The sequence below is a fragment of the Platichthys flesus genome, chromosome 8 (assembly GCF_949316205.1).
Source record: "Platichthys flesus chromosome 8, fPlaFle2.1, whole genome shotgun sequence".
In the NCBI taxonomy this organism is placed as follows: Eukaryota; Metazoa; Chordata; class Actinopteri; order Pleuronectiformes; family Pleuronectidae; genus Platichthys; species Platichthys flesus.
This window is the reverse complement of record NC_084952.1, coordinates 11,658,877-11,730,965: the sequence shown is the minus strand read 5'-3', so window position 1 is coordinate 11,730,965 and position 72,089 is coordinate 11,658,877. Positions and strand designations below refer to the sequence as shown.

The 72,089-nt window shown below is 42.4% G+C and overlaps 2 protein-coding genes across 3 annotated transcripts in view; both read left to right on the top strand.

Annotated features, from left to right (window-relative positions):
• The window catches only part of LOC133958481 (protein diaphanous homolog 1), a 41,683-nt gene extending 26,730 nt beyond the window's left edge, over positions 1 to 14,953 (top strand). For both annotated transcript variants that reach the window (XM_062393299.1, XM_062393298.1), the window contains 10 exons: positions 276 to 381; positions 522 to 632; positions 877 to 995; positions 2,253 to 2,369; positions 4,677 to 4,792; positions 7,045 to 7,109; positions 8,851 to 9,030; positions 11,041 to 11,559; positions 13,713 to 13,827; positions 13,962 to 14,953. In XM_062393299.1, the coding sequence (XP_062249283.1) occupies positions 276 to 381; positions 522 to 632; positions 877 to 995; positions 2,253 to 2,369; positions 4,677 to 4,792; positions 7,045 to 7,109; positions 8,851 to 9,030; positions 11,041 to 11,559; positions 13,713 to 13,827; positions 13,962 to 14,005 (1,492 nt within the window). In that variant the 3' untranslated portion in view covers positions 14,006 to 14,953. The remainder of the gene's footprint in view (positions 1 to 275; positions 382 to 521; positions 633 to 876; positions 996 to 2,252; positions 2,370 to 4,676; positions 4,793 to 7,044; positions 7,110 to 8,850; positions 9,031 to 11,040; positions 11,560 to 13,712; positions 13,828 to 13,961) is intronic.
• Positions 14,954 to 42,438: 27,485 nt separating this feature from the next.
• On the top strand, positions 42,439 to 66,375 carry LOC133959225 (protein diaphanous homolog 1). The gene is made up of 11 exons (XM_062394346.1): positions 42,439 to 42,502; positions 47,917 to 48,012; positions 48,168 to 48,262; positions 48,903 to 49,004; positions 49,275 to 49,514; positions 50,389 to 50,518; positions 50,707 to 50,832; positions 50,965 to 51,128; positions 51,562 to 51,694; positions 55,609 to 55,698; positions 64,020 to 66,375. Exons 1-11 carry the CDS (start codon positions 42,439 to 42,441, stop codon positions 64,205 to 64,207), a joined length of 1,428 nt encoding a protein of 475 aa, XP_062250330.1. The 3' UTR covers positions 64,208 to 66,375.
• The last annotated feature ends 5,714 nt before the right edge of the window (positions 66,376 to 72,089 follow it).

The following is a 72,089-nucleotide window of genomic DNA, read 5'->3' as shown; positions in this document are numbered from 1 at the left end:
TGCCCACAGAAATGATGCCCAAACCCTCCCCACACAAATCAAATATGAAGGGTTGCCCCAATTTACAGTCCTGACCCGCTCGGTTGGATAACAATTTAGAATTGGTGTTAGTAACTGAGTTTCTTTCTCTTTCACCTGTCCGGTTCTATGAAGAGCTTTTAAATCATTAGGGGGTTAAGAAAAAGAAATATCCATGACAAATATTCTACAAATGTATTTTTTAAATGTAGCTACATGAAGTAACATTTTGTTTAAATTACTGTCTAATTTTACAGCCATGAACGTGTGTTGGAAGCCATTACAGAAGAGGCTGAGAAACGGGACATTGAGAGGTTTCAGCCTCTCATCGCCGGCATGACCATTCAGAACATTGCTCTTAAGGTAAATACCAGACACAGATGCACCCACTTACTTTATTCATTATAAGTCCTCTGTTGTGGCAGCACTAGTTGTTCTATTTCAGTTATCGTCTCACCCGTGAGCATGATTTGCAAAACTGACTTAATGAATTCGCTGGACAGGGTGGCTGCATGCAGCTAATAAATGCCTTGATCAGCCGAGGAGAGGAGTTGGACTTCCGGATCCATATTCGCTCGGAGCTGCAGAGACTGGGACTCAAAGACCTGCTGACGGTACAGAAAACACTCTTTAATCTTTCTCTCAAAGTGACTCTCCAACAACACACATTTGCACAGTGTTGTTCTTATACCTCCCCCACTCCCGATGCCTGTGTCTTGCTGACTGGCTCAACACTCGTACGCCATAAGAAACTTTCTGTAAACTATCCAAACTCGGTGTTTGATTGTCACACTCTTCCTGTTATTCTCCCTCTTGCCTTTTTATCCCTCTGCCTGCATCCCATCCCTCTCCCCGCAGGAGGTGCGGACGATAGAAAATGAAGAGCTGAGGGTGCAACTTACGGTGTTTGATGAGCAGGCTGAGGATGACTCTGAGGACCTCAAAGCACGTCTTGATGACATCCGCATCGAGATGGAATATCCTTCCACTGGGAAAAATTGTCCCTCTGTAGAAATTCAAGGTCTACATTCTGACTCTTGAAAGTTTAAAGCATCAGCCTGACAAAATCTATAACTTGGGTGCATCATATTTTTTATATTTTTGCGGACTCATCATTTTTTGTTTAAATTACATTGCAAGCTTGAAAAGTGAGAGGAATAACCACCACCCAATTAGTTTTTCACACTGAAAACAACAAATATGCATGATTCAGACAGATAGTGGGTAGAATCCATAAAAATGAGACTCAAAAGTTCAGCCTGACCACTTTTCTTCACAGACAGAAGAAAATGTAATATTTGCATACTTAATAAGCATACGCTTGCAGGCCCTGGGGACACTGTAGCCCTCTCTAGACGTTTCACATTCAAAATTCATCCTGGCCAATTAGTATCTCAAAGACATTAGCTACTGTAGCGCTGTTAAGACGGCAAAACACCCAACTAAAATTCAGCACTGCTCTGTTTGATCTCTAAATGATCCCGTTCCACTATAAATACATACAAGTGTCAGTCCAGATATGTACACAACAACATTGTAAGCTTATTATCTAAGTATTGATTATTGATTTTTATTGTATATAGGTTTGATGATTCATGCTACTACACTTTGATATCATTGTGAACACATGCATACTACTTTGATAGACGACTACTTTATGAAAACCGGGACCTAAAATGGTTCAATAGCCTCATGCTATACAGTTTATTACAGTAGAAACCAGGTTAATAATGATGTCATATCTAAATTGACTGATGCTAAGGATGTTGTTTCATATTTATCACACAGCATTTACTGTTTTCAACTCTTTCATTTCTAATGACATCCAGGATTGACAGGTTGTCAGTAAAAGCTGTTGTTATGCTTCCTGTTACTTCTGACGTGCAGTTACATTTTCCAACACAAGATGTCTCCCAGACGTTCACAACCCAGTGTTCGCAGTCCTGAGTCTGTCTGGCTCTAGCTATAATCAAAACTAAGAGATAATGTAACACCGCATGTTAAATTAACTTTGAAAACATAAACAAACCAAATGAAAGAGGTTATCAAATGGATGACAAGTCCAGCATCACTCCCATTTTCATGTCTCTGATATCCTGCAATGTACAAATGACAGTGATGAGTATAAGTAATTTATACAGGAAAATGTTGCAAGACTAGTCAGCCTTGTCCGTGAAGTAACTGTTAGTGATATTGTGTGTTTAATAATTGGACCTTAACTTGTTTTGCTTCACCGATGTGAGGGAAGTGTTTGAGATCCTGGTCAACACTGTGAAGGACTCCAAAGGGGAAAGCCACTTCCTGTCCGTGATGCAACATCTGCTGTTGATCCGCAATGACTATCTGGCCAGGTGACAGACACAGTACACAGTCTCGCATAATGATACTCTCTCACACTCACTCTGCTCAATTATTCAGATCTTCACACAGTTGAGATGATGTAATTCTGTTTCGCGACAACAGGGCAGATACTGTATCATCTGGGATATATTGCTGTCCCATTATTATGATGGAGTTTTTCCTTTTTTTGGGGAATAAAACAAGTATAATTTTTAGATTTTTTATGCTTAAGCCAAATGAAAAAATAATGGGTGTGTTTGTTCATCGTATTACTTCACACTTTATTGGAAAAGCTTCACAAACCCACAAATACTAAATACTTTTTTTCACAGCCTGTATGAAGACCGCACATATCACACAAATGACAACCACTATAGAGTTGGGCAGAGGACAACTGCATAAGGCACAATGCAAAAGAGCCACACTGTTCCTGCATAGTGGTTGTGCAGTTGTAGAACTAAAACCCAAATAACCACGACAAAAGCAAGAAGGCAAAAATGTTTTCCATTTTTGTTGTTGCCTCTCTTCATCCACCTCTCCCTGCGCTTATCCCCTTCCCTTCATTTGCTGTTTGTTGTCTATACCCCCGTTTCTGAGCCGTGAAATTAATAAACGCAAAGAAGTCCAATTCCATTTTAATAGAAATGAGCACAATCACCTCTTATCACCAGAGAAATGCTAATGTCTCTGTCTGTGTCTTCCACCGCCCTTGGTGGTTTAGTTATGGTAAAATATAGGAAAAGGAAGAGAGAATGATTAAATGACAAGATGAGAGTAGATGGTGTTTGCACATTTACACACAGTTGGTCCACCTTAACACATAACATTGAAACGACTAATAGTTTTTTTGACATAATATCACAGAAAAGGGACGAACAGCGTGACAATATGTGCACATATTTGGATTGTGTTCGTAATGTTGTCCGCTGTTGTTTTGGTGGTTTCACACAGACAGGAAATTGGTGTATTTTTAGCATTGTTTGGGGAATAAATTGGGAGGATGGAAAAGGTAGGCTGGCCTAAAGAACTGGTCCCAGCTGAAGTATCCCCCTCGCCCCCCTCTATCACTTCGGTCCTTCCCTTTCTCTAATCCTGCTTTTTCCATCCAGGTGATCCAGTGGAACACAATAGAGGTTGTCTGTAATGGACTCCGCCGAGAGAGACAGGAAGTAGGGGTGGGAGGGAGAGCTGCAGAATGGCAGAAAATACTGCTTGGTAATTACAGAGATGAAAGGAGAAGGGAGGCGATGGGTGAGACAATAATGAGAAAGAAATTGAGAGTTGAGGTAAATTGCTAGGTAGATGCTGAGAGAATGAGGGAGGTACCGACACGGAATGGAAGAGTTGGCATATGCGTCACAATGAATGATCGACTACCTGCTGCGTGGGGCTTTTTTCATATTTGCTCTCTTCTATTTCAATCTCAAGTTGAGAGGGAGTAACTAATGCATTCATGTAAATGGTCAAACTTGGAACCATGTGCAGACTATGGATTATCCTAGTTTGCTATAAAAGGCTCTATTGATGAAGAAAAATTGGACTTTGTATATGAAGTTTAGGATTATGCAAAAATCTAACTGTCTAAATTTGATCTATCAGGATTTTATGTTTTCATGAGTGTCAAATGTAGGATTTAGTCAAATAATACATTTCACTTTGACTCCCTGCCACTAGATGTCTCTCTTGCTCCACCAATAAAATCTCTGGAATCATAGTGAAGGATTGGAATAAGTGTTAGACAGAGACAGGGTGACTAAGAGAGATGAGGAAAAGAGGAGGGGGTGGGGGGCAGACAGAATAAATAAAGTATTGAGTTTGTGACTCTGGCTGCATCTAATGGGGTCAGGGAATAAGACACCTCCAAAATTGAGTGTCTGTGTGAAGCCAGCTTGATCAGACGGGGCACTGGGCACACACCAACACACTCTCACGAGCACAGTTGCGCACAATCAATCTTTGTGACAAGAAACTCAAACTGTCATGCTGGCACAGACAGCCAATCTCAGTTACAAAGACAGAGTGACAGAGCATGAGTGTTCACACATTTATCTGAACAAATGAACCTACTTGCTCTTTCAGTCACTCCCATACTCTACTCACACATGAGCCAGGTTTCTTGTTAATGTGCAGAATATACTGGTATTGTGAAAAACCTACATATGCTAAATGTGCTATTGTGCCACTAGTAACACTTGCTTTTTTCCCCCCAAGCACCACATAAAAGTTCTCATTCTCTACCATTTCCCTCCCTCCTTTCTTCCGCATGTCTCTCTCTCAATCTCCCACTCCATCCCTCTGTCACACCCTCCTCCCCACAGGCCTCAGTATTACAAGTTGATAGACGAGTGTATCGCTCAGATCGTGCTTCACAGGAATGGAGCTGACCCTGACTTTAAGTGCCGTAACCTTAGCCTCAACATTGAAGGCTTGATAGGTGAGTTGTTGTGACCAGAACAAACACATGTGTGATCAAATCTTTACTTTCCTCTGTCTATTTGCCCATCACCTGTGTATATGTGTGGGAGTGTGTGTATTTGTGTGTGTATATATATATATATATATGTATGTATATATATATACATACATGTGTATTTGTATATGTGTGTGTGTATACACAGAATACACATGGGTTTGAAAAATCAAACATAACCCAGCAGTACTGTGGCTTTCACACCATATTTCATTACCCCACTCCAATCACTGGCACAACTACTGTGTTGCTGTCAATTGCAATAAACGTGTCTCTGCGTGATTTAATTTAAGTAAATTTGGTCATAATACATGTGCAGTTACCCAGACTGACCACAGGGTGGTGCCAGAGAGGAAACACACCTCCATGTGGACTAAATTCTGCTACAGGTTTTACAGAATAAATCCTATCACAAGGACAAAAGATTAACAAATTAAGAAATCCCAGAATCTGATTTCACAATACATTGGGTCATACTTCTTTGTCCTTTTCTATTGTTTGATCCCGGACAGAAATATAATGCTACGTTGGTGAGATGGTTAATTTCAGTGACTGATGGTGATTGTATCTGTATAACATAAATCAGCTGTGCTTCCCATGTGTGTGTATCTGCGACTCTCTCCTATGTTTGAGTTCCTTTGTGAAAGACACAAAATGCCCTGAAACACCATTAGTTACGCAGACTTTACTTTACTGATCAGGTCATGTTGACTACCGCGCCATGTCGTCCCCTGTCCCTCTGTGTTGAATACAAACACCTAATGTTTCATTTTCATCAAGTGTCTCGGTGAAAACACACAGATCTTGGGAACATAAGTGGAATCTCTAAATGTTGACTAGCAAACACCTGCTGACTATAAAACTAAACCAGAGCAGAGTTGGAGGTGTATAGGCCACGTCTCAGGAGTTCAATACTCCTTTATGGCAGGTCTCCGTTGCTCACCGCAGGAGGCTCTAATTGCGCTGCTTCTAAATGTGTCCTGACACACACACACAGGCTGGCTGGCCTCCTTTAAGACTGCCAGAGTTATTATCGGTGGAAAGCAGCCCAATTCTGCCCCGCATGCATTATTTAGTGTTTTTCTTTGAACTCTGAAATTCAGCACAGTTTTTCCCCACATTCTGTCTCCCTTAGTGCTCTCTCTCTTCGAAGTTTGTCCCATTTAGCCCAACCACCATGACAGAAGTAACACCCCCCCACCATTACGCGTCCAATAACCATGTGCCATCTACTCATACACAAAATGCACGCTCTGAAATTGCATGTGGGTTGGCGTTTTATTGTGAGGTGCTTTCATCCGGCAAAACCTCCTCTTTCACAAAATAGAGTTCTCCCTTCGCTCTGGCTTGCTTACAAACTCATCTAGATGCACGGAACCTGGCAGAGTTTCAACTCCCTTTTTTCCACTAGCCATATTTTAATTGCAGCTGAAGACTCGCACTTTATCTCACTATCTGTATGATTCACTTTTCTAGTTTATGCCCTTCCTTTATTTTCGGGTTTTAGCTTTTCGCAGCTCTCCTGTCTCCACGATCTATCTGCTTGATCTCCCTCCTGGGCAGCATGATTAGCCGTCTTTGATCCACTGACTTTGTGCTATTCATCTTCATGTTAATTAGCTCCTTTACTGCACATGCTCGCTAAGCCCTTTGGCTCTGAACCACCTGTAGACCCCACATTTATTCTGAAAAAGCATCCCATTGGTCATCCTGTGTCCTTATCACCCTGTCCTCTGTCTCTGAGAATCTCTGATAATGGGATTACTCGCAGACTGTTGTATAGTTGTACGTTTTTTTTCTTTCTGAAAAATAATTGGGGGGGGGGGGGGATATACGACTTTAAAAAAGTGGTGTCAGATGAATTTCACTCCCTCATCTCCTCCACATACATATATTCAGACAAAGGTCTTCAAAGGTAATGATGTGAAGAAGAAGCATCCACAAGATAGCATCCTATTGTAACGAGATGCCTCCACAGGGCTCCCTCAGTCCTTGACTTTGAGTCGTGAGATAAGGAAGAAGAGGGAGATAGGATACCCTCTCTGTGTGTATATGTCTGTCTGTGAATGTGTGTGTGTGTGTGTGCACACAGCATGTGCCAGAACGAAGGGTACAATGTCTTCACAGCCAGACGTGCGCAGCTGCGTCTGAAACCCTTATCTTACCCACATCCCTTTTTTCCTCTTTTTTTTTTTTCTCCTGTCTTTTGTACGCAGACAACATGGTGGACCAGACCAAGGTGGAAACCAGTGAGGCCAAGGCCAGTGAGTTGGAGAAGAAGGTGAAATACAGTTATTCACAATGAAAATAATAACATACACACTCACACACTATGGAACCAGTGTCTGGCTGACATGGGATGAGAAAGAAGGAGAAACTGGGGGTGAAAGAATGAGCATACACATGTCTGATAGCCAACCAACTGACACATTTTACTGGCTCGCAAAACACACACACACGCACACAAACACGCACACACATTCACACAAGGGGGTAAATGCCTTGATTGCGGCATGCTGCTACTCTGATGTTTCTGTCCGAGTGACAGGATAATTGCCAAGAGGGAGGTAAAACTAGCGTTCATCCTGGCACACATGAAGACACACACACACAGACAGGATCATATCCACACAAATACGCATCGCACAAACACACTTGGATTCATTTTTGTTGACCACACGCACACCATAGTGCTAGTTGTGCATGATGGGGTAATTGCAGGCAGTCTCTTTGGCAGGAATTAAGGATGAGGCTGTCAGGGCTCTGACAGCGAGAGTAACGGATCTGCTGTCTGCAAATTAAACAGCCATGTGTGTGTCTGTGTGTTCATGTATCCATCCGTTTGAATACTCTTTGCGTGTTTGTCAAGGAAAAAACCCACGAACATTTAATGAAAGTTAGAAAACGAAACACTGAGATGAAAATTTTTCTCCTGCTCCTTTTTTCATTTTGGATGTGAAGTCGTTAAAGAAAGAAAGTGAGAAGGGAGCTCATACAAGTGCACTGAAGCAGTCTAACTCAATAATTGACACTAATTTGCAGTGTAAATTATACAATGAAATTGAAAGCACCAGACTGCAGGAAATGGCCTCCACAGGTCTTTGAGATATGGAAACTGCTGCAGCTTCAAAAGGGAGGTTGAAGGCTTGTGCTCGACACACACTTTGCTCCAATATCTTACCAGAGAACCAGTGGTCTGGTAGCTTCAGGATTCTAATGTATTTACATTGTGTTATGTGGTTTACTTCACAATCATCCTTTAAATGACTTGTTTATGAAACGACTTAGCCTGTAACGACTTCTGAGCTCAACCTTATTCTTTTGGTAGTGCCCCCTCTGATTTGCAGCTTCACTACATTCATTCGTATCTCATTTTATTCAGCCTTTATTTTATAACTAGGCTTTTTTGACAGGAAAATCATGTGTAGGCAAATTTATTTTGTTTGTCAGTTTTATTCATTCACATTATGGCTGATGTCAGGCAGAGAATTGTCTTTTTAAAACACTGCTATTGTAATTTATGATGTTATTATTCTTCAGTGTTGAATTCATACTTAAAATCCTTTTAGATTTTCTAGCTACTCCAAAACAACATTTATATGTATATATATTTATTTAATTTTTTTTCTATGCACACTCCTTTACGATGTTTTATTTACTCAGTTCTGTCTGTCGCCCATCCTGAGTTTCTTATAACGAAGGGGAAGAGATTTGTTTACCAGGTGGATGTGGCTGTGGCTGTCACTGGTGGAACTGCATCAGCAAAAGCTGCACACAATTAATTGAATATTCAGGACACAAACATACCAGACATGCCACTTTCAACAAAGTGGCACAGTATCTATTTTTTTGCACATTCGTGAAATCTAAAAAGAAACAACAACATTGTGTTCTGCCCACAACATCATGCCAATTGGAAGTGACTTCCACACAGAACTTTCACCAGAAACTGTTCCCAGCACTTTTTAAGGAACTGTACCTAAACCTATTTCTCTCTCCATGACTCGTATCATGTGCATCAGCTGGATACAGAGTTGACGGCGCGCCACGAGTTGCAGGCGGAGCTGAAAAAACTGGAGGGCGACTACGAGCAGAAGCTGCGGGACCTGAGCCAAGAGAAGGAACAGCTGGCCTCTTCTAAGCAGGAGCGAGAGAAGGAGAATCAGGGACTACAACAAGAGCTAGGCACTCTGAAACAGCAGGTACAAACAAACACGTACACACCCCCACCTGGCTGTGTGAGCCTTAATGCCTTTTTAATTCAAATAACTCATAATCTTATAGAGTTTAACATTTTGGGCTTTTTCTAGTCAAGGTTAATTGGAAAACTTATTTATGGAGTGTCTCCATGTGTGAATCAATCTTGACATGCCAAATTTTTTGCCCGAGTCTGAAAGTAATACATCCAAAATAAAAAGGTTACTAGTCTTCAAGTCGATAGCGGTCTCCTCTGAAAGATTAAAGTCAGAATGACCATATGAGATGCTGAGACAAAACCAGTTACACCAACACCAAAAACCGTCCAACATCTATGCACACACCCACACAAACGCAGAAGGCTCCTGGCTTTAAGTACTAGCATGGCATGAAAAGAAGGAGAGAAGAAAAAAGCCTGGAAAAAAATATTGTGAGAAGAGGCCAAATCCTTCAGAGATTAAGAAACTCAATAAAAACATGGAAAGTAGGGAAATGGGAGTCGAAAGAAAGACATACTGTGTGTGTTTGTTGCTGTACTATATCTTTTTGAAGACCATTTTTAGCCCCTACAGAGTAAGGACAGTTTTGGAAAGTGAGGACATTTTGACAATTCTTTACTTTTTCAATGGGCTGTTTGAGGGTTAATACTTGGTTTTAGGGTTAGGGAATAAATTATGTAAATGAGTGTCCTCACTAAGATAGAAGTACAAAAATGTTTGTGTGGGTGCGGGCCGGCACATACAGTCGGGAGGCAAAGATGAGGATTGTTTAGCTGTCAGTGTCCTGCTGCCGCACCAGCTGGACTCTGCCTCACAGTGACACCCCAACTCACAAACAGACCAAGTGACCCAGAACCGTCTCTGTGTGTACATGTGTGTATTTGTTTCTGTCAGTAGGAGAACTACACTGCTCCAAAATGAGCTTCATCCAAAGTGGCTAATGCCAGCAGAGTCATCTTCGCACACTTTCACACACACACACGCACGACACATATGCACATGCAGTTGTCCAAAGCATCAACAGCATCACGAGGCAGGCATCAAACAAGCTTCTCATTCTAAGATGGCTCACTCTCTGTGTGTTTGAGGCACTGCCCATCGAAGATTTCTTCACATGTAGAGATCCCTCACTGTTTGGCTGTGTGATGCTGTGCCCAGCTCTTCATCTGCCGCCTCACTAAGAAAGCCTGCCTCCGAGGCCCTTCATGCCTGTTACTGTCTTCCTTTTTCAAAGTTAGAGGAAGCGGCACAGTTTGCTGGGCTGCATACACTCGCACCAACACGTTACACACCTAAGAACACACACAGCATGTAAACCTCCCTATACATCCACAGAACTTGCTGCACTAACAAGTGATCAGGTGCTGTTTGGTTGTCGAAATTGAAGAAAGTACGGGCAAACATGTTGGTCGCTTGAAATAAAAACTGGCAGTGAAGTCGTTTCAGCAAACAGTGGAACATTTTCATCTTCTCTATACATACTCTTTAAATCACATATCAAATATTCCCCCTCAACTCTCCGTCTTCTATCACAGCCAAATATTAGCTAACTAACTTAATTGAGTGGGACCGTTTTCCCGAGAATTGATTTAAATACTTTAATCAGTATTTTAATGTAAAAATTTGTCTTCCTCTTTAAAACTTCTTCCTCCTCTGTGGACTTAATTCCCCCCTGCTGTGTTTTATTTTTTCTCTCCACGCCTTGTTCTCCATTCTCTCCCCATCTTTCCACACACTCAGTCCTGCCCAGGCTTTAATCCATCTCACTGTTTCCTCTTTTCCACCACTTTGTTCTTTTTTTCCCTCTCAAACCTCATCACTCTGTTGGCACGGCCGTTCACTGGCTGAAATTGCTAAACAAAATGAATGTCAATTCAAAAAATAAACAGAAACCAACAGTCAAGACATGCTAGTATGATAAATGACTGTATTATGTTCAACATATACAGTAATAAGTGCAGTAGTTGACGTTAATCATTATTTATGATAATTAATTGTGTCCTTACTTCCACACAGATTGAAAAGCTGTCTAAGGATCTGGAAGAGGCCAAGACTAAAGTTGTCACAGTGATTGTTCCCGTCCCAACACCTGGTGTGCCCCCTCCCCCGCCCGCCCCTCCTCTCCCTGGCCAGAATGTCGGTATGGCCCCTCCACCGCCACCCCCTCCTCCACCTCTACCAGGCCATGCATGCATACCTGTTCCCCCACCGGCTCCTCCGTTACCTGGTCAAGGCAATATTCCTCCACCACCTCCTTTGCCTGGCATGTCAGGACCTCCCCCACCCCCGCCCCTTCCTGGCATGGCAGGCCCGCCGCCTCCACCACCCTTACCTGGGATGGGACCTCCACCACCACCGCCCCCACCTGGGTTTCCTGGTATGCCTCCACCACCCCCGGGCCCAGGCATGCCTCCACCACCACCATTTGGCATGGGAGGATGGGTTGCGGCTGCTCCCCCTCCTCTGCCTTTTGGGCTCCAACAGAAGAAGGATTACAAGCCTGAGGTTCAGCTGAAGAGAGCCAACTGGAGCAAGGTCAGTGCTCGAATAGATCACCAATAACGAAAAAGTAAAAAATGTATTGGTCTTTCATGATTACTTCTATATATTCATTGGTCATATGATCTAACTAACCTTTCGCTTTGGAATGTGTCTTAGTTTCTACATTTTGAGTAGGTACTTCCAAGATGTTTTGTTGAATTATCCATTACAATTCATTACATTACATTACATTACATTTAGCTGACGCTTTTATCCAAAGCGACTTACAATAAGTGCATTCAACCCCGAAGGTACAGACCCAGGACGACAAAAATCAAGAAAGTACAATTTCTTAAAAATAAAGCAAAACTACAAAGTGCTATAAGTAAGTGCTACTAAATTGTTAGTTTCAAAAAGTTTTTTTTTTTTCACTCCATGGAACTGTTTATTAAAAAGTCTAAAATTCAATAATATGAATTTTTGGACTTAAAAATAATTTGACATAAAGGGTAGATTTAAGTGGATTAAAATATTATGCCCTCAAAGCTGTTTAGGTAGGTCTTACATATGTCACCAATTATACAGGCTTCTTCCGTTGTGCATGAAAATTACGCTTATTTTGTATGGGAATTCTTTTTGGTGGCATGCCTAGTTTGATATAGATAGTATCATGTTGTAATAAACCCACAAATAAAACCAACATGGAGCTGATAACTGAGTCTACAAACAACTTATCTTTAATCTGGGGAAGAATAAATTATTCTGCGACTGTGATATTTCTTTGTATTTATCATTATCAACAGGTCTTAAAGTTAATTAACTAGGGTTGTACAAATGTCTCCTAAAAAGTCATAAATTTAACATTTTGAAACGTGTAGAAACCCTGAAATCCGTTTTAATGCCAAAAATCTCACCATTGTTGAATATGAATCTCATTTCCGATGATTTATCATAGTGTTTTTCAGCTTATCATTATCACACAGAGCGAACTCTCGCATTGAAACAGATAAGGATTTTATTGTAAATAATTCAAACCTAATTTAAAGTTTTCATGGCAAAGTTTGAAGATGCAATATGAAATAGCTCAGGGTGGGCTTTTGTGTGAGATGGATCTTTAACAGTGAGATGGTGAACTAAAGTGACTTGCACGCATACGTGTATCTCATGACAATGTGCTTCATGTTCTTCCCCTCCCTCTCATCTGTGATGGTTAAAACATCAAAACTGCCCTCTGTCTTTCTTTAGCCTAAAGCTACTGTTTAATGGCTTCAGCAGACTTCATCAGCATTTACTCTCTCTCCCCCCCCTCTCTCCCTCTCTCCCTCCCTCTCTTGCTGGTGAGTGTTTGACGAGGATGTCACAGAAATTGCTTTTTAATAAGCCTTCTTCTTTTAACTGCACCACTGAAAGATAATTAAATTGCTGCTAGAAAGGACAGTGTTCTTTTGTAATTTAAATTAACTTTTTTTTTATGGCCTGGTCTCTTTCTTTCTTTCTTGCTCTTTCAGCTCATCCCAATATCACATTTCCTTTCCATGCTCTCTGTCTTTTCTGTCCCACGTCCCCACCCCTGAGGCTTTGTCCATAATGAAAGGCCTGATATCTGTAAATTTACTACCACTGCTTTCTCATTCGCTCGGTTTCACTCTCTCTCTTTGTCTTTTCCCTCTGATGAGAACACTCAGAAAGTGGAGAAGGGAAAAAAGATGAAGTTAATTGTGACTTGTGACTAGAATAGAGAACGAGTGCAACACCAAGACATGGAGAGGTTTACAGAGAGAGCAGCCGATAATGGGTGAAGGAAGAAATGAGATTGGTAGGAAAGGGAGTGGAAACCCCTCTATATCTTTGCATTTCTGTGTGTGAAGCTCTGAAGCTCAATACGCTTTGTGGTAGAAACACTGTGAAGAAGATTAGAGGAAATGACTTCTTGTTTCCTGCTTTTTTTCTTTTATTCGTCCTTCCCTTCCTTCCATCCTCATCCCCTCCCTCTACCACCACACTGCTGGCCTCATATACCAGCCTGTTGTTTCCATTGTTCTCTCAACTTCTTCATCTGCTCATCTCATTGTTTGACGTACAGCTCACCATTTTTGGAAAAATGTGTCACTTTTGATGATACAGCTACCTTGCAGAAACAATACATCTGCCTTTTTAACGCTCTCCATTCTCCCCCTCTCTCTGTGTGTACTGGTCTTCTCTCTCAGATCGGATCTGAAGACCTCTCTGAGAAAAGTTTCTGGACCAAGGCGAAAGAGGATAAATTTGAAAGCAATGAGCTCTTTGCCAAACTCACCTTGACCTTTTCCTCACAGACAAAAAGTGAGTGCTTGTGTTTTTGTTTTTTTTATACCTTTTTTGGTTATGTAGTTTCACAGTAATAAGCAACGTCTTTCTCTCCCCATCTCAACCAAACTCCACATCTATTTCAATCCTCCTGCCGTTGCTTCCATCAGCCACTAAAGGTAAGAATATCACACTCACGCTTCCATTTAGCTAGTTTTTTCACACATCTTCTCCAGCCCTTTTCACCCTTCTCTCTCTCTGCTCGGAGGACATGCTGCATATTTACATTATTCAGCAATGCTGTGTCAAACCAGACACTCCCGTGAGTTCATGAATAAACCACCCACACCTGTGTTTGTGTTCATCTTCTCGAGTGTGCCCATGACTTGTTGTGCCGAGAGTGCGCTCCCATCCGGGTGAGATGAATTGGGACTTGGGGGACGGAATGAGAGATGGATAGAGGGATAAGGAGAAGGTCACCGATGTCCTTTGACTAGCCACCTGCTGTCCTGGCACAAAGCGCTGACACACGGGCATACGCTCGCATACGCACACCTGTCCACTCTTATCACCTTGTCCCGGTGTCACTGAGCCTTCTGCTCTAACTTCTCCATATTCATATCATAACCAGGATACCGGGAACCCTCAGACAGACAGTGCGTGTGGGTGTGTATATAATTCCGTCTGACCTTCAGATTTGGTCTCCCTGCGCATACACACACAGCTTGTGTCATATACATAAACAGCCTACGCAGGCACACATGGCTGATGCTAGCTGTAGATGTCACCTAAATGTCAGTGTTGGCAGCTGCCCCATCTGCATTCACCTGTATGGCAAGTCCTTACTTCCGCTTGTCACTCCTTAATTTGACCCCCCATCCCCTTGGCCTGTTCACCCACGCTTTCCTTTTATTGGCCGAGACAGCCGCCTGTTGCAGTTGATGTCTAATAACCTTTTCTGAGAGCTCACTATAAAGACACCGTGGCCTTTTCATAGCCCCACACCTGTCTGTTTGTCTGCCCGAGTGGATGCACTGAATGAGAAGGAGAGGGAGAGAGATTCGCCGAGTGTTTATTACACTGTGTGTGTGGTTGATTTCCTGTGTGTGTTTTGAATGTGTTGAAATCTGGTAGTTCGGACTAAAACATTGAAGCAGTATTGGGATTTGGTTAAGCGGTTGTGGATGCATTTAAGTTTTGCGTGTGTGTTTGTGAATACTCGTGTGGTTTGATCCACACTGTGTCTATAGTGTGTATACATGCATGCGTGTCTGTGGTAGCCCATACACTTATTCCCAATAAGCTACCAGCTGCAGATTGACCCTTCGCCCCCCCCGTCCTTCCTTCTCTTGCTTAAACAAACTGCTCTAGGCCTAATCCATTCCTTCTGACTTCCTTATCATCTCCTTATCCCTCACCTCTGGGAGCCTGGCTTCACTCTTCCTCATCCTACTCCTCCTCTTGCGCCTCCCATTCCTTGTTACCCAGCAAAAGCAGATCGACACCACACCGAGTCTCCGCTGACCCTCCCTGACCCGTCCTCCTCCTCTGCATCGCCTGCCCAGCAGCGCAGCTGGGGTTGCATGCACACACACACCCACACAGAAAACACATTTTCAGGTGGGGGTGGCAAGCTCAGGGCAGTGTCAGGGGTGTTGACCTCCGAGGCTCGGTGGAAGAGCAGAGAGCTGATGGTGGGAGACACACCCTCTGGCTGCAAATGGCTCTCATGGACACAATTACACACTCTGACACACACACTGAGACACTGCACATATATTCAATCATTTTATCTCTGTAGTTATTTCCGTTTTCAGTCTCTGTATCTGTTTATTAAGCTCAGCCCAGTTATCCTTTATGCTGCTGATACTCTCCAGCTACTCTCCAGCAAAATTTCTCCACAATCCAATCAAATGGAAGAGATTATAATCATAACATTTATCGCTTGTATTAATTGAAGTGATAATTTTTAATGTTAGGATGGATTTAGCGGCAACAAGAGCAGAGCTTGTGAAATCCTATTTAACAGTCAACATCCACTGAGTCCCCTGACATTTACAATCGCTTATTAGCATTTGGTTTATGTTAATTTACACGTCAATTATTCTATATTACTATCCTTCAGCAAATTTAATATGTATACTGCTATACAATTTTAGCTCTCACACATGCACGCACACACACATGCACATTCTTGTACTTACATCTTAATGAAGACACTCATTGGCATTATGCATTTGCCAGCCCCTTACCTTAACCTCAACCATCACAACTAAGTGCCTAGCCCTTACCCGGGCTCCTTGAATTTTACCGGGGACCATGTCCTCCCTGTGTGCCTGTGCCCCTCGGGCCTTACCTAACCTAAGCCTAATTCTAACCCTCAAACAAGACTTTGAAAAAGTGAGGACCGGCCATAAGGTCACTCCATAAGGTCTATGCTCAAAATGGTCCTCACAAATATGAGTACAGCTGCTCACATACACACACTCACTTCATGCCTAATAAAACTAAGCTGTTTCAGCATTGAACCTACTTGGCTGCGTGTTTTCAACAGTGGTTCTGAGGTCAGGGAAAGCAATACCATCAACTATTGGAGAAAAGCTCCACCTTTGCAGATTTATTCCAGTCGAGCCTTCTTTACCTCAAGACTTTTTACCTTTCCTCCTCTGGAACTCCTCGACCTACCTGGCAAACAACCATTGAAGTCAAGGTCACCGTTAGTTGCACTGCGCTGCCGAACATCTTAGTCACTCGGATTAAAATACAAAACTCTGATATCAAATTAGAAATATTCACTTTTGATGCCAGTCAATAAATTGAGTTAGGTTTTCACTGTCAAGGTTTCCAGAAGTTGCACCACCTCTGGGAAAATGTTGGGGCTGCCTGCTAGCTTTCTCCATGTGGTACAGTCAGCGTATCCATTCGTGTGATGTTGATAAAGCATATTGAGGTTGAAGGTACATTTTAGGTGGTGGGCGTTTTAGTTTACCAAACCTCTGCCTTTGAATCGAAAATATGTGATATAATAATATTTTTTTCTTTTTATTACACAACTACGCTTTTGAATGAGTTTGAAATGATGCCCAGTCTGAGATTATACCAAGCTGTACATCTGTGAATGTCTGTTTGATTTGATTACAAAAACATCTATTTAAGGCTCCATCCAGAGCCTTCACAGCAATTTATGTGTTAATGTGACTCCAAATTCCACTGCACTATTTGTGCTGGAGAGACCATGCTATAATTCCCCCCCCCCCCCCCATCATTTTGAATGTAAGGGCTTAGGATCAGCGACGTGATAGAACTATTTGCAATTGCAGACAGAGACATGAGCAAGTATGTGTTGGTGTAAAGTAGTTCAAGCAGCAAGTTTATTCTCACATTTTCTCTCAAGCCACTGGTTCTTAATTCCTCACTTTTAAGTCAGTGTGTTTGTTTTCTGCTTTTTGATATGTTTTATTCTTTCTTTTGGTCATAATAATAGTTATATAAATAGGTGGACAGAACTGGTTTGATAGAGGAGGAGGAGGTATAGGTGGAAAAAAACAAGAGTGAGCAGAGGGAAAGACTGGGCTACGGGGAGCGTCTGGGATTAATTTGATTCGGGAGAGAAAAGAAATAAAAGTGCCAGGAGCATATATGATTATTAATCCTCATAATGGGAAGATAATTTTCATATCCCAATTCTCCAGCCGTTTCAGCCCTCCCCTTTCCTGTGTTTCTGTGGTCTGTTGTAGTGAGATGACCTTGTTTCCCTTTTTTCCCCCCCGAAATGCAGAGGAGGAATTTTGTGACACCATCCACAGGGCTTCGCTTTGTAGCACTCCTGCACATGCATCATCACCCTCTGGTAACACATGTGATTCCTGTAAAGTCTAGGCAAATTAATTGCAAATAAATGCATGTTTGTCTGTCTGCTGCTTATGTTCGTCAGAGAGTGGGTGGGTGAGCATAGCCACATTTACAAACCAATTATAATAATGATCTCCCTATGTTCTAAAAAAATCAATTTCCTTCTCTGTAGGTATTTATGTGTGTGTGGTCGTGGATGTTTGTGTATTTGTGCTGCAGACTTTCATCTAACTACTGTGTGCGTGCGTGCGTTTGTGTGCGTGTGACTGCACATACTTGGAGCCTCTCGAGTTGTCTCAGTGAAAGCAATGAGATATAATATATTACCAATGGAAGACCAAGGGGCACCGAGAATGATGGCGCAGTGTTAAACTAACATTACCTCTTCTACAGAGCTGACATTTGTTTGTCTTGACTTTGCGTTTCAGTGCACTGATTCAAGGTCATTGTCATTCAAAGGAGAATTTCTATGCAAATTAATTAAATCAAGCCCAGTCCTGCTCTTGCTTGGCGTCCACACTATTGTGGAATTTTAGAGACCCTGTAACGAAGATGTTTGGAAACGCTCCTGGGCGTGTTTTAGTTTGAAAACTGCAGGGCTGCATTTAGTCTGTCCAGGCCCATACAGAGATATTCTGAAATAGTGAGGTAGACATAACCCCATGCGGATTGTTTTCCCTTTCAGTCTTGATGGAGCCTTCGCTGGTTTCGTAAGGCTCCTGTAACTTGACCACTTTACAGCACCAGCCTCAGCTACCAATGTAGTTCAGTCTTGCCCAGTGTATGTGGTTGGTCACGTGACATGTGTTTTCTGGCATGATAGGGTGGACAGGGATTTTAACTGATTCAGAGCCAAAACGCTCACTTGGACAGCAATCAGTACAGCAAACATAGGAGTATGGACGTAGCTTCCGTTACCTCAGCTTGTCTTCCCTCTTCATCTTCTCCTCGCCTACCCCAGTGTGATAATCACTCCACAACTCGCATCTAGAGCATGTTTATTTTCCTACCGTTAGTTCCATTCCCTCTAGGTCACAGCCAAGAAACATTTGCGGGTTCCAATGAGTGTTTGTGTATAATTAGAGGGTTTCAGATAACTGTTTATGGAATGTGTAGACTCAGAGCTGGCATCTCCTGGGACTGTTTAAAATGTGCACTAATAAAGCACTTACATGACTAAATGAGGAATGGGCACATGTTATCAAGCCATAAGAGTGTTTGTGCATGCTCGCGCTGTGGTGATAAATTAGTATTAGCTTTGAAAATCGTGTGTATAATGTGTCGAGTTCTCCTTGAGTGTGTGTACATCTCTGCGTGTATATTTGTACTTGTGTAGCCTACAGTGGCCAGCTTTGTTAATAAATCATTCAGTTTTTCAGGCTGCAGAGGGAGAAGCAGGTTAATGCAAGGGTCACTAATGTCGCAGAATGAGCTGGAAAGAATATTGCGCTATTCTTCCCTTCTTTTCTCCATTTTTGCAGCCATTTCTCCACTAACATTTCTATTCCCATTTACTCTCCGCACCTTTTGCCCCCAAACAAATGGCCCCACGATTGGATGACTGTGGTACTGTGTGTGGTGTCTTTGAATCTGAACAGCACCTATGGCCCATATATAGACCAATTTTCAGTAACCTGTAAATGGAAGATTTGATGGTTATAGGCTGTGTTTGGGGTTGTCTGTTTACGTGCAATTTTAAGTGTTTATGTGTACCACTGCTTAAGTTTAAATCCTAACTATACCTCTTAAGCCCTTAACAGTAGCGGTGCATTAGGTTGGCTTTGCTCGCTCTCTAAGCCTCGGTGGGTATTCTCAGTGCGGCAATAGCCAGGGTTTCCTCATTCACCGTCTCTTTATGGTTGAGGAACAGCCGCAAAACGACGCTCATTCATCAGGCCTTATCAGGTTCAAACACATCTGTGTGGCTCTCACTGCCAACCGCAATAGCTCACATGCACAAACAGAAGCATACACTTATGTGAGTACATATGAGCGCCACACACACACACTCACACACTCACACACACACACGGATGCTTTTGTCTCACTCTCTTCATTCCATCTCTCCCTCCATCCCGCCCTCGTTACATCTCTCTCTCCTCTGTTTTACATGCAAATGAGCTGTGTACTCATGCTGGAGCATTACCGCTGTGTGTGCCTAATCTCCTTGCTGCCTTTTCTCTCCCGGAGATGATCCTGTTTTTAAACGGAATAGACCTTCTTCGCTTCAATTTGCTCCTCTTCCAACCAGCCAGCCAGTCGGTCAGCCAGCCAGCCTGCTTTCCAATCTCTCATCCCTACACCATTACCATTAAAATGTTCCCAGTGATATGACAGCTGAGCAGGGGCTGAGAGAACCTCTGGGTGTGTGTATGTGTGTGCCTGTGAGTACATTTGTAATCTTTGAGTGTGTGTGTGTGTTTAATTGAGGGATTGGCCGATAAGCTCAAAAGCTTGTTACAGATGCTAAGTATTCCCATTGTTTGTGAGATTTTTTTTTCTAACCACCCAGGCCATGAGGGGAAATACATGACAAGAGATAGGGGATGAAGGGATATATCTATGCACACCTACAATCCTTACACCCACTCCTCCTTTCCGTTTAGCTTCTCTTGGTCACATCAGCACCCCCCCCCCCCCCATTTATTACCATGTGCAGGATCTATGCTTTTGAAGCAAGCTCTTGAAGGTATATGTTCAGTTTTGAGTTTTATTATTGATCTGTTCTGGAGGAAGGGTTATACTACTGAGACCATATCTATGATTTGCATAGAAAGCATGTTAATTAGGAGAAAAAGATAAGGAGAGAAGTGTAGTGCCGCTAAAAGTGCAGATTGACTGTTATGCCTGAGGCAGCGAATCTCTCTCTGTTTATTCTTTGCAATATTAGCTACCTATCCCGGAGGACAGAGACACACAGATGCATAGACACACATAGGAGACTTAGCCCACTTTGATGTCACTGATAGCATACATAAAAAAAAATGGAGCGGTAAAGAGCAACAACTTCAAAGATGGAGTTGACAAGATAGGAGCATTAACCTTCCAATCCCCCTCCCTTCTTCTCCTCTTCCTCGCCTCTGCTGATTTCCTCACCTCTCATCTCTTATCTCCCCCTGATAAAGGGCCTCTTATGAAAAGAGACAATGAACAAGGGATAGAACCAGCAAAAGGACATAAGAACGGTGGAGAGGTTAAGATAAAGCATGCTGGGAAATGAGAAAAGGAAAGATAGATGGTTGCAGGGAGGCATCTGAAACTGGCCTTTTAAAGTCAAAAGCTTCTATCTCATTCGCATCTTTTAACAGTAGCCTTAAGCTGCGACTGATGCTGTATTGGCTAGCTTGTGAGTTATTAGGGTGCTATTAGACTATCTCCCCCATTATGCTGATGGCTCAGACCGTGTCTTCAGGGTTCTCACACAACTGCACATATTAAAACTATCAATTTCAGCCCAACTTTGTACACACTTGCACCAACTTTCTCAAGGTGCACTTTATGTTGTTTATATCAGTGTGTGTGTGTGTGTGTGTGTGTGTGTGTGTGTGTGTGTGTGTGTGTGTGTGTGTGTGTGTGTGTGTGTGTGTGTGTGTGTGTGTGTGTGTGTGTGTGTGTGTGTGTGTGTGTGTGTGTGTGTGTGTGTGTGTGTGTGTGTGTGTGTGTGTGTGTGTGTGTGTGTGTGTGTGTGTGTGTGAGCTTTGTAAGTGTGTTGGAACCTGCCTGGCTTTTATTGCTGCTCGTGTAACAAGGCCCCTGTGTGTGAGGCTGTGTGTGTAATATGGATAACCCAGTGGCATTTACACTAGACACCGATGGTATTTACAGGGCTTGGTGGACCAGGCCATGCTCCACTTTCTGACCTTAATCTGCTACCAGTAACCGTGTAACTGTGTGTACTAAAAAGTGTGTTTGTGTGTCAGGAATTTGTAGGGCAGGCATAAAAACTTAGATGTGTATGCATAGTTTATGTGAGTACAATTCTGTTGTGTGTGTGTATATGCTACCTGGTCAATTACAGTTGGTTTGCTCCGGAGTCTTTGTTCCTGTTTGTGTGTATTTGCATGCTGAAGCCCTGGCTCCATTACTCAGTATCTGCGTGTGTCGTGTTCTTTGAGACGTGGGCCCTGCTTCGCCCTGCAGGCACCTTAATTTTTCACCATGCTGTGTGCTACACTACACCGCGCTGCATGAAAGTGTCTACTCCCTCTCCTGCGCCCGTTTCCTTTCCCTTTCTATTCATCTACCTCCCCCGTCTTCATCTTCCCTCACCGCACACCCACCCACCTCTCGCACGCACGCACACACGCACGTGTCTAATCAAAGCACGGAGCTCTCCAGATTAGCACTGGAGAAAACTCCCTAAAGACATTCCTTCATTTTGACCATTTCCAGGTACTCTCTTTCCTTCTCCCCTCCACCTCCTCCCTCCTAGTTTTGAATTTTTAACCTCCCCACTGAATAAGACATGTGGCTGTCCTCTTGGGGAAAGAAAGTTGGAGGGAGGGCAAGGAATGAAGGAAGGGAGAAGGCGGGGGAGGCAGAAAGGAAAAGGTTGTCCCTAAACACGCTTTCACATTCATCCCCTAAAAACTCCACTCTGTATGCTCAATAATGCATGGCCATCTCCTCATCGCCTCCCCTCTCCTCTCATTCCCTTCATTCCCCTCTTCCTTCATCTCCATCTCCCTCTTGTCGGTTCCCCAAGCGCACATCACTCCACCCAGCAGATTAACTGCAGGGTGAAACTGAGACTGGCAAAGCAGGGTGATGGTTGCAGGGCGTCAGGGACTAACAGTGAAAGAAAGAGAAAAGAAAGGAGATGAGTAATTTGTCATTGTGCGGATGGAGTTACTACTTTATGTATTGATCTGAGTGAGTGGGCTTTGGAGTTGTACCATTTCCAAGCGGCCGAAGAGCTTGACTGCGCCAGAAAATTGGAGTCCAACTTCCCCAGAAAAACTCCATCTTGGCTTGAACAAAGCCTTTGGAGTGACTAATACCTTACTGAATTCTTTAATCATTTCCTTGACCACTTTTAGAGGCAGAAACCACGTCAGCCTGACTCCAAAGCTTCCTGTTGCAGTTTCATTAGGACACAAATATGAATCATCAGTGTAGAAGTACAGTCCTGATGTTAGAACCATTTCACCTCAGATTGAATTACAACTATAACAAGTTGCAGTGCACTAACCACACGGTACCTATAACTAATGCGAGTCAGGTGTTTTGCTTAGATACTGTCTCTGCCTTTTTGTTTTTGGAGTATTGTACTTAGAAGTGCATTGTCTGCTGGAGCTGCTACACTGTAGATGTGCAGCGAGCAGAGGGAACCTTTCAGGACTTGTTGTGCATGCAGCAGCCACTCCTGTCTGTTTGGGTGCATAGGGTGACACGCCACAGATATCTAAAGATCTCTCCAAGAATGGCTTTTTAAGTCTGTTCTGGAAAGTTTTTGAAGAACCCGGAGAGTTTGTGCTTTCAAAGTTTCATGTTGATTTTTTTTTTTCTCTGAAGTTTTTCTCCCCCTCACTGCTGTCTTTGTTTCTAGCCTCAAAGAAGATTGCGGTTTAATACTGCAGGAGCAATAGACCATAACAGCATTAAAGAAAAGAAAATACTCATAAAAATAGAAAGAAACAGGATATTTGTGTTGGGTTTTTTTTTGCGTTAAAATGCCGCTTTGTTTAATAATTAACTAACTAATAATTTTCTTTTCAATAAAATTTCATTTTAATAAAAAAGTTACATTTAACAGTTTAGCTTTTGCGTTTTAAGGATATTCAGGGCTGTAAATCTTTCTCAGTCCAACTCCAAACATGCCACTTTCACTTTTTTCCAGACTGAAAAATGTGGGTTTGCTCTAAGCTTTTTTAAAGAAGTAACTTCTCACGAGATGGTGGGCATAGACGAAGATAGATAACAGCTTGCATAACCTTTTTGGGGCGCTGGATTGATGATAAAAAGTATGCTGCTGGATTGAAGCCAGTTGAAGGAAACAAACATGAAGGCTAGTGCACTGTTTTTCAGGAAAAACAAAAACCTTCAGTGACGGCAGGTTCACACTTGCATTCTGAAGCCTGCTGATCAGTATTCATCATATGCAAATGGTATGGTTCAGCATTAAGGATGTCACCTATGTATTGATCCCGTTTATGTGTTGAATTCTCAGGTTTATTCTAGATGTCGTTAATGTGACTTTGGAAAACTGCATGTACTGAAGAAAAGGGGAAACAAAGCACTGGAGCTTATTGTCAAAGGCGCAGATGGATGGAGACTAATCTTGGTTCAGTAGATGAGAAGACGGATGGTGTTATTGAGGGCAGAGTGAAGGAGAGAGGCACAAAATGAATGAGGCTAGGAGAAGGACGAATGGAGGCAGGGAGTGATCTGTGTACGATTGAAGGCAGCACTGAGGGAGGGAATGAAGGGATGACAAATGATCAAAAGGTGAAGAGACATGAAGAAACGAGAGTGATGGGGATTGAGGCGCAGGTAAAATCAGGAGAGAGAGAGTTAAGTTGAATGTGATAGCATGGGAGTGAGGAAAGGCGAAATGAGTGAGCCGGGCAGAGAAGGTGGTCACGTCTAATGCGTTGCTGGCTGATTGCAGTGGAGTTCTCCGCAGGGGAGACGCGGCTTCGCTCTTAGGGAAGGGTGATCAACCTGTATGTTCCCGCCGCCCTTTTCTCTGTTTGTGTACAGTGTGTGGCAGAAAAGACGGGAGGTACTGAGACCTTTTGCTGCCTTTTTAATCGTACTCTGCTCTGCTCCTGTCTGTCTCTCTCTGAGGGGTGGAACACATCACGGAGAGCAATTTAATGCCTTGTTCTTCTGACACCGTTTGGCTCTCCAGTGAATCTCGCCGAGTCCCTTCCCTCTCTCTGTTCCCCAAACAGGTTATTTAGGGCTTTGTACTTAACTGTACACAGTTAGTGGTCAGTCCGCATGCACACGCGCGCACACACGTACACTATGCCACTGGGCCTCCTTAGAGATTGTCTGCTTAATACTGCATAGCACTTAGAGGCATCAACAAGCCACGTAGTGCTCCACTGAGGCGTAGAATGCAAGAAAGCATGCTAATTCCCCCCAACTTACTCCATCTATCCCTTTGTAATCCCCCTCCATCCGTCCACGCATCCAACCACACCTAAAATGGGTTATTGTATGTTACAGCAAAAATGTTAGGTCTCTTTTGGTAAACGTTAGAATGTGAGAACAATTAATTCAAATATGAAACTCCTTTTATTTAAAACTGAACAGATAGAAATGGAAAATAAAAGTGTTTCTCAGAAACAAAGAAATCCCAGAAATATCATACAGTGTTTCAACCCAACAGTTCAACAGTCAATATGAACTAAATGCTCATGCTGGGCTTGCATTCTGCTCCAAGTGGAGGATTATATCAATGCTGTCTTATGTTTGGCTTCTAACGAACATGTTGAAATATCTTCTTCCTAATGTAATGTTCTTTTCACTAAAAACCGAATCAGAAAAACTCGTGCTCCAAGGATTATTAGTCTGACAAAATCTTGTATTATCTTATTCCTCATCTTACATTCCCCAAAACAATAGAAATTTATCTCAGATTGTCCACATTTTAAAACCCAAATCTAGGATGTTATGATTATTATTTTAGATTTTCTGCAGTCAAACATAAGCATTAGCCAATTAAATTGCAAAAGCCTGAGACGTGTATTTTCTGTTTCCGTTCATCTCTCCCATCAAATGAAATGTCTTCCCATAAATCCAAACTTTTAAGTTGAGTTTCAGGCTCGAGGGACTCAGATATAAGTTTGTCAGAAAATCCAAATTATGTTCTGTGCTGTGCATTCCTTAAGTTTCCTTCTGCGTCGTCACTTTATTCTTGGTTATTTGAGAGAAAAGCAATTTGCAGTGTCTGTTTTCCTGTCCTTCTTCCTTTTCCGTCATCAAGTTGTGGAATGTCCCTGTAGTTCGATTTTTTTTGTTGACAGTTGAAAGGGAAGAACATTGGGGATTGTGGGGAGAGAGAGGAGTGATGGCGTTGTCCTAAAAGTCCCTTGCCAGGTTCAGAATGGTACGACTCTGTGTATTGTATCTTCAATGCTGTAACATCAGTACATGGTTTTGAATGTAGGACGTCACATATGTTGTGTATATATGTCATGTTCCGGTACCCTTCATTTATACATCATTCGGCAATCATCACTAAATTCTTTTGGAAATTAAACAGTGGATTTATTATTATTATGGTTCTGGTGTTTTATATATCAGATCTATTTTGCAGCAGAATACACTTGTCAGCTCATCACCTCAATACAATGGAAAATTCGATGAATTCAGAATCAGAATCAGAATTCTTTTTATTGCCATGTATATTTGCACATACAGGAAATTGCCTTGGTGTGGTTGGTGCACTCAGTACCTATTGGTGTCGGCTGAGCCCTCTGCTTTATTTCAAACTGCAATGTAATAAAGAATACATCACATGGGACAGTTTGTGTGGCAGCTTTTAAACCAGGACAAGTGTATCTGTCGGGGGACCTGTGTTTGTTACATGAGCAAGCACATAACCCCCATGAGTCTTCACTTAAAATGAGTAAAGTAATGCTAAGAGTTCTTGCCACTCACCACCATAATTCATAAGTGTTTCAAGACCTGTGGTCTAGGGGCTCCTTGTGCAGTTGTGTACGAATGCAAGCGACAGTGTATGTATGTGTGTGTTTGTGTGAGGGAATCTAACTGAGTGTGTGTGTGTGTTCAAGCGCCCGTGTGTTTGTGTCATAGGGGACCATAGACACTGTCGGCTTCATTTCCCAACATCATGTAACCAAGGACAGGCCAGCCTTATGAGACCTCGAGCTGAAAAACAGCAAAGTGACACACGCACACACAGACACACACGCACACAGAGACACACACGCACAGTCATCAGGGCGAGGGTCGGAAATCCTGGACTTGTCAGGCTCTGCACCATAATCCAGTTTAGAAGGATTAATTAGGAATTAAGGAGTGTAATGTTATCGGTGCGTGATCCGCTCACACGCGTGCACATACACATATCGCACTCTGTTAGAGTGTGTATATAGGGCATGGATTATTTCAAACTAAGAAAGAAAAGTAAAGTCATTTTTTATGATTTTCTGACTTTATTACTTTCTCATTCAGTTTCCTCTATCTGCCCTCTCCCTCTCCTCCTCTGGCTGCCGTACTTAGCTCCTTGTTGCTTCCTACCCACCTCCAGTCGTCACCCGCCCCCACATTCTCTTTTCATTCATCTTCCTCCCCTTAGTATATTCTAGGGACATCCATAAAATTACTTTTTTTCCGTCTTCTCCTTGCCCTTGTTTTCTGCAACTCCTGTCTTGCTTTCAGTGGCACCATTATCCTGTCTTGTTAAGGTCCTGTGTCAGCTTTTATTCGCTGCTTTTATCCTTCCAGTGCTGCTTTGTCAAAGACAGAAAGAGTGTGTGAGAGATTTCTATAGCCGTGCTACTCTTTAAAGAAGGCTGCGGCATTCAGGTGTGCCTCTCTGGATGTCCATTTTGTGTCTGGCTTCCCATTTTTCATGGTTTTTTCTTTATTTCTGTTGTGAAGACTGTGGCTGGGTAAAATGCACTACTTACAATTGCCTGGCTCTGCTTTCAGAGAAGTGTTGAGTGGCTTACCTTTGTCCTTGAGACGAGGCTTTTCGGTGTTCCTGCTTTTTCACTCCTCTACCCATCTAGCTGCTCATTTTCAGAAGCCTGTGCACTTGTACACCCATACTCGGTGCCTTACCTTGCACAATGATTTATAAAGATAGACTGACAGATGAAAGGCAATAAAGGAAGGATGAAGAGGAGGGGAATGGAGACAGGGAAAATGAGGTTGTTTATGTCTGCGTGAGTGTTTTGTGAACTGTATTGTGTGTGTTTGCTTGCAAGATGCGGTGAGTTGTGTGTTGATTCTACCTTAGCTAGACTCTAATGATATTGTTTTTATGAATGCCTGATTAAAGTTTTAGTGTGCGGTGTGCCTCTTTCAGTTGCAGCACACTTACCACACAAATACAAAATGCTGCCTCTCCCTTTGTCCGTTTCTCCAAGAACAACAAGTGCTGACATCAACACATGCAGCAGTCATCCTTCCACCACAGTGTTCACCGTCACCCTTCCAACTTCATTTCCATGTCTCTGGTTTTATGCTCTTTCTTTGTCTCCTTTCTTTAGCTGCCTTCTGCTCCCTCTTTCCCTTTTTTTTTTTTACCGCTCTCACTGTCTGCCACCCTCCATCTTTCTTGTTCCCTCTGGCACTATTGGCAGCACTCTGTCTCTGTCAGGTGTGTGTGAGATAGCCTTCACGCCATTGACTTGGACGAGATCGGCTTTTGGATGCCTCAGCTGCTGTTCGACTAGTTCTTTAACGCTTCACTACCCAGTCAAAAAGCCACTTGTTCTAGAGTCTCTCAGATTTGGTTGATGCTTATTAGATTTGTTCATAGGTCACCCTCTGTCAGTTTTCCTTTCTTTTAGGCATGTGTTTCTGCTCAGGGAATGAAAATCTAGTTTTTTTAAAAGGGGTTTAGCCTTTGTTCATTAGTGTTGCTGGAAAAATGGTTTGAGAGTTGACTGCTAAGATGTTTTATGACATATTGGAGGCTTTGTCAGAAAATCAACCCTTGGAGGCAGACGATAGGATGAGCATAATGTAAATATAATTTGCGTTAATGTGACTTGGATAGCATCTCTCTAGGTCATAAACACATCTCACTTGCAAGTTTTGCTGCAGTGTCACTGATGACAACAACTTAACTTTGTCAAAACAGGAAGTAAGCCGGCATAGTGTTAGCTATGATGGATTAAACACCTCAAGCAAGTTTCAAGTCTCAGCAAGTACTGAATTAAAAAGAAAAAGTTTTCAAAACCGTCTCGGGAACATCAAACCTCAGTGAGCGGTCAGGCTTGTCAAATTTTCATGGCTCATGTGCCCTCAAACATTTCCATATTTACACATTCAGCAAACATAGAGAGTCAAGGGGATTTCACCGCATATTTAATTTACCTTCAACACTTTCTCCAATAATAAATACATGGGCTTTTTGACGTTTGTGAGATTTTTGTGATGACACGTTAACTCACATTTTCATTCATTGGCCCCAAATATTTTGTGCTGATCAGATAACATGCAACTGCCTTGTGAGGGTTTATAAGATAGGACAATGGTTCAATCTTTTAAACCACAACACTGATTACGTTAAAATAGACAACGATATTCCAGCTATTTACCATATTCAGAATTACTTTGATTATGGTGTTTGCATGAGTTGTGAATAGAGTATTCCATTCATTGTTAATGGAAAATGTCAAAGAGCACTTTTTTCTTTTTCTTTATTGTTTACATCCAGGGCAGGTGTTTTCAAGGAGTTGGTCACTGCTGTTTGTCAATGCCTCAAAATGCTTTGAAAACTCTATCACAACCTTACATGTATAATGTGATTAGGAGGAATTGAAAATAATCAGAAAAGGTATTTCACATTGCAATGTCTTATTTAGAATATTGTCTTAAACTCGTTAATTTGGGAATGTTGCTCTCCATGTAAACAAAGTCACTGAGCTTAAACGCTGCACATACCTGTAGGATGTTGTTAGTTTGGTGTGTCTTAGCTTAAACAAACTATAACATTTCAACAAACTTGTTAAAATGAGTCTGTCAACGTCTGCTGTATAATTGCTCGTCTGATATTGAAATATATTTAACCCATATGGATTAATTAGCACTTGTTTCTCATACAAGTGGATTACTTGTTACTCATAATACAAGTGGATTATTATTCTAAATACTTTATTTTATAGGTTTTTTTGTTGTGTTCGCCACATTGTTGTGATCTGAGGTTTAGTGTTCAAAATGCTCGGCATGTTGCACTGGTGGTAGCTATCTGGTTTAAATATGAGAATGTGTGTCTGTTTGTGTGATCCAGAGAGAGAGAGAGAGAGAGAGAGTGACAGAGAGGGAGAAAAAGAGAGAGAGAGAAAGAGAGTAACAAGGCCAGCACTGCCTCCAGGCTGTTTGGCCCCAAACTCTCATCAGCCTGCTGGTGCTGAAACAGAGAACCTTCTGCCCCTTGCCACTGTACAACCACACACTCTCACACACACACACAACAAAAACTACAAACACAGATACGCACGTATAGAAACCCTCATGCATTCATAATAAACACAGTCAAAGTTTGTGACTAAATCATCTTTCCCATCTATTGCTGTCACCCTTACTTGTTTTATCAGTGCATCCCATCTTCCTTTATTCACTTTCCTAATCGGACTGTGGCTCTATCAGACACTTTCTATTCCCATATCTTGACTCTGAGATGGGTTTTCTTTTCTTACTCCTCCCCTCCCTTCATCCTTATCTTGTTTCCTCGCATCCCTGTGCATTCGGCAGCCTTGGATTACTTTGTGAATGTTTCTTGTCCCTTCTCCCTTCTTTTTTTCTCTCTCCTCCATTTCTCTCTCTGTGCCTCCTTCCCTCTCTTCCCCCGCCTCATCCCTCCGTGTCTCCCTCTCTTCTCAGCGGTGGTTTTAATGCATTATGAAAATGGACTGAGGCTATGAAAGCGAAACAGGACAAGTTTGGCTGTTTAATGTGACTCCTTTCACTCCTCATGTGCCTCACTGGCAGCCTGCATGTATGTGTGTGCGTTTGCCCATGCTGCTTCTTGTGTGGATATTTGTATGCATGTGCGCACAATCTTAAGTGTCTATGAAGACTGAGAGCTCGACATCAGCTGGCCCTCAGACATGCAGTGGCATGTTCCTGCTCTTTAACATGAACTTGCAACACTCACTGCACACATGCACACACTTCGGGTAAGCATTAAACTACATGAATAATAGAATAGACAGGCAGACAGCATGTAACACATGTTCCTGCGAGTCGTGCGTTAATGGAAAAGAGTGTTGGTGCTAAGGTAGAGGGCTGGAGGAAGCTGGGAAGAGGTGTTTATGAGATGGAGGATAAGTTCTACCCTACAGGGTGGTGTGACCTGGATGCAAGTCTCCCCATTGTCGTCTCTCTTACTCTTTTCTCAACCTCTGATTCGCTTGCTCCCATATTCCCAGTTTGTTAATTTGTGTGAAGTTAAATCTCTTTATCTCTGGAGAGGGTGAGATCATCCTGTGGAGAGATGGGGCCAGATGAGCTGATTAGATGGATTGAGATGAACTGATGGTTATATGCAGAGTGGGAGGGATGGAACTGATATAAGCAGAGGAGAAGAATAAGCGTGTTGATGCCAACCGGTGACAATGCAGCAACTATTGGTTTGCTGGTATATACCGTCGGACTTTTAATTAAATTGGAGAACATGTGAAAGTAATGAGGTCGCCAAGGCACCTAATACTTGAATTTTCAACATACAGTCTTTAAATGGAGTTGATGAAGCTGATTGTGTTTGAGCTAGAAGTTTAATGAACTTTTACTCTGCTACTTGAGAGAACAGTGGCATTGATTTAAAATAGCCTCAGTCTTTTCTTGTCATTTTTTTTTTTTTTTTTTGTCCCAGCCCTCCCCCTTTCTGCCTCTCTGCCACCTTCTATCTTGCTCACTCTTTCCCTCTGATGTTGCTGAGCGAGTGTGTATGTGTGGCTGGCGATGGATATTCTGAGCGCAGGCGGTGTGTGTGTGTGTGCGTGCATCAGGGTTTAATTGCGGAGTGCATAGAAACGAGTGTAATTAGCCGGCGCTCGCTTCCCTGCCGCCCGGCTAACAACCAGCATCCCCTCTGTGCTTGCTCTTTCTCTCTCTGCCTTTCTTCTTTGTCTTCCTCCCTCTCTCTTGTCTCATGCCTGTTGCCACAACGACAACCCTCACTCCGCCATTGTTCCCCGCTGTTCTCCAAGAACAAAGGAGGAGACTATTAGCACCCTGAGAGTGGAGTGGTGGAAATGGAGGAGAGGGATAGAGAAAGAGAGAATGGATTGCTGTGAGGGCTGGAAGATGTGATGAGAGTGTGAGAGAGAATTGGTGAACAAGTTAGGCGAGGAGAGAGATGGGCATGAAAGAAGTGACAAAGAATAAGGGAACAAGAGTTTGGGAGATTTATAAAGAGCAGGAGAAAGGACGGAATGGAAAGGAGGAGAGGGATTAGAAAAAGAGAAAGGCTTGTAGGCCAGTAGAGAGAGCTCTCTTCTCTTTCTTAAGAAGCAAAAAGTGAGATTAATTCAGAGAGAAACTTTCTCTCTTCACAGAGTGTTATTCTATCCACCGTTTCTCTACATAATATCTCTCTCTTTCCTTTCTCCTGCACTGTATTTTTCTTTTTCTCAATCCATTACAACCAGAATCAGAGCCTTTGTGTGTCTGCAAGAATATGTGTATACACTTTGCACTGTTTATACACTTATAGCTCGTGTGTCCTTGCTCTCCTTGCTTCCGAGTGTGTGCACTCTGCGTGAGGGTCATTAGTAGCGAGTGTAGGCGGGTAATGCGCTGTCTGAATAGCTGGCCATCTGAATGTTAACAGATTGTAACACAGGACAGAAAGTGAATTTGGTTTCCTGAGGAAAATGAAGCAAATTACACTTTTATAGCTCTCTGCCACAATCCTTTGCTCCCGCCATTACTCACTGGGTGAAGCGAGAGAAAGCGACTAGGGGAGGGAAAGAGTGGGTGAACAAGTGATTTGGAAGATGTCCTTACTGAGAAAGACGGTTGAGGTGTGATGGTGAAACCGTGGTTTATGGGAAATGAAATGCAGAGACAGCTTTTTAAGTAGTTGATAACCCCTATCTCTTTTTGACCTTCCTATAGAGATATAGCTTTGGGCTGAACGAATGCTATTATTCCAGGGGAAGTTTAGGTAATTGTTAAGATTTCCATCCTTGGCTGAAACTCACAGTACCTTTACTTTAATCCAAATGTGAGCATGTACTGTACAGTCATTATATTTGGATTAAGATATCTAGGTGCTTCTCATAGTCACAGCCCCTAATTTTTAGTCAGAGTATGTTCTATATTTGTCAATAACCAAAATGTTCCAACACTGCTCAGCTAAGATCTCAGTTAAGCTTAAAATATCGATATGCTTTATCTGCCACTTGTTTTGCACTTGACTCTGACCTGATGTTTAACGCTGCTGTCTACCAGCGGGGAAAAGGTTTAACACAATCAACTCATTTCATTAAAGTTAAGATTCACCACTCTATTTGTTTGTCTGAAATGAAAAGATCACAATCTGCTGAAATACCAAAACAACATAGAGTGAGGTCCCTTCAAGAAAGCTTCTCTGAGCCAGCCTTAATAATACAAACACCACCTCTGCATGTACATGCTTACCAGGCAACAGCCAAACCTTTGACTTTGTCCTTTGGCTACCTCATGAATTATAGACTCAATAACCTGCAGAAGATGAAATTTGTATGTGACATTTGTCATTTCGACCATGTCCAGCTAAGAAATAAGAAGCATGAGTACAGACACATTAATAACTAGAATGGCACTCAGCAGAGCGCATTCCTCTGCCAAGGCCCAACGATCTCCTTAAATTCAATCATGCTGCACCAAATGTCAGTCCCCTAAATATTCCATTTTTTTTCCTAAGATCCAGGCATTATTACCTGGGAAATTGTTGAAAAACTTAAAGATGATCTGCCTAGAATTTAATGGGTTCTTTTATGGCTCATGTCCCATCCTTCCACCGATGTTCACAGAACTTTGTTCAGTAGTTTTTGCATAATCCTGCTGACAACAACTGTGAGTGCTAATGCCCTATCGCATAATGTTAAAGAAAGTTCAAAAACAAAATCCTGACTCTGCCCCCCTTAATCGCATCTGCTCAAGAAGTTAATGGGTTCTTTCTTGGCCCATACCCCACCCTTCCACTAAGTTACAGTAAAATCGGTTCAGTAGTTTTTGCATAATCCTGCCAACAGAGAGACAAACTGCAATGAAAACATAACCTCCTGGGCAGGGGTAATAAATGAATTTAACAGGTGCAGCTCTCCTGCAAGAATTGATAGCCGGTAATGCATGGGTATTTTTCCATTATAGGAATCACAACAATAGATTGAGGCAGACTGCTCAGGCTGAAACCTTAAGTTGAGCAGTATTTGACTGTAGGGGAATGTGTAATATATACTTCTGAATAACCTCAGTTCCAAACCCACTGACCTTAGGTTAACTTGAAAGAACTGTTCAACTCATTAAAGTTTGATTTCCTTTTAAGATTCACATTGTTCATGTTCACCCTGACACGATGCATATATTATCTAATTCACCACTGACTTCTGCTTGGCTTTTTGACACTGTTGAGTATTTAAATTTTAAAGACGAAGGCTAAAGTTCAATTTAATCATAGATTTATGAAATTGTATATTAGAAATGGACATCTTTATCTGAGGTTATTTTTGTTACTCTCCACGTTTTGGCTGTCTATGAAGGTTTGAAGAAAAAATAGGTTCATTTTTATGTTACTCTGCCCATTTAATGTCGATACGCGTCTGCTCCCTCCTGTTTTCTGCTCTGTATCTCTTTGGGAATAAGACTGAAGAATTATAACTAGACAGCTATGTAGGAAAGCTACGAGAGACTGCTTGGCCTCTGTCTTTCCATTAAGTCACGATGAAGTTACATGTGCTCGAGAAAAAGCTAACTTTTGATTTGGGAATTAAAGCACATCTCAGCCAGAGTGAAACTGCAGTCAAGGTTGGCTCAAGGGCAGCAATTGTCTGGCACTGTGTTGGTGTACAAGCACACACACACACACACACACACACACACACACACACACACACACACACACACACACACACACACACACACACACACACACACGGGTGTGCAGACCCTCATATGAGGATTCACCTGCTTGACCTGAGATTTCTGTTTCCCTCCAATGGGAGATTGGGAATATCTTTCGTTGCAATGTGTTGCGTCGTAGCACTGCAAAGATTTAATTCCTTACTCCTGGAGGGAGCAGTGATGGGGAAGTGTCTCCATCACTCCAACCCCACTTGTCCTCCTGCATCTTCCTCCCTCTGCCCTTCTTCCTCTATTTTTTTAGACTCTGCCTTTCTCCAACTCTCTCCCTCTGTCTGCTCCCCTCCCTCAGCTGACATTTGCAGTCAGTCAGCCTTATTATTTTGTTCTTCACATTTCTGATTAGTGTTCTCTTGTATCCTCTCTTTCTCTCTGTTTTGGTCCCTCTCTCTCTATTGTCGCAATGTGTGTACCCCGATACTCACACATGGAATGCTCGGTGCATATGTGCATTCACAATGACAAGTATTGCAGTATGCAGTGCGTTAAAATTAGCCTGATCATGCTCCCAAATCTCTTAAAAAGTCGCTTGTAATAAGATGCAAACGCATTGTCCTGAAAGGTCACCATCTGGATGACATAACAGCAAGAGAAGCTGTGAAAAAAATGGCCGAAGGAGTGTACTTCGTCAGCGCAATGCTGATGTAATTTCCTTGTCGCAAGACACAATACAGCACACACAAGAAAATAAAATGTCTGTCCTTAAGTCCAGTGAGCGAAGCACTCTGCAGGTATCTTGACTGGTGACAATCACGGCACATATTGCGATTGTCAATTCGGGTTAGTGCACCATGGCAGGGTTTGATTTGGGACAAACACTATGACAGTATTCTGTGTATATAGTGAGTGTAATGACTCCTATTTGAGACAGCGTACGTCCCCCCGCTCTGCTGTCCCTCCCTCTGGTCCTCCCCCGCAAACAACTCAGTCCAGTCATGTTTCCCGTCCTGCTCCATCTCTCACCTTTTTGTTCTTTCTTTTTTTTTCTCTCATTCAATTCACCATAATCTAATTCAGTCTGTCTCCCACTTTCCCATCTTCTGTTACACCTCTCTCATCCCTCGCTGTTTCTCTCCATCTCACTCTGTGTTTTTAAAGGTCAGTTTTCTTCTCTTGTTTCTCCCAAGGACTCTGTCTCTAGCTTTTAATTATACTCTGCGGGCCCTGTCCCTGTAGAAACACGCACACATGCGGATTTATGCACCTGCCCACCTGCACTGAAGTGGAGTGCATTCATGCATGACAAACAAAGTAGCCTCAATCAGTATTGCCCAGCACAATTTAAATGGTTATGTTTTTTAGCCTGATGTTTCTTTATAGGTTCTTTTAAACTGACTGTTTTGAAATTAGTCACTAAAAGTATGAGGGAACTTTTAAAAAGTAACTATTTCATCAATTATTGACGACTAGGATAATTTGCTCCATGCTGAGGTCCACTAAGGTAGCAGGAGTTTGTCATGCAACTGGACAGCAAAGGAGACAGGAGAAGGTTGTCATGGTGATTCGATTCCCTCGAGGCTAAATTCCCCCCCCCCTCATTTATTCTCTTCACAAGTCTGCTTCCTGTCCACTTGCTGTATTTTTCTTTTTTCCTCCCTTGCTCTCGGTTATTGCTTCTTGTTGTCTTTGTCTTAACTATCCCTTTTTTTTCTCCGCCTGTCACACTCAGCGTTCTGTTTGTTTCATTGTCTTCACGTCTCGCTCAGGCTATTCCCTCTTTCCTCTTAATGTCTTCTTTTGTTCCCATCTTTCCATTTGTTTCTCTTTCTCACTTCTTCCTTTTGTCCCTGTGGTCCTAACCTCTTGTCCAGCCATCGAGGGAGGGAGAAGCAGAGGAAGGAAAGGAATGCTAATTTCATCACCACAGCGACAAGTGCAGGAGGAGAGACAGAATAGGGGAGAGAGAGAGAAATGTCACTCGTCCGAGGAAATGAGATGGCCATGCACTATTTGCGTGTCTGTGTGTGTGCGTTTGCGTAAGTCTCAACAGAAAAGATCAGGGTTACAGTCTGAGTGACATTTTGTGTATTTTTCTTTTGCTTTTCCTCGCTCCCCTGCCGAGTAAATTATGTATATGCATATATAGATGTGTGTTTGTGTACAGAGAGCTAATACTAAAGTGTGTATATATATATATATATATATGTGTCTGTGCATTTATTTTTTTGTTGTTTCTTTTTTTGTTACCCTTCGGTGCAAGGGCTGTTTTCTACCCCCTCTTTGTTTTTCAAGTCAGTCATCTGTCTACCTCACTTTTTCTCCATTCCACTGCTCTCTCTCTCTCTCTTTCTCTCTCTCTCTCTCTCTCTTCACCCCTCACTCATGTCGAAAATGTAATCACGTTCGGGCTTCTGTAGTGAGGGAAAGAGAGGGAGCATGGCGGTGGGGTGGGTTGGGGTGAAGCGAACGTGGGGAAGAGGAAGAAAAAGGCATTTGTATGTGTACCCAATTACCACTCCAGCCAGCCCAAAGTCACCTTCGCAGAGAATGGACGCACGCACACATCCGCTCAAAATAGCTGCTTCCATCCCGCCTCCTCCGTGTGTCTGTGTATGAGTGTGTGTTGGTTACAGTGGTGATGAGGTAGACTGAATAATATCATGGCCTTTTCCTCGTCCGTCAGCTCAAAGCTTATTATGTGTGTGTCTGTGTCTTTGTGTGTGTGTGTGTGTGTGTGTGTGTGTGTGTGGGGCCTGTGTCTGATTGCACTAGCTGATTGAGTCCTAGCCCCGCAGATTTCATCCCAGACCCCTGATTAGGTGTTGTGAGGAGGAAGGAAGGAGGAGAAAATCATGTGTGTGTTTGCTTCTGCGTCTATCTTTGTGCAGCAGAATTTGAATATAGATTTAACAAGTATTTGAAGTATTTAAAAAAAAAATGCTCAGCATTTCCAGGTGAGGGAGTAGAACCTGGATTTATGGTGAAAGTGTCAAACTTGTGCAGATCAGTGTTAGAGGGTACAGCCTCGGGTCAGACTCATGGTCCTGATGGTTAATTTTGATTCTTAGGCCTGCTGACAAAAATGGTCCTTACAAGTAAAGCAGTGCATGTGTGTGTCCTTGTTAACTGTGGCCTTGTTCCGCCGTGCTTCTTAATTAAGAGACCCTAGGCCTCCCAGCTCTGCCTGCTATCCCACACTCCACTGGGGCAGAAGAGGATAGGAACAGAGAGAGAGAGAGAGAGATAGAATGGTAAGAAGACAAAAGACAGAGAAAGAGAGTGTACAGAGAGATGCTAGGTGCCAAAAAATATTGAACTTAAAGAGTGATAGAGAGAAGAGGGAGGGAAGCTAAAAGAAGGATTATCTGTGAGGGAGTGAGAAGCCCGAGCTGATGAGGGAGAAAGTAATAGAAAGAGAAGAAATGTGGATTTCAAAGAGGAATGATGCAGAATGATGGGACGCAAGATTCCAACACATTCCACATTTCCCTACTAAATTGATGCCACTCATTTCCATATAGCCATCTCTGCATCAGATCACACCTGTGTGTGTGTGTGCGTGTGTGTGTGTGTGTGTGTGTGTGTGTGTGTGTGTGTGTGTGTGTGTGTGTGTGTGTGTGTGTGTGTGTGTGTGTGTGTGTGTGTGTGTGTGTGTGTGTGTGTGTGTGTGTGTGTGTGTGTGTGTGTGTGTGTGTGTGTGTGTGTGTGTGTGTGTGTTTGTTTTCAAGTGGTAATCTGTTCCACCTTATTCTTTACTCCCCATCTGTATTGGATCTTTCGCTCTGTCGCTTCCCATCTCTCGCTATCACATCTGACTAACTCTTCGGGAATGAGTGTGTGTGCGCACATATCTGCGGTTAGATACATGCCTGTATATCCTTGTATGCCTGTCCCAGCCATCTCTGCCATTCTCCCCCTCCCCCCTCCCTCCCCCACTTGTCAGCTTGTGGTGAGTGGTGAGATAGTGGGTTAAATTTTAATGGTGCTGCCATCTCTCAGTAGCTTCTGAAAGAGGGCCAATGCAGACTGACACACTCACTGAGCCATGAGAAGAGACAAGACAGAGAGAGCAGCGATAGCTCACTAGACATTCATACACATGCTAGGTCATAAGTCCACAGCACAAACAACAGGTAGAAGAAAGAAAATACTGCACCTGTCTTGTAGTTTAGGGAGTATTCTATTGACTTGCTGTCAGACCTAAGATACATCCACTGTGAAGATACAGGACACTGTTGCTTCATTGTCAAATATTAGTGGGTATATGAAGCTAAACCTGCTAAAAAAGGTGATTGACTCCTTCCCCGATGCCGGAAGAGGATTATGCCTTTCAGATTGAATTTGCTCTGCATCATGTTCGGCATCAGAAATACACAAAAATCTGTAAATGGTCAAATAAAAACAATTCACATGCAGGTAAATTTGCAAGTTGAATTAGCTCGCTTTACATAAAATAATCTCTACAATGCACATTTATTTTCAGACACTTTCAACAAAACCCATGCGTGCTGGATGCTTGAGTGCTAAATCAATCTTTTCCTCAATATGCCACTCTTGCCAGTAATCATTTTTATTTACACAAGGCCCAGACAATCTCTGCACACACAGTCCCTCTAGGAATGCACTGGGTGAACACACAGCAGGTTTCTGCATTATTTGTGTGTGTGTGTGTGTGCGCGTGAATGTGTGAACACAAAAAGCACACACACACACACACGCTGTGTCTCTGAGCCATATTTTGTATTATTCCTTGATTGTTTTCATTCGCCTGGCCTCACATAGCTGTCTGAGTGGCAACACGTCCCCCGACGACTCACTAAGCACATGGTGGGATTACGTGTGTACTTTTGTGTATGCATGCTATTGTTTTGTGTCTTTGTGTTGCCTGTATGTGTGTATTTTTGTCTAGCCCCAACTACAGCCAATTCCTGAGAGAGGCCAGCAGACAGATGTTCTAGGAGAGAATTTGCACGTCTGTCTCTCTGTTTAAATATGTTTCTCTCGTGTAGTTTATTTTTGGGGGGTGTTTTTTCTTCCCCTCTCTCCTGGGGAGGAGGTAAAAGTGATTTCCCACACAGAAAACCCTGCAGCACCTCAACAGATCTTTGATGAGACAGACTTTTCCCCAGGTTTAAATACAAAGGTGGAGGTTGCCAGATCATGGTTGTCACCCCCCCTCCAGCTACCGAATTGACTATGATCTGGTGTTATTGATGTATTTGAAAAACACCTACAGTAGTTTTCCCAAAGCATGTGCAACAAAGGAAAAAGGTTCACACAAGCCAATGAAAAGAAATACTTGCAGTGATCTCAGCGGTATGGATTGCAAGACCACTGCACTCGCTGCATTTGAAAAGATTCAAAGCTGTATATTAAATACATTAAATTCCAGTTTAAATTGAGAGGATTGCATATGGAGATTTGTGTCCATCTTGGCTGTTAATCTTCATCTTTGAGGCAATGTCTTCCAGGAGCAGGACTTTGATTATCTCTTAATCCGTTTGACCATATCTCATCGTCTTTTTCTTCATCCTTGTTTCTCATCCTATTTGCTCCACAGTGTCTCCTCCATAATGCTGCCTCCCATTGCAATTTCACTAGTATGTTACTCATCCCCTTTACCCCACAGCAATATTATCTGTCTTTCCCCCTATTTTCCTTTTACAATCTTTTACATCCTCTCCTCTTCTCTCCTCTCGGTTTGGTCATATTAACATGTTGGCTGAAAAAAAAAAAAGCATAGTGACAAGCACAAGAAAGTAGCCCAATCTGTTAGCCGCCAGACAGATACACTTTCTCAAGTGTGTGTGTGTGTGTGTGTGTGTGTGTGTGTGTGTGTGTGTGTGTGTGTGTGTGTGTGTGTGTGTGTGTGTGTGTGTGTGTGTGTGTGTGTGTGTGTGTGTGTGTGTGTGTGTGTGTGTGTGTGTGTGTGTGTGTGTGTGTGTGTGTGTGTGTGTGTGTGTGTGTGTGTATCCTGCAAGCGATGGCTGACATTAGAAAAGGCAAAACTCTCTCCTCCTCTCCAGCCCCCTCTTTGTCTTGGGGCCACGCTCGAGGGTTTATTAGACCCAGCAAAACTGGCCCACGTCATTCGCTTTGCCACATATGCGTGTATGTGTACATGCTCCTGTGTGTGTTTGTGCTTGTGTGCCAATCTTTCCACCATGCGGTCAAGTCACAATTGCTAATCAGGCCTGCGAGCCTTGCCTGAAGAGACCAAGACACGATGGAGGGGAGGGGGGGGGGCAAATGAGTGAGTGCTTTCCTTTGTCCTCATCACTGAAGCAGTGATAAAGACGAGTGAAGGGATGGATGGTTGGAGACGAGAGGACAGAAGCTGAGGGATTAACAGAGGATGAGTCTGTGCTCCAGCCCTGCGATGAGCTTTTAACTGTCCTCCATGGCATGACACCGTGTAGACCTCCATTTTTCTCTGTCCTCCTTTCATCTATTTTGCTTTGCATGAGTCAGGACTGCTTGTATTCATAAATTGCCTCTCTATTTCTTACCCATGCTCCCTCTTTTTTTACACACTCTCCCTTTTTCTTGCTCCTTCTCGCTCCCACTCACTCTGTGTCTACTTTCTTTCTATAAGGTAATAATGAATATTTGAAGGCTGACAGGAGCGCTTCAACCTAATCCCTTTTGACCGGGGCAAAATATGCCTCATGGGGTGAATGTGTGTAACAGTTCATCTAACTTTTAATTGAGATGGAAACCCAGTTTATAAGTTTTCATTTCTACCTCAGTGGTCATGTAAATGAGACTCTCTGCATGGTTGTGCACATGTAATAGAAGCGGTCAGGATGAACAGTGCACTTAACTTGCAGGGAAATGTCAGCACGTTTGGTAGGCAGCTGGCGCCGTGTGTAGCGAGGGTACCATTGAACTGCACGACCTGACTCGATGTGTCCATGAGCAACACTTTGAATCCATACCAATAACAAAACCCCAATTTAAGTCTGTAGCCTCCGCTGTTTATTGAAGGTAAGGCACAGCACCAGTTAAAATTGTAATTCATGAAGGGGGTCAATTAAGTATAAAGTTATTAGTTGTTAATTTCTTTTCTTACAGACTAGATTCAGTTTGAGTCCTTCAGGTAGTCAGTCCTTCAAAGAACACTAATCTCATCAGTCAGTGTGTCTCTCACACACACACACACACACACACACACAAAGTGCATTAAGTTTCTGCCAACGTCACCGCATGTCTTTAACAGCGAAAGAACAAAGATCAGGGTGATTTACACCAAGCATAACACTGAGCAAGCCTGCTTAATTATGTAATTCACTCTCCTCCCCATAGAGGGAGCACTGTGCTGTGAAGGCCAGTGCAGCGTCAAGGACATTCACACTGTGAATAACAAACACCAGAGTACCACAGAAAAACTACTTAGATACTCAGTGAGTCACTCCGTTCGTCTCTCTCCCTCTCTTTTTCACTCTCTTTCTTTCTCTCTCTCTCTCTCTCTCCCCCTCTCTCCCTGTTTTTCACACTGACACACACCGGTGGTTTGTGAGTTTAACATTGCACTTTTGTGTCTTTGTGTTGTCTCCATGTTCCCCATTCAAGTCCCGGGTATTGTGATTGTCTCAAGGTCACATCCTCATCATCTTTGTCCTTTACAACCAACTTCTATCTTTCTCCCTTTTATTTGCTCCCTTATCGTTTTTGCACCTTTTATTTGCTCTCGCTGCTTTTGATTTGATTACCTTCTCTCCTTTAGACTCTCCAGCTCTCCCTCGCTCCCCCTGTCTCTCCTCCTTGTAATTAGCCAGTGTAATTGCTGTAGTAAATCTTTTCTGCTGTCCCAAGGAGACTGGCTGATATAGGACTGATTTAATAAGCACACCATAGCCACTCACCTCTCCCTGTGTTTGTGTGTGGGTGGGTTGGGGGGGTCTGTCTGTGTCCTCTGTTATTTGCTTTGGGGATTTATGGGCTGTTTGTGTGGTTTCAGCAAGTGCAAATTCAAGTTCAAGGTAGTGCTGTGTCGGTGTGTCGACTGTAGTGCACCTTATCAGCAATGCAGGCAGCATTCTGTGTGTGTGTGTGTGTGTATGCGTGCCATCAGCGATGCAGTTACGTGCCGTGAGTGCGTCATTGCTGAAGACCTTCATGGCCAGAAGAGCAGAGGGAGGTCAGAGTGGCCCTGAGAGAACAACACTGACACACAGTGACACACAGGGACCAACTGTTTCCAAACCTCTGTCCCTTCTTTCCCCTTCAAACACGTCCACACACTCTCCGGCGCCGTCTCCCCGGGTTTTTTTTTATGTCACATACAAACAATCACAAGCAGAACATTATTCACTTTAGCTTTTATTCTTCTCTCCCTCTCTCTTTTTCTGACATACACCTATATATACACACATACACAACTGGTTTTGGGAGTGTGATGGAGTGTAAAAGTAATAAATACTGTATCCAGGTGAAGTTGCAGTCTGGTTGCAGTACACCAATCTGTCCAATGGAGGGCACTGTGACCCCATGTAAAAACTGTAACCTCACTGAAGCAGCCACACTTTGTGCCTCCAGTCAATACATTTAAATGGAAATCCATTTGCACTCTAGATTACACTAAAATGCACGTTGTTTTTAATAAATAGAACAGTCAAAATGACTTAAATTGTGTTGACAAATAAAAAATCGACTTTACATTGAAGGTATATGGTAGATTATCGTAATTATGTTAGTTTAAAGTACAATGAAGTGTGTCATTGAAGCATCAACAAGTTTATTAAAACTCACAACATAGATTTGAAACGTGGTGTCACTCAAGAAATAATTGACTGGTCACTTAATATACTGCCTCATGTCCAATTTATCTCAACTCATATTGAAAACTCATATTGAGTGACCCTGAATAATAAATAACAAGATGCTATGTTGTCAAAAATATATGACAAAGAAGCACAATGCCCATTTAGTATTGATTAGATTAGTATGATTAGAATGTGTTCACCGAAATAATGAAAAATTATTTTAACAGTTAATGCAAATGTCTTTCATCAGGCAGTAAACATGAATAAAGACACTATTAATAATTCTGTTGTCAAGCAAAAATTGAGAAGTGTGCTCTAGTGAAACTAGTTCAGTTATTCATATTTTTCTCAATAATTTTAGCATTTAAAAACGCAAAAATAATGTGATAATATAGAACTTTCTCAGTTCAGTTAATTGTATGTGCAGTCACACTCTTCATACACCAGGGGTGCGCAAGTGAGCACAGCTTAGCCACGCCCATATTCCCTCCCCCTGCATCCTGGCCCTCCCACATCCTGCCCCCGTCCCCCCTCCTCCGTGCCCCACCCTGCCATCTGGTCCTTTTCAGACACACGCACACACACACACTCATGCACGCACGCACTCAGTCAGGAATCTTTTCTCCTCATTTCCTTTCACAGTGAAAAACAGGATGAAGGGGCTCTTTCAGACCCGAGGTTACTGTGGAAACCCCCTTATTCTTCTTCTGTCAAACACGCTTAGGTTGTAACACACACACATTCTTATTCTGAGAGTGACATAATGTTGGACATTTAAAGTTTAAAGGGACCAAAGCTTCAGCTGTCCTGTCTGCCACTGTTCTGTCCTTCTGTTTATTTTAGACAAAGAACGTTATGCCCCCCTCTCTTCTCCTCTCTGTTCTTCTCATTTCCCTTTTAATATTTTTAATACAAGGACTTCAGAATTCTTTCTAAACCCATGAATAGAATGTGTTCTTATTTAGTTTCCCTCAAACGTATTCAGTCCGTGTTGCTGTTAAAAGTTGGCAAAAGACTTGTTTGTGTCTTGTGCGTTTTTCTGTCCTGAGCAACCTCAGCAACTTTTTTTTTTTTTTCCAAAGAGCAGTTCACCCCCACAGAAACTGATGGTGAAACTTTAAACCCTCTCCTCTGCTCCAGTTTACACAATCCACAGCCCTGGAATGTTGAATGGAAAAAGTTAGTTTAAAAGTTATATAAAGTGAATGCTGTGCTTTTCTCCTGTGTTGCCACCAGAGGGCCTCATGAAAAGCACCCTTGGCATGGCGGATACACAAAAGAGCACATCATGTGAAAGCTTTTAGTGGTTTAAAAATATACTGTAGTGCTCCACAAACAGGGAGTGGTGATGGTGGGATGAAAGCACTGCATGAAAAGAATGAAAGAGAGAGAGAGAGAGAGAGAGATGCTATGAGTGAGGACTGAAACAGTTTTTGGAGTTGAGATTGTTCTCAACTCCAACGTGTATTGTTCTCTCTCTCTGTTTGTCTTATTAGCTCTGTCTTTTCTTCTTTTTTTACCTCTTTCCATTCGTCTAATCCTTTTTACTTTTCTTTCTCCAATCCTGACTACCCATCATCTTCCCCTCCACACATTTTTCTCCTTTTAAGGAGTGAGGGAACAAGAGAGGAAGAGAGTTGGAGGGGGGGGGGGGGGGGGGCACTCAGGTCTGCTGACTGATAAACAGACTCCTCTTTGTGCAGAGAGACACACACACACATGCACGACACACTTAGTTACATATTGACAGAGAACTCTGCATGAGTTGGCTCCTCATGATTCTTTGTACCCTTCCTTCGCCTCCTCTCCCCCTCCATCCCTCTGCCTTTGCCCATTTCATTTATTTTCTCCCTCCTGCTCGTAATTAAAAACAGAAGTTACAAATGGAAGAATTTTGTTTTTCTTTCATGACACACATGTGTATGCATGCAATGACACACACACACACATGCACACACTCACCCACATACACATCCCCCCCTTTTTTTCTCTCAGTGTCAAGCAGCTGTTGGAGAGATGGGGGGGAGGTGGTCAGGAAATGATAAATGTGTGTGTGTGTATGTGTGTGTTGGTGTCAGTCAGATGGGGTGGTAGTGATTAGTATTCAGAAAAGGGTCTTTCTTTGTGTGACGGAAAACAAAAAGGCAGCTGGAACGATAAAACATGTGGATGTCAGAACTCCGCAAGTGTGTTCATATTTGCTTGAGTTGTGTGTGTGAGTGAGTGAGTGTGTGTGTGTGTGTGTGTGTGTCTGGTAACAGTTGTGTTCTGCCTCTGTCATCGCCTCTCCTCCCCAGCAATGACTAAGTGCAACGTGGTGCAGTGCTAGATAGCCTCCACCAGAGGTGCCATTGGCTCATAAATGAAACGGCTGTGCATGTGGAAAACACGGAGCAGCCATTTTACACTCTTGCACACCAGACCCCCATTTTATGAATCAGCCATGATGTCATAGACTGATTTCATTGGCTAGAGCACAGCTGGCACTGTGTCTATTATAGCACAGATGCACACACACACATGCTCACTTGTCAGTTCTCCATCTCTCTGATACACACACACACACACACATACTGACCTAGTGACATGATGCTGTCACTAGATTACTAAATCCCAGACTATATGGATTAGTCCTTGTTGAGATCATATACTGGCCAGGTTACACAGTCATTTGCGCTGTAGCATGTACACTTGTCTTTGTATAAATCTCCATATGCATGTTTAACTGTGCATACAAGAGTTTGTTGTGCTTATGCTTCACTGATTTTAATATTTATCTTTATTTCTCTCACCCTTATCTTAAAAGATTTTATTTCCCTCATTTTCTAGATGGCCCCATCTTAAAGAAGTTGATGATTTTAGGTTGTTATCAGTCTCCCCGTCCGTGTCTCTGTGTTAAGATGTTAATTTGTGACTTCCGGTCACCTCCTTTGAGTTTCTTCCGGCCCTTCAGCTGTGTTTATGTGTTTGCTTGCAAAGATATTTATGTTGTTTCCTCTCTGATGTCCTGGTGGGTTTTCCTACCCTGTGTGTGTGTGCACCGGTTCACTTCCTGTTATGGTTTCCTAGTCTCAGCGGGGACTCCGGCTGGAGAGCTGGACACTCAATAGTTTTTATTCACAATAAGAAATGCACGCAGCTGATTACAGTGATAGAACAGACATTACAGGTATATGGCAGAAGAGTTCAAACGGATCAGATTTCAAACTTGAGAAACGATGATCGTTGATTCTGATAGAAGAGTTTCATCAAGCTGACACTGAGTGATACACTGGGACTTACTGAGGCCCCAGTGCACTGACCGACTGACTGTTTTGTGTGTATGTTTCTGTACTCAATGAATGGCTACACGGAGCGACGTGGAGCTCATTAAGAGGACAAGACTCGTTAACAGACTGTCCAACTTGGCCTCTCACTAGAGACAAAGCACTGTTTGACTGGACATATGGAAGGATGGGCCGATGAATGAATGGGTAGTTATGCTGTAGTGGCTGTCTCCGTAACTGCGTGAATGAAACGATTTTTCATTAATTTAACAAAGTAGAGAAGAAATGAATGGATGTCAGAAAAGGGGGGTTTAATGGGGTTAGGTAATCCTTATAGATGTGATTAAAGCAGATGTTAGAAATTCCCCACAACATTTCACCTTTATTATTCAATATTATGATTTCAGGCCAGATCAAGGCTTTATTATAGCTTCAGATGACATTATATGAGGTCATCACCTGGCTGTGGAAACAGATGGGCTGCTCAGCAAACAGGGACTGAATTTGACTCACATTGTTTGTGTTTCAGATACTAGGTGACAAAGAAGGTCAGCACACTCGTACTGTATGTGCTGTACCAGCGTTGTCTCTGGCGGATTTCCAGACAACAATTCTTGTTTCCTGCCTTGTTTTTAAAGAGATAAGACGAGGACAAGGCCACAGAGAGACGAATACAAAAATCATATACCGAGAATAACTAGACCTGAAGAGGGAGCTAGAGAAACAGACGAATATCGGAGAGACAAATATGTTCATAGTTTTTGAAACACAGAGGCAAAGGAAAAGATAAAAAAATTTATGTACTGTGTTTACACAGTTAGAGGAGTTCCTTACCATGTTTCTCTTCCCGGGGACTGAACAGTTACCGGTGCATTTAATATCATGTCAACTTATATAACAACTTGTATTAATAGGTGTAAGCTATACACACACACACACACTGACACACACACACACACACACACACACTGACACACACACACACACACACACACACACACACACACACACACACACACACAGACAGAGACCTGACCTTGTCAGAGTAAGTTAATTTGAAGTATGTATGTGTTATAGTACTGTGTAATCTGACTGCAAACTTTGAATGCCTTCAGCTATCAAATGTCTGACCAAATTTACCACACACACACACACATAAACGCACACATAGATATGTTTCCTCCAGTGTTAGAGCCACTTCATAGTAGTTCAGGCTTACCAAAGGCCAATGATGCAATAATCCTATCACCTCCGTGACACCATACAGTTGGGAAAGGGCAAAAAAAGTGAAGGCTGTATCAAGTCTGTCTGTTGTTATAGCCATCACATGAGCCCTCTGTCCATCGCTCAAATCCACAGAACCCACCGATTTCACCATTGCCCTTCTGTCTGACATCGTTTCTATTTATAGCTAGCTGTACTAGTTATCTGAAAGTCACATATATGTAATTTCTAAGAAAGTCTCCTCTGTCCCTTTCTGTTCATTACAACCTCCCCTTGGATTTCTTTGTCCAACTCTCCAGCCAAAAAGGAGCAGGATGGTGGTGACGAGAAGCAGCTGCAGAAGAAAAAGGTGAAGGAGCTCAAGGTTATTGACCCCAAGACATCACAGAACCTCTGTAAGTCCACACTTTGACATTTGATACCCCAATTCCAATTTCATGGGAGTATCAAGTACATTGAATGAACTCCTTCACTGAAAAGTAAATTCTAAAGCACGCTCAACTAAATACCAGTTGGATTTAAATATGTTCTGTATTTCGTATGCTTGCAGCCATTTTCCTGGGATCGTTCCGTCTCCCCTATGAACAGATCAAGGATGCCGTCCTGGAGGTCAATGAGAAGATCCTAACAGAGTCCCTGGTTCAGGTACTGAGCTCAGATCTGCTTCACAGTCTATACACAGAGTAAATGGGCAGAATACTAATTAAGTGTATTTTGTTTTGAATTCACCATTATTTCTTATTCTTGAGTAGTGACCATCACCATTGCAGAAATCTTTGATAATTAAAGTACAGATGATTGTGGTACTGCTCATTTAGATGAATAAGTAGCTTCATTCACAGTATTTATTTCCATTACTTTGTGTAGTTGATGCCATGGTATTGTATTGGACATAAAGTTTCAATATTAGAATAATTGCTAAAGAGTTTAGCAAAGTGGCTAATGCAGATGTCACATCTTTATGTTTAGATAACAGGATTTAATTGATTGGTACTAAAATATTAATAACAGAAACATCTTAATTATAATGTTTATTAAGGGAGGAGTTGTAATTTTACTTATATTTGGTAAAGCTGGTTATTTATATTTCAACGTACACAGTTGTCTGTATTTGTTTATTTCAATCAAACAAGATGTTCCAATCACTAAATCACTTTGCACTGTGTGACCAATATTTCTGTGTTGTAAGACCTAAAGTTTCTTTTCATTGAGAAGTTTGTGACATAGACACAAGTGTCTCCATATCCAGTTAATCTTGTGTGATTTCTCTGTTATTACCATGTAGAACCTGGTCAAACAGCTGCCATCATCAGAACAGCTGAGTACCCTGGGAGAGATGAAGGATGAATACGATGACTTGGCTGAGGCTGAACAGTTTGGAGTAGTGGTGAGATGAGACTAACAAACCTAAAACACACACAAACAAACGGCAAGTTTAATAACTATTATTTGAATTGCCAGCTGACTTGAATGTGACTTGCCCCAAAGCAGCGAGGAAATCAGTGTGATGACAAATGAGGCATGAAAAATGCTGAGCGAGTGAGATAGTCATGCATTTGTCGCTATATTAAAACACTGCCTGTTGAATACAGACTGCTTTGTTCAACTGTGGAAAGTGTGATTAATGGATGAAGCCCCCCCCCCTCACTCTCTGCAGATGTCCTCCGTGAAAAAACTGATGCCACGTCTCGAGGCCATCCTGTTCAAGCTGCAGTTTGAGGAGCAGCTGAACAACATCAAGCCGGATGTGGTGTCTGTGACGGCAGCCTGCGAGGAGCTCAGGCAGAGCAAGAACTTCTCCACGCTGCTAGAGATTATCCTCCTCGTTGGGAACTACATGAACTCTGGCTCTCGCAATGGAAAGGCATTTGGCTTCTCCATCTCATACCTGTGCAAGGTAATAGGAGGAGTAGCCAATCAATATAGACACAAAATGAAAACCAGCCTTTACTCTTACCTATTGCGTTATTTCCTGAGGTCAAGTGTGGACATGCCATATGATTCAGTTTTATAGCAAGTGGCCAGGGGTGATCTACTGGGAGATGTGTATGTAGACAATAACATGTAGGGTTTTCCCCTGCACCTTTTCAGTAGTATCTAGGTATGTAATATCACAAATATCCATACACAAATACACAGGTACAGGTGACACCATAGTCCCTTCAGTAGCACACTGATGCTACCCGGACATGAACTACTGATATCCTCCTGAAATTGTCCAGGGGGGCTAAATGTGATGGTTAGGGTTTCTCACCTGATTCCACTGGAAATGTTCCTGTTGTTCTGAATGTCCGACCCGGGGAATCTCCTGCTGCTTCCTCCATATGTGAAAGGCAAAGTCCAGACTTTCCAGTTGGCGTGATATTTTCCGGAGTTCATGTCTGAAAATGGCAAAACTTTGTGTAGCAACAAGAAATCTATAGTAGACATTTTGACTTGTCACAGAAAGAAAGGGCCACATCTTCCTGATAGCAATAATGATCCAATGAGACAGTATTTAATGTAATTATGTACACCTGTACTTTTCCTGCTTTGAAAGTTTAAAATGTCTTCTCTAACGAAGGTTTATACCATATTACATCTAATGTATTTAATGTAGTATAGACAAACGACACTCAGAGAACAGTGCATCAATGCTAAATGCTTTTAAAGCATATTTAGCACATATAGAAAGTGTAACACACTGACAGCACATACATGCAGACATTGAATAACTTTTGATTGATTGCCATACCAGTCTACCCTTTTTAATCGATCCCTCTTCCAATCAGCTGCGTGATACCAAGTCAGCTGATCTGAAGCAGACACTGCTCCATTTCCTCGCCAATGTGTGCCAGGAGCAGTATCCTGATATCATGAGCTTTACAGACGAGCTCATCCATGTGGAAAAGGCCAGCAGAGGTACGTGGGTCATCTAACTGACCTCTATATGTTCATTTCCCCACAGTATCATCCAGTATGACTAGAATTTACACTCGTATGGATCATACATGTTCATATTATTCACAACAGGACTTTTATTCAAATGAAAAAAACAGATACTATGTCCATCTGATTGACCATTAACATTTCCCTCCTGTCCCCAACAGTTTCTGCAGAGACGATTCAAAGGAGCATAGAACAGATGGGCCGTCAGATCAAGAACCTGGAGAAGGATCTGGAAACCTTCCCTCCTCCGCAAAATGACAAGGACCAGTTTGCAGAAAAGATGTCTATATCCTCTTATTCTGTTTCAAATAGAATGTGGTTATTTACCATTCCAATACATCCTAAGATTGCATTTTGATGACCTCTTAATTAACATGAAGAGATAGTGGTTCCGTGTTCCTTAACACATTGTCTCCACAGTTTTGTGGTCAGTGCCCATGAGCAATATGAGAAGCTGGATCTGATGCATAAGAATATGGAGAAGCAGTATTCTGACCTGGGAGAATATTTTGTCTTTGACCCGAGAAAAATGTCTGCTGAGGAATTCTTCGGGGAACTCAACACCTTTAAGAACATGTTCCAGGTGCGTCAGTGTTTTTATGTGATTAAACAAACCCAAGTGTCATATCATTCAAAATGGGGGTAGTAGGGTTTTCATGTTTCCTGACCACACTCAAAAACATTGTTATGCATACAGTGCAAAGGCTCACACACATGGAGTTGGGGAAGAAAAAGTCAATGAAAGATAATGTCAAGCCCGGATCGAATAAAACAGGAGCCGGTGCACCTGTTTGTATTGACACAATAATGAAAGGGAGTGACTCCATTATCAGTTTATACATCAGCTGTAAATGTGCCATTGTGAGGTCCCTCTATGGAAGTAACTTGTTTTACCAGTTATTATGGATAACTGCCATCCACTGAAGTGGATTTAAGTTTTGTTAACATACAAAATCATCCAACAGATTATTTTACTTCATGTATATTTTCTCCTTCTCACTAACTTTCCCCGACAGCAAGCGGTGAAGGAGAATCAGAAGAGGAGGGAGGCTGAGGAGAAGATAAGGAAGGCCAAGCTGGCTCGGGAAAAAGCGGAGAAGGAGAAGGAGGAGAAACTGAAAAGGAACAAGCTCCCCGACATCAACACAGGTCACAATATCTGGATCATATTTCTTTACCTGCATATGTGACTGAAAGAAAGAGTGACTCGCTCCACATCTTTTCATTTTGTATTTCCCTCAGACTCCAGTTGGGGGCAGTCAGAGTCCACACTTTTGTAGAATATGTGTGTGTGTGTGTGTGTTTGTGTGTGTCTGTGTGAGTGAAAGAGAATCCCATCAGTTTTTAGACCGGAGTTAATCTAATGTTGATGACCCTTGTTTTGAAGTAAACACATGACAAGGCAACTCCACATATAGTGAGGAGGAGGCAAACAAAGGGACCTCTTTTCACTCCTGGTGAAAAAAGGGTATTTGCCTCCATTAAAGAGAACTGAAAGGATGGTTAAATCTCTTTATCACCCCAAAACACACGTTTCTTCCCCTCTATGAGATGCTGTTATACTTTGTAAAACGCTTGGGGTACATTGTCCTGTGTAACACACACGTTATCGCACACTCGTCCCTGTATACACACAGTTAAAACTCCAATCCTCCCTTGCAGACATTCATGCTCAGGCACTTTTTTCCCCTTTTCTCTGACTCTGACCTAGTTTCAGCACATTCCTCTTTTCTGTGGCTCCACTCAGATTCTCCTGGGACTCCTAAGTCAAAATTTGCTAGAGCCCCCGTGTCTTTTACTCAGTCAGGGTTTGTGTTAGAGAAATGTTGCGTTGGCCAAACTGTGTATGTGTGTGTGTGTTCTGAACCCTTTTTAATAAAAGTCTTTCTGGCCTTTCTCCTACTCCTCCATGATCCAGCTGGCTTCTCCTCTCCTCTCTTTCTTACTTTTGTTCCATCTCTCCCTCTTGTTTTTTTCCCTTTTCCCTCCCACTCTGTCAGCCGTTAATTTAAAGGGCACTTAAAGACACAGCAACCCACTTGGAATATTTTGCCTCAATGTCGGGGTAGACAGTTTCTGATAGAAAGTAAGATAGTCAAATTTCATGTTTAGTCCCTAGGGGCATGTGCGAATGGAACATAATAGTGCTTCAAAGATGATGTGTGAGTGGATTCGTGGGATCATTTACATACAGGTGGTATATTTGACTGCCCCTGTTGCCTCGAGTCATTCAACACCCACACGAAAATCTGCCCTACACACACCTGTTCTTTGTTCCGTATTTGTTTATGACCTTTATACTGGGTGGCTTTGACACAATGGTTGTTTTCAGCGACCAGTCTCTCGCATGCTGAAAATCTCCACTGGTTCCCTGGCTCCCACTTATCCACTCACATACCCTTGCTATCTCATGAACTCTTAGAATGAGTAAACATAATGTCCCAGTTGTTGGCTAAACCCTGCAAGGTCAGTGTGTGTTTGCAGTTTGTGGCCCTGTCATTCCTGTGTGAGTCAGACGGACGCACAGACGCTCCACTCAGCAGGGCCTCACATTTGCTAAGCATGTGATGATGGGTATTGTGAATAAACAGTCCTCCTGTTATACGTCATCGATTTAGAACTTGAGATTGTTTTTTAATAAGAGCTTTTATTCACATTGTGGTGCTCTTGGTAACGCAGAGGATTCAGGATTCAGTGTGTGAGACTGGCAGATGCCACACCCAAAGGTCCACATTCACCATCTGTGGTTAGAGTAAAGTCTTTGCTCTAATTTGATCTGATGACTCTTTCTTAACACTATAATGAAAAAATCCATTCCTGTTTGTTACATATTTTATCTTTGGACATGCGCCAAAGCTGTTTGGGAACCAACTATTCCTTATTGCCACAGCTAGGTGTCAGTACTGTCTGTAAAAGATTGTCTGAGGCTGTCTTTTCCTTTGAATGTGGGGTGTGTGCATGTGTGATTTACACACCCATGCAGCTGCTAGTATGGGAATGGCCACCGGGAGTGCTTGTGCTCCACTCAGAAAGCAAGAGAGGTGGTAGTGAGGGGGATGGTAAAGGGAGGGAGGAGGGTAGGTCAGCAGATGCTCTCTTGCGGATTAGTCTGTGTTGTCATCTCTCAGAAAAGAAGGTTAAGAGGAGGAGAGGAGGACAGGAGAAAGGCACATGGTGAGAGAGGGATCACATGGGATGAGATAGCATGGCCTGATCGCTCACCCCCGCTGACTGTAGGAGAGGCACAATCATGTCACAATAGAGAGATGCTAAATCTGCCCGAGACTCAGTTGAACGCTGTCTTTCCTTCTCTTATGCTTTATCTTTTCCTCTGTTTTTATTCCATAATTTTTCTATTTTATTTATGTCGTTGCTCCACTTCTCTTCTCTGTCATTTCTTTATCCATGTTCTCATCTGCTACTGTGTGAACAACCGTTAGGGGTGCTATTGCTCCACACAACATTCTACCCTCCTCTGTGTGTATGTGTGTGCGCATGTGTGTGCGCATGTGCGTTCCGTGTGTGTGCCATAGATTGGCTCCACAGAGACATCTTCAACAGCTCATGGTCTTAATGCTATTACACTAATTAATTTGCCTTATGTTCTGTCTTCCTTCAGGCAAAACCTTGCTGTTTGTGTCACGGTGTGTGTGTGGTGCATTGTTGCAATAAGTGAAGCCAGTTCAACCCTTATTTTGTATAAATTGTCAGTAATAAGCTAGTGTTTAAATGTCAAGTCCACAGAAGAATCCTGTGATTTGCCAAAAGTACATGATTATCAACAAGCGCCTCCCCTCACCATTATTTAAACTGTTACTAGGTGCTAACAAACCAAATTCTGTACAACTTTTCTTTGTTGTAAGAACACTCATAAATGTTTTTTATCGAATAGTGTTGCTCTCGGCCACAGTCTCATAAAAACAAAATAGAACTGCATAGGGTTGGAGAGAACAAAGGCCCCGGGACTTTTTAGTTTTAGTCGGGAGTTCAGTCGGTCAACAAGAAGTCTGTTTCATACACAGCCAGGTCATTGTGTGGTCCCTCTACTGCCTACGGTACATTTTCACAAATAGGTTTGTGTGTCTCTGTGCTTCCACTCGTGGTTTAAGCCAACCATGTGATTAGCGTAAGCGGAAATGTGCCAGATGTGTTTCCCCAGAAGACAGAAAACGTGGCCTACATCAATTTAAAGTGTGTATGCAGTTCCAGGACATGGACATTGAGGGGTGTATGTGAGCTGTGCAAGGGCCCTGTGAATGTCTGAGAGACTTTCTCTGACATGACAGGCGAGACCACTGGCCATCTGCTTCATGGCTTACTGCAGGATTAAATAGTGTGTGTGTGTGTATTTGTGTTTGGGGGTTGGGAGGCGACGACATAAACCTTTAACCCCCAGCCCCACTGCCCCCTCTGTCTGTTTCAGCTTCAAATAGAAATAATTAAAACCATCTGCCTGAGCGCTGAGCTGTGCCACTGAATCTTGCCCACAAAACAATCATGACAACACTCACACAGCAGCATTACCATGGAGTACCCCCCCTCCCTTGGTTTGGCCCCCACTCCTAATTTAAGGCCACCAGCCACTGAGGCTGTGCAGAGAATATTGATGTAAACAAACACACAAACAACAAGGCCACCCATACAAACTGTACTTTCACACCCACAGAGATATAAAGAGCCTTGCATCTGTAAGCTACAGTCCTATTCCACAGTATTTTAATGTTTATTTGCAGGTATAGTCTTTGTGTTTCCAATAAGGGTGTGTTTGTGTTGTAGTTTAATGTTTAGCCCCCTGGCAGTGACGCTAGCTGAGCTAGGTCACTGCCTATCTAGGTTAATATAGCTCATTTGCTCAAGTGGCCACGTGGCTGGTAAATGAACTCCTGCCTGCATGTGTGTTAGTGTGTCTGCTAGATATGTGTGGAGGATTTAAAAAAAATACACTGCTTTGTGGGAGGGATAGAAAATGTGTGTGTATGAAGGTTGTGTGCGTGTTGGTTTGTGTTGATTACTCCTGTGGTTGATGATGCATTCCTGATTTCATGTTTTGTTGCTGTTTACAGAGGGTGATGAAACTGGTATCATGGATGGCCTGTTGGAGGCACTGCAGTCCGGTGCTGCTTTCAGGAGAAAGAGAGGACCCCGGCAAGCAGGTAAACATACAGAAGCAGAACTGTAGATCCCCACGAAACATGTGGATGTTTCAAAATGTCATGTCTCACTTGATTTACAGATCTCAGGTAATTCTTTATCCACATTTATGGCATGCGCACTATCCTGAAACACATGTACCATATGAGACCTATTTCTGCCTCTTCCTCGCTGTCTCTTTATTTCTGTCAAGGCACAGGAGCAGATATGTTTGTTCTCCTGTCTTTGTACCACATGTTTCATGGCTCAGAGGGTTGCGGTAGGTATTCGCTGACCACGGTTAGCATGCCTCAAATCCAATTCTACAAGGAGCTGGTATAACAACAAAAGAAGAGGGGAGGGTGCCAAGGGTCAGTGTGGTCAGCAAGATACTTACAAGGGGAGCGATTGATGAGGGTGTGGTCGCAAAATAGGAAAATATAAGAGAAATATGTTTGTTGAGCCAAGGAGGGTAAACCAGTGTAGGAAGAAAGTTGAAGGAAGTGATATCACTGTTAGACAACACATATTTTATATGAAGTCCCCCTCCTCACAAAAATCTGTTTTTAATATTTATACTCCATTTAAAAGTTGGAAGCTATGAGTCTGAGTCCATTTGTTAAATTCATCTCATGGTGAAGGAGAGACTTTGGCCTCAAGGCTACATCCATACTACTGCAGTGTTTTTCTTCATTAGAGAAACTATGTCATAGTTAGTAAGACATAGTAAGAAGTCTATCATGGTCCGATATATACAACTAACACAAGTGTGATGTGAAAAACTGGAAATCACCTGTCCATACCCTGAGTATGGAAGTAATACAAACTTGTTTCACATGGTTTTCTCGAAGGGTTTGAATCCACAGCTCACGATGAGGTGATTCTAGAACCTGTTGAATTACAGTAATTCAACGTTCTATTTTATCTGTGGATAAAATGTTTTTCAGATCATACTCCTCATCACATACCCAGCCTGATTTGATTCTCAATCAGGCAATGTAATTCAGTTTGTCAGCTCATAGAGATAGGCCATTTTTCTGTTAAGTTACTTCCTCTGCTAAATCCAGCTGCATTTATTGGAGACTGGACAGTTTTTCTCTCTCTTCTTTTAGTTAAAAAAAAAAAAAGAAGCCACATTTAGTGGAAATGACCAAGCAGATAAAAATGAGGTCATGTGAGCTGTTTGGATGTATGGAACATGATTCCTGGTGTTAAGGAACTCATGTGGAACCATTTGAGTGGGAAATAGTTCCATAGCCATTAACTCTAGTGACTTGTGTGTGTGTGTGTGTATTCACATACATGTGTGTGGGTTGCATATTCACACATAAGAGAAGTTGAGGAAGAGTGTGTGCAACCCAATCCCTCCGTCAATAGAAGCCAGATGTGAAGCGGTGATCCAGAGTGGAATAACTAAAGGGTAGAATGCTCTTTTTCTTTCTTGCTTTCTTTCTCACTGGCTTTTATATTTTCTCTCTCGCCTGCTTGTTGTCCGTCTTTTCTCTTGCCTGATTTATTTCTTGCTTTCTCTCTTCCTCTGTGTCTTCCTTTCTTTCTGTCCCTCCAACTTGTTTTCCATATTTTGTAATTTTCCATCACAGTAAAACAGGGCTTGTGCCACACTGATGAATTATTGCAGTTCACAGTTGTTAGTACAAAAGGCTCAGACTCGTCACCAGTAAACTGAGTCAGACAACATTAAGAGGGGGAGACGCAGTGAGCAGAGGAAGGAGAACTCTATGACTAAGAATGGGGCCCATTTGAGGGCTCAGTCAGTCACCCGCAATGCTGTTTGGCCGACTCACACTCCTAACAGGAAATACCTGAACATGTGTGTGTGAGACAGAGAAAGGGAGCGTGAGCTTTCCTACCTACGCATACTGGTCTGTGGTAGGAAAGTGGCCGTATGTATCACATTTCTGCTCACTGCCTCCTCCAGTCTGCTCTCCTCCACAGCCTTTTCATCCCTGGTTTTCTTTTGCCCAAGTTTAGTGTTTACCTTGGCTCATTAGAAGCTTGTGAAGCAACTATGGGATTTTTTTGGCAATCTCAGATGTGTGAGAAGTTTACATTTTCTTCTTTAATGTTTAAAGGCCATTCCTTTAGACTTGCCAGCTCTGCTTCTTCCAGCCAGGAAGGGCTTCAAGTCTTTCACCCACACAATAGGAGGGGTCTTCGTGCTTGTGACTGTGCATGTTTGTTTGAGTCTCAATTAAGTAAAGCCGAAGTAGGAGGAGGCACATCCTGACTTTGGATCAACTGATACATATGCACTAGGTCGGCGACAGGCAGCCTCAGTCAGTAGGCTGGAAACCACTGCTCTATCCAGCTCATGTACACACTACACAGGGAGAGTATTTGTAGTGTTTGTTACATAATATGTAGAACATCTATAAAATGTGGCTCATACAGGGTAGTAAAGTGTATACAGATAATTACATCTGGAGAAAAGTTATTTTTAATTTGTTCTGTGCTTGTGTTATAGCCGAGCTGGGGAATTTTCTTACTCACAAGGTTCATTACAATTGTGGAAATTTAGACATCATGGCCTAATGCAATGACTAGGACTGCATCTTTTTTTGAATATCTTGCTGATTCCAGCAGTAATTTGCTCTGCAACTCTAAACAATTTCACTTTGTATGTTGCAGCAACTTTACAGCGACCGACAGGCTCCTTCACAAATATACCTTTTGAATTAGGTTTCAGCTTCTTCACTACTTAACTAGCTTACTCAACACAAAACCGCACAATTGTCTCTGTCAGAATATTAACAATCAGTCTTTTAGAAGTTTCTTGTTAGGCACCAAACTCTGCCAAAGATAATTAACTTTAATCAGCGTTTGTCCTTATTAATTCATCTAATTTCTTGATCTTGTTTTTAGCTGCATGTTTTCAGCTGTAATGACACCCAAGGTTTCCCCTTTCCATCACTGCGATAGCTTACCCGTAAACTTGGCGCACTGGTTTCTCAGACCCTTGTAAAACATAAAATCCCACATCTATTATTAGTTCTGTGCAGTCACCATGTGTGTTTCTTTCACCATGACTGTGACCTGAAAGACAAACAGACAGAAGGAGTGACCTGAAGGAAATGTTCTACTATTTTATAATATGTTCTTTGTGTTTAAGTCATGTGGGCTGTTTGTGGCCCGGACGTCAGAAGTTCCCCCACCTCTGTTGTACAATAACATTACACAGTACAATAACACAGCTGGGGTTAAATGGGACTAATGTTCTTGAGTCTTCGAGGTTAACACTTTATGTAAAAGATTTACATTGCTTTTCTGTCATTAAAAACATTTGAAGCTGGTCATAGAGTAATAGTTTTTGGTGATATAGGTTTCTCATCTTGCCCTCCAATGATTGTAAGGGATAATGTCACCAGTACTAAAGCCAGTTGAACCAGTTGCTCATTGCTCCTCGTTCTTATTAAGTTTCCATGCAGTTAAAACACAATTTATTTAAACTATTGTGTTCAGTGGTATTGTAGATCAGATTTCACATAATGGCACTACCAATGCAAAACCCAGGTTCATCCAATTGAATGGTTAATAATTAAACATAAGTGAAGACAAACAAGGAAATAAACTATTCAATCAAAATGACGTCGTTTGATAAAACAGAGATTCAGCTTCCTGATATTCCAACACGATTCCCTTGCACATGAAAAAAACAGGTACTAGTGCCAGTTTACTTATTTATTCATCATTTAATGCATGTCATAAGCTAATTCGTTTGCATTTAAGCTAAGTAAAGTATTAAGTGGGAATAATGTTAGTGCTGAGGGGAAAGTTTACCTTATACATACTCATGCTACTCAATCTGGGTCTTAAAAAGCCTTTTTAAACCTGCATTTGTAATTTTTAGAATCATGAATGCAAATAACCTAATTATATACCCTATAACCTTACTCATAGTATGTCACATTGAAACTCACTCCCTGAGTCATTCTAGGTGCCTTAAGATCTGACATTACTTTTTATTATACAGAAGAAATTAATTTACACAAACCATGATGGGATATTTCCATGATTACTGCTAATATGACTTTGCCTTCAAAACACAGGCAATATTTTCTATTTAACAACATACATTGTTTTATTTTACTTTTTCCCCCTGTGGGGCTTTTGATTGCCATTGTGCATGTAATGGTCTTTATTACGTGAAGTGTGTCCCTCCTCTTTGTCTTCATCCAGTCACAGCTGTGGCGGCTGCAGACGTCACCAGCTTGCTGTTAAAAGCCGACTGAGGGCTCACTGAGTGTGTTGTCATGCTCATTGTGTCACAGCAGTGTGACTGAACACAAAAGTCACGAGGCTGCAGAGGCTCCCACCTTTGACCTGCACCTCAGGCCACTGTGTGTGTGTGTTTGTGCTGGTTGTATAGAATAAATAGATGGCACGGGGGATCCTCAGCTGTCTACCCACCGTCTGTCTAGCCCCCTCTACACAGACACACACAGACAGATGCCCACATGCCGATACAAAGACCAACGTGGATGACGTTTGCATACCAATACACAGGCCGGCACGCACATTACGTTCCAGAGCACAGACAACCTTGCCTATTTTCGAAAACACCATCACATTTTTAGCTTTATATTCTGATCGCAATGTCTCTTTATGTCCTTTTTTAAGAATCCAGACTTGTCAGCTTGGCTACATTTGGCTAATTCATGTGTTTGTGCTCTAAAAGCAATTGAAGTGAAGGAATGACGTGTCTAAACGCTCACTATAGACACATCTGCTGGGTCTTGACCCTCGCCCAAACAACCAATCACAGTAGCAACAAGTTGACAAAGCAGCAGTCAAAGGAAAGGGTGGGGGAGATAAGGGGCAACAATAGAGGCACACGCTGCCTCTGCAGACAGTCTGCTCTTAGAAAAAAGAAAAATCCCCCTACAAAGATCTGTGCCCACACGCAGACTTGCGCACGCACACACAACAGAGCTAATTCAGACCAATAGGAGAGCACTCATCAATCAAACCATTCATGAAGAAGAGATGTTGGCCTGTGCTTCCTCTTCTTAACCCTCACAAAGATCATTCAGACCACGTATATGTGCCAGTTTAGCACATTCAGTGACATACTGTGAAATTTATTCTTGCCCATCAGTATTTACCCAGAGACACAAGCCTCTAGTGGTGTTAGATGACGTCACTCTTTCCCACAGTCCTCTAGTGCAGAGCAGCAGCAGTGTGTTACTCGGTGTAGCCTGAAGAGGGCGATATGAGTCCCCGCTTAGCCGGAGACACTGATGAAGATCAAGCCTCCATCTGCAGACACACCATCATGCTAGTGGAGGCACCGTCACCATCACGTGACTGGTGCAAAGTGTGAAGACGGCTGCTTCCTTGTCATACACACATCGCACCATGCTGACTTCACTGTCATTAGGTGTCGTTAAAATCTGTGATCAGTTCATAGCTGAGCATTCTCTATATTCTTCAGCATTGAAGCAACAATCTTGTCTTCGCATCACAAACAGCTCTACTCTTGCTAGTTCCCTCACGCTTCTCCATGTTTCTGTGTTTTCCCCTCTTAAGGGCAGCGCACGTATACTGTAACAACAAAGCGTTCTTTCCGTCAGCAGGCAGTCATTAAGCAGTCTCCTGGTGTGTAATTTGTTACAGATGATATTTTAACTACACTCTTTGTAACCCTGATCGACTCGCGGCCTGCAAGCTCACTCATTCACCCTTACACACGCCGGTAAACAGACATAAAAACAGTCTTTCAACAATGGATCTGACGTCTCATCATCCTGGTTATGTTCTTAGGTTTTGAATAGCTCCTTTCAGAGCCACACAAAATTTGGTATGTAAGTATATATCACAATTGACCGATTTATAAGTATTACAAATGAAAGGGCTTAGGCTTAGATCACACCCTCCAAGGGCAGGTATAGGTATAGTGGATCGTCCACTAACTAGAAGGTTGGTGGTTCGATCTCTGGCTCCTCCAGGGTATCCTTGGGCAAGACACTGAACCCCATATTGCCCCCTGATGGCTGTACTGACAGTGTGTTGCTGATGTGTGATAGCGAAAGTGCTGCACAAAGATAAACTGTTTGTAGTATAATAATAGAATACAAGAACAGAACAGAATTGTTTTTCTTTTTTTCTTTGACTCATGTGTTACCAAACCAAACTGCCTGTTCATACTTTCTGAGCTGTTTATTACATTATGTTTCTGCTCCTGAGTTTGTGTGAGTTCCTGTATTCTAACTATATTTAAATATGGAAAGAAATTTTCCTGTCATGACGTTAATCTGCAGGTTTCTGTCTCATCTCATCTTTTTCCCATGCTGCTTCCAACACAACCCTCTGATCCTGACTCTTATCCTCCTCCATGTCTTCTCCCGAGAGTGAGAGGAGAGGGAAGTGAGAGGAGAGAAGAGAAGAGGAGAGGAGCTTGTTTGACGGCCTCTTCAAAAGCTTTTCTCTGCAGGGTTGGATTTTTTTAGGACACGTTCAGCACAGCGCGAATACATGTAGAGCAACACCCACGCTGGCAACCACACGTACTTGCGCTCCCTCTCTCTCTCTGTTTTTGGGTCAATTGCATAATTTCTAATTAATAAGTTTATGAGTGAGGGAGAGGAGCTGTGGATTGGGACGGAAATAGATATGGAGGCATGTGAGAGGAGACTGAGAAAGAGACAAAGCGTTTCCCAAGTGTCGGTGTCGGCGATGGGGAGAAATCTGCGTCTCTCTTCCTCTGTCTCTCACTCTCTCTCAGAGGAAAGAGTTGGAGGTGATAGTTTGACACCCCAGCTGTCTGTGCTGATCAGTCCAGATGAGCCTCACAAAGAACCGAGACAAGTCACCTCTGAACATGATCCCCCTTCTCCTCTCTTTCTCCCCAGATTCAATTGTGTCTTTGTCAGAGCTCATTCTGGAGACGTGCTCGGTAACTGTGTGTCAGGCTATGTGTGTTATGTGTGTGTTCTTTTTTGTCTTCCATCAGAACCATGCGTCACGTCTGCTCCCATGGTTCATTTGCATGTGTATTTCTATTGGTTTGCATCGTGAATTTGATTTTTGTCTTCTGTAGCGCAGGAACGCATTCCATCTTTGTTAATGATACTAAACTTGTAACAATTAATTCAGACCATCTTCTGCTTGAGGAGCGAGGAGCTCTCAAAATAACAGCAAACACACAAACACTATCTCCCACTGACCTATATAATTCAAAATGGCCGCTGCCGCACAGCTGTCCTCCCACACAGCAGGATATAAGAGTGGTAAAGGGTAGAGTGAGGGAACGAGAGGTAAAAGCTTTTGTGTGTGTGTGGCAGAAGAGGATGGAACAGTAAGCAGGTAGAAGAATAAAAAAACGACAGCATCTTCAGTGCATAATCCATCGCACTGTTTCTCTCTCTCTCTCTCTTCCTCCCTCCCTGTGCATCTCTGATCTCTCTTCACCACATCCCCTGTGATCTATCCCACTACTTATTCCTGTCATTCCTCACGGCTCATTCCTCCTCTCCATCTATGTTTGTCTCATTTTCATTCTTCGCTGCAGCTTTAATCCTCCCACAGAATGAATCATCCAACTCTTCATGGTGTTTCAGCCTCTGCCTTCTCCTTTTCCTCCCCTCCTTACTTTAAAACACTCACTTTCTCCAGTTCTACTTTTCTTATTCTGTTTGTTTCGTTCCTCTTCTCCTTATCTCTTCGTCATGCTCATACGCAGGTCTAACCTGAATATAGCAGTGAATAGCCCCAGATATCAATCTGATTCACGCACATACACGACCACTTCATTTGTGTTTTTATGTTAAATTATACACACATTTGACCAAAAGTCCTGCATCTACATTGTCTTTTTTCAAGTTGACATCCTTGTTGGTTTCTTCTATGTCTATGACACCTCTTTTTCATCCTGACATATTTGTTCTCTTTGTGTGCCCACTTGCCTGGGGGGGATCCTCCAGGCACTATCCTGCTGTGTTCTCACACAAGGTCATTCAGACATTTTTCCAGAGTTTTTACGAGGATCCTGGCAGGAAAAACTCTGGAGAATGTCCATATATGGCCCCCCCCCAGATCATTTCAGGAGATCTCCCAGAGTTCAGTGCATGTCTGAAAGCAGCTTACAATATCCTCAGAGGCTCACACATGCTCACAGAGTGTGCGCAGCCTTGTGTATGTTAACATATTGAAGATGTGATGCTGTATGTTTAACCGACAAGCCTGAAGCAAGCAAGTCATTTTTTGCACGTGCATCAGATATGTCCCTTTATGGCATGCGTTGTATGGATTTATTGTGATCGACTATTTCTCTAACTTATCGTCACGTCTCATTTTGCGTGTCTCACTCTGTCTCTCTCTCCCTCAGCCACCCACCGACGAGCTGGTAACGCAGTGACCAACATCCTGGCCAAAGAGCTGATGCAGGAGGACACGCCTTCGTTTAGTAAAGTGCCGGCGAAGAAGAGCAAGACCGAGGAGAAGGAGGAGCCCAAACTAGAAGGAGCCGAGTCGCTAGAGGAGTTACTGGAGGCTGCGCCCACTCGCTCTAATTAGACGACACATGCAGAATGTTTTTACTCACTGAGAGGGTGATGTACAGACAAAGATATATTTCTGAGGCATTCCAACGGGCCAACATCTATCTGAGATTGTCTTACAGGGGAAACAGGGCCCGTGTTTTTCTGACCTTTGTCTTAACAGGAGCAACTTTGTGGGTAGCGCTGTCTGGGTCTTCTGTGAGGACGGACCGAGGCAGAGGATGAGTGCGGGGCTCTCACCTCAGTTCTTGGATGTCCCTCATCAACCTTTCGATCTTTGCCATTGTCCTGATAATATTCATTTGCTTTTTTCAGCACGTGCACATATCTGTTTATGTATTTTTGTTTTTTTCTGTTTCCCTTTCTCCGTATTTCTGCATCTTTCACCTCACCCGTCGTTCATCAAATGGCATTTTGATAAATTCCAAAGACTTAACTCAGGAGGGTTCCACCCATTGTGTTGTGGTTATGCCCAAATTCCAAGTTAAGATTGGGAACATCTGGAATTTGGCACTATCCAGCAGGTGCTTCATAGATTTCTCTGGAGGTTTCAGCCACAAGCAGTTTGCGCTTTTTGATTTATAATTTTTTTTTACATACAACAAACTGTGTTACATCTACATAATATACTGTATGTTACTGTTTGTAAATGTTAATCATTTTTGCTGTATTGTTGATGAAAAAGTGCCAACCAATAGAAATCCAGTCTTGTCAATTCCCTTCCTGGTTTTGTCCTGTCACAGTTTGCACTGCGGTGGTGTGTGGACCAGTCAGACAGCAGTCGTCACCTGGGTGCGTTTTCGTTTTGTTTGCTTGTTTGAGTTGGGATGTTGAGGATTTATTAACACAAACATGTCTTAAATGTGTTGCCACAAATGCACACAACGGTAAAGAAAACTTTTCATTCACGAACATTAATGTTCTCACAAACCTACACGGTGAAGTTAAGTTAGGGGAGAAAGTTTTTTCACAGTCACTTGAACCAAAAAAAATTTAAAAAGGGTGTTTCCGTACAAAACCTAGTCTGAGCAGTTTGCATGCCTGTGTGCGCGTGTATGAGAATGACTGTGTGTGTTTGTGTCAGTCAGAAGCATAAGCCGCCTATATTTAGCCTTGTGTGTACTATCGACTCCCTACAAGTGTCTGTGTTTGTGCATGTATGCTCGAGTGCGCATGTGTTTTGCCATCTGTAATTACTGTACGGTACCGACCATGCTGTCATAAATGTTAGGTTTCACAAGCAGCTTTGTGGTCGTTCTGCTGAGAATATAGCACACTGGAAAACTGCCCAAAAACTGCTAAGACAAGTATGTATGTGTGTGTGTGTGTGTGTGAGTGTGTGTGTGTGTGTGTTCGCCCTCCTCCCCTCCCACTGAACTGCAGCAGAAGTTGCTGAATGTCTGGCCTTGCTTCCACTGGTATTCGGCAGGCGGCAGCAGACATGTTGCCATGATGCTGCGGTGTAATATCTGACAGGAATCCTGAGAGGTGATGTCAGCTGCTCCACACGATATTTATTCCTATGCAAACGCAATAGTGTAGCGTGTACTCTCTCGCCCTGCCAACCTCAGGACATAAAAAAAAAAAAACACTGGGCCAACTTAGGTGATTTTTATCAACCCGCTGACCGGAGATCAGTGCGTGGTGTTGCCGAAGGGGAAGCTCGATAGCTGCAGAAGTTCCGAATTTTAGGAGTTTTTTTTAAATCGCAACACCCCAAGTGATAACATGACATTTCCATATATATCTATATATCTATATATCTGGATGAACTGGCACTTAACATATCAAAATAAATGAGCTTCTTTCAGAACAGCAGGAGGAGACATCTTTGTTCTGATCTCGTGCTTAAGTCTCATACAGGAACACTGATTTATAATTGGGTGCAAAACCCTATAGACCACTGCACCTGCTCTGAAGTGCAAAATATGTTCTAAACCAGAGAGAGAAAATGAAAGGATATAACATCACTGGAATATTTTCTGCTTCTTCTTTTTTTAAATTTTAGTCATTCCCTTTGCTCTTAAATTCTTTATTTTAAGAGAATGTTTTCTATGTGAATTTTTACAGTTGATTGTTTTAACGTATTTGATTGTTTTCTCCAAGATTTCCCTATGTACACAGAATAATGCACATAGTCGTTCTGTTTGCTGCACGAAACTTAATAAAAATGTCTCAAGAAAGTGAACGACTTGCTCGTTTTTTTTGTTGTGTCACACGGATGTTGCTGGTGTGTTAGTGAGAAGACACGGCTCCACAGTCGTTTTCATGTATTTTTAAAAAATTCTCCCCCTCTTCTTCCCTCTCTCTCTCTCATGAAAACACATTGTGCTGTGAAATACCAGACAGCCGCTGCTTGCTGTGAAACATTCATTTTATTGCCAAAAGGCAGCAGAAGAATGAATAAACAGTGGAATTAGTTATTTTTACAGAGAATTTCCAGACACTTCTATGGCTCAAGGGTTTCCACAGACATTTTCCACCATTGATGGCCTGTTTACAACATGATCCCTCACCAGGACATGTATACAGTGTGCGTGTGTCTGTGTATTTGAGAGATGGAGCACAGTTGATGCCTTTATTCTGTTTTTCATCATGTGTCCCTTCTTTTCTCATGTTCTGTTTACACCCTCATGTTGCTGTTCTTCCTCTTCTCACCAGCTCCTCTTTCACCTCAATGTCTGTTAACATATAAACATATAGAAACTCAGCCAACTGCACTCCAGCAACAACCACATCATCATTTGGCCTCAGTTTCTATTTGTTTTGTAACAAAATACAGGCTTTCTAAGAAAGAAAATTAACTCAGGGCCAGAGTGTGGATCATCTTATGTTCAGTGTTGGTGGCCCAGTTAAGATGTTGTGACATTAAAAGAGAACAATGTTCACACTGTTAACATTAAGTAGTTTGTCCTATTTGAACCCTTTTATGATGTTTTAATTTAATCTGTTTCTACTCTTCTCTGTTATTTCTGTATCTGTGCTCTTCCTATATGATCTTCAAATTTCTTTTGAATTGTCTCTTATTGTTTCCTATTGTTTGCCTTTCATTTTCAAATTTTTACATTTTGTAAAGCACCTTGTAACTGTGTTTTGTTAAGTGACATATAAATAAAGTTTATTATTGTTATTCAAAAAATACTTGTTCTAACCAAATGTTTATACAGCTCTCTCTGGTGCCACTAACGGTGTCAATCGTGTCCAGGGCTCTGAAATAGCCGACATGCAATGTATGAAAAAGTAAGTGTGTTAATTAATTAAACTAATATTTAAGACACTTGAATCGTAATAAAACAAATGACAATAAAATCTTCACTGCAGATAAACCAGATAGGATGGACACAAAGTTTTCTATCTTCATTCGGCAGCATAGACACACAAACAATAAAAAGTGACAGTAAATTGTAGAACTGTTTGTTGAGGACTCATTTAAGATGAGGAATAATGCTTGAGTAGCTCCTGAACATTAACAGGCACTGTTCTATTGAGTGATGCTCCCAGGACCTGTAAACGTTAATATGTGAAATATGTGGATTTCCCTTTTTACCAGCTCACCCAGAGGAAACTCACCATGAATCTGACCAGCAGCACAATCACCAGCTTGGATCCCTCTTCCCCTCCTTCCTCCAACCACAGCTGACACTCAGAAAAGTTTCCAAACATATAACATGAATAATCATGACCTGCACTGATCCCAGTTTCCTCCCTGCAGTGGTCAGCCCAGTCACACGGGCCTGTTCTGTCTGGAAATACATCTCAGAATTGCCCTGCTGGCTCATGCCACATGCCACAGATGCAGACCTGGCAGAAAAGCTGGAGGTTTTCTTGGACTCAGCTTTCTTCATTGAGGTGGATTCACAGCTTCAGTCAGGATGAAGGCCGCGGTGTGTTCAGACTGAAACCTTCGTGATTCGATATCCACATCTGTGTCAGCACACACCAGCCACAGACAAAAGTAAGGGACACAGCACTGCGGCATGTTGGACACGTCACCACGTTACAACCAATTTGCTTCTGCTTTTGATTTAAACTGGAAAGAAGAAAACTTGTGTCCTATATCATTCAGCAGGTCACGATTTCACCTGAAAACTAAGTTCACATCCAACCCCCCTGTTTGTGTGTGTTAAGAGAAACATCAGACAAGCCAGACTCCATGTGCAGGGTTTTATTGGCCACGAAACTTTACATTAAACTACCAGTGAAAGCTAAAAGGAGTTTACAGATAATGTAGCTCAGTATAAGTTCTGCTGGGTGGTTTGATTCCAAAGCTTTAACCACTTACCTTGTGTTTACCCACATTACCCTATTGTATATGAATACAATGTTTTTGCAGCATTCTAAAAACTTTTCAAATATCTAAATACACAGTGTTTGCATTTCTCTCATTTTACTCAGAGCCCCTTCTACTGATTTAGAACTACTCCGGAAAAATAATGAGTTCTGTTTTTGGAAGCGGTTTCATGTGGAACACCTGGAGAATAAGGAGCCCGTTTCCCAGCAGCTCTCCTGTGCGCTGTGAGCGAAGGCCTCGGCTCCGCGGTGAATCTGAGCTTTCACCTCATTAACCGCTCCGTGTTAATTTAGCCGGAAAACACTGACTTCCTTTCATCATTTATCAGCCTTCTGTGGGAAAACACACACACATGTAGGCCGTGGGGCTGCAATCATTCTGGCGTGACACTAGAGAAGATGGTAAATCAAAGTGTGCTCTGTTTTCCTGTCGGTTTGAAAACAGAAATCAGCATCTGATCCTAATCAAAGACAAGACCAGGGCCCATAGCTGTGTGTGTGTGTGTGGGTTCCATATGCTATCTACAAAAGTGTTGCTGAAATCATTCGTGTAGCAGACCTGCAAGAGTGAGTTGTGTTGTGGAGCGGAGAAAAATTGTCTTTTGATAACATTTTGATGTTGCAACTGCAAAGAGATCAGAAATGATACTGGCAGAAACAATACAACCCAAATATTCGCAAATGACAACCAAACAAATCACATGAAACAATGTGAAATCTAGACATCCATTCGTTTTTATTGTGTTTTCATGGTATAGCTGTGACATCACAAAGTTACAGAAGTCCTGGAATATGGTGTTTGAGTATTTCTCTGTGGATCGAGTGTTTTAGATACTTTCACAGTTTCCATAGAGCACCCTGATCTGCTTTGTAATCAAGAGACATGGGAATCTCCCTTACTGCAATATTGGACCATTAATCTTTGACAGTCATTAGTAGTTAAAGTAACTTTCCTCCTCACAATTTATCCTTCTCCAGTCAACAGTTCCTTTCATCCAACTTTGAGCTTAAATTCTATCAGGTGATGAACATGAAGCATCTGATTGAATGTCTAATTTGGGTTATACTTTTTGCTTCTAAATGAAACGCTCACAGAAAGAGGTGTGAGGTCGTGCTCCAGTGACTAACACAGTTGGGAGCCGAGGGTGAGATTTGCAATTTAAAGCAGTGAGTGAGTTTGAGAATGAATGAAACAAGGAAACACATAGAAGAGCAGATGAAAGGACGGGGAGCTGAGGGACTCAAACAGAGAGGGGAGATATGGGAGGAGACGTCGGCCATGATGGAGTGATTAGGTGAAGAACAAAAGTCTAGGCCTGTGGATTAAAAAGATAATAACTTTGTTCACACCGACGTTACAGCAGGAGCCGCTGAGAACAGGCGACCTGCGTGTTTGTGTGTCTTTTTCTGTGTGTGTGTCCTGTGTGTGTTTTGTGTGTTTGAGTTCTGGACTCACGCCCGCTCTGTTTGCCTCCTTTGTTTGGCTCATTTGCATCCTTGAGTACATGGAGCCTATAGGTGTGTTCTCACATGGGCGTGTCTTAGCGGGAGCTTCCACTCCTGTTACACTCCGGAGACACGCGGTTGGCTGCCTGTAAACATCCTGTTCGTGTTGCCAACAGGAAGCTGGAAGAAGTCACACGACCAACTCTGTGATACTGACTTCATGTCATGTTGTGTGAAGATGAGATATTGATGACGCTGCAGCAGGAGGCGGGGTCTAATGTTACTCGCTGGCTCTGATTGGCTCAGTGAAAAAAGTATTGATACTTTTAGAATACAAAAAAAATACTGACATATGACACAATGCTTTATACAAATCTAGTGAAGGAAAAGTGAAAAGTAGTTAAAAATGAACCTACTCAAGTAAAACACAGGTAAAAGTGACAAAGTAAATGTACTATGTTACTTCCCACCACTTTTCTTTAAAAGGTCCTGCACTCCCACATCCACAGATCCTCAGTTACTCACACATATTGCTTCTATCAGGAGGTTTCTTATTTGTCACATCAGTTATAGAAATCATCTTGTAGTTTAGAATGAATTAAGCTCATGTCAACGACAACATGTTGCACAACTCTTTGCACATTCCTTTGAGATTTTTCAGTGTTTCCAGCGATTATCAGGGTGGTAACAAAACATTTATGAAGTTTTAATAAAGCCTGGTAGAGAACAGTTGTGCCATCTGTTGTAACTTTGTTAATCATCGCTGTTTCCATGCCCGCAGTTATAAATCGTTCTAGGTCAGATGAGGGTGAGATGGAAATGTAATGCTGCCTCACAAAGAGGTAGACTCATGTGGTTTTTAGTGAAATGTTCTGATGGATCTGAAATTAGAAATATGAGCATGACAAAAAAAACGTTCATACTCCAATCAGGCTTCATTATTATCCGGACATCGTCAGGTCATCATACTTCTGAGCGAATGATGTTTCATATCACACAGACCTGCACTTCTTATCCAATGCTAATCAGCAAATATGAGCGTGTTTCAATAGCATTTAGTTTTTATTCATCATTGACATTTAACACTGGAATGTTATCTTATTTGTTGAAATGATAAACACACTGCTTGTGTGAAACATGATGCAGACAACAGGTGTTGAAGGCCGACTGTTTCCTCTTCTACAGCCTTATTTATCCTTTCACTTCATTATGTTATCATTTTCCTTTCTCAGTGTTGCAGCTGCACAGAAAGCTGCTAATCAAATTTGTACTGGAGACAATTAGAAGAATTATATTTGATCATGGCTATAGTAAAAATAACGATTATCTTTAGGTTTTGTGTATTTATATTGATATGAATGTGGGTTTGTTTTTGTTGCAGTAATAGCATGGATTCCAGACGGATCCAAAGTGAAGTCTCATTACTATGAGTTTCAGGTTTTCTTGATTCCCAGACTCTTCCAGTCTCTTGTTGTGACATTCTAGGGAGTCGGGGGAGATTTGTATGCGTGTGTGCGTCTGTGCGTCTGTGTGTGTGTGTGGGTCTGTGCCCTTATATGCGTGAAGGGGGTCTGCTGGGGGAAAGAGATGGAAAACAAAGAGAGGGGGCAGTATAATTGGCTTCAGCACTGCCAGACGACACAATGATACGGCCATTGATAGTGGAATGAGTTCCCGGGAGCGGTGGACCAATGGAAGAGCAGGAGGCTGTGAATCACAGCCTCTGATTGGCTGGCCGAGGGAGGCTGTCGGTCTCCAGGTAGCAAAGTGAACCTTGGAGCATATCTGTCACCCCTCCGCCTCCTGGAGAGGAGGAGGAGGAGGAGGAGGGAGAAGGAAAAAGAGGAGGAAGAGGAGGGAGTGGTAGATGTCGAGATGTGACCTCAAATGTGGAGAGAGCAAAATAATAGAATGACATACAGAAAACATATTTATTTTAATTTGTTGGTTTTCCTTTTTCTTACTGTTTTCCCATCCTTTCTTTGCTCAGACTTTCTCTTTTGGACTGACACTCTCATGTGTGTGTGTGTTTGTGCATGTGTGTATGTGTGTGTGTGTGTGTGTGTGTGTGTGTGTGTGTGTGTGTGTGTAGCTCTGGCCACCATCAGCGTCCTCATTGCCAGAGCTCTGGAATAAATGTTTCATTTGTCTCAAACTTGGCC

Coding starts and splice junctions, on each gene's coding strand:
- LOC133959225 (XM_062394346.1), top strand. CDS start 42,439: ATGCAGTTACGTGCCGTGAGTGCGTCATTGCTGAAGACCTTCATGGCC. Junction 50,833..50,964: donor GTTTGCAGAAAAGATGTCTA/TATCCTCTTATT, acceptor ATTGTCTCCACA/GTTTTGTGGTCAGTGCCCAT. Junction 55,699..64,019: donor GAGAGGACCCCGGCAAGCAG/GTAAACATACAG, acceptor TCTCTCCCTCAG/CCACCCACCGACGAGCTGGT.